The 72,089-nt window shown below is 39.5% G+C and overlaps 5 pseudogenes; 3 read left to right on the top strand and 2 right to left on the bottom strand.

Annotated features, from left to right (window-relative positions):
• Positions 1-16,684: 16,684 nt before the first annotated feature.
• On the top strand, positions 16,685-18,969 carry LOC101975488 (large neutral amino acids transporter small subunit 1-like; annotated as a pseudogene).
• A 2,649-nt stretch (positions 18,970-21,618) lies between these two features.
• LOC101975763 (olfactory receptor 2L13-like) lies at positions 21,619-22,539 on the bottom strand (annotated as a pseudogene).
• Positions 22,540-33,637: 11,098 nt separating this feature from the next.
• LOC144367275 (zinc finger protein 124 pseudogene) lies at positions 33,638-38,481 on the top strand (annotated as a pseudogene).
• A 16,082-nt stretch (positions 38,482-54,563) lies between these two features.
• LOC120885686 (olfactory receptor 2W3-like) lies at positions 54,564-59,960 on the top strand (annotated as a pseudogene).
• Positions 59,961-63,865: 3,905 nt separating this feature from the next.
• Positions 63,866-64,867, bottom strand: LOC144366658 (olfactory receptor 2L13-like; annotated as a pseudogene).
• Positions 64,868-72,089: the final 7,222 nt, after the last annotated feature.

The following is a 72,089-nucleotide window of genomic DNA, read 5'->3' on the forward strand; positions in this document are numbered from 1 at the left end:
AACAGAAGCTTCTCTGCTGGTCCTAAAGGTAGGTCACCATCCAAAGCATTATTCTTGAACTGAAAAGGTATCATGTGACCCATAAGCATCACCCTAATTATAACATTTTCTTTGGACATTGTCTTCTAATGAGGTTTCCATTTATGGATAACTTACATTTTTTTAATCAAACATAGGTTTTCAGTACATTTTCATTTTCTTTTTCTAAGTAAATTACATATGATCAAGTTGACAGACTAAATCATTTACAAGGTTTTTATTCTATTTTCACAATGACAAGCTAGAACTAGAACTTGGGTGTTGATAATAGAAACACAGACACACTTTCTTCTGTGTATAGGTGAAATTTGAAGATAACATAACTTAAATGAACTTTTCTTCACATTACCACATTTACTTTAATATGAATTTAGTCATTAAGGTTTTTATTTCCCATGTTTCAAGTAGAATTTGTGGATAAAAAGAATAAATTCTCAAATACAAGCATGTCTGGGAACACACTTTGACATCACATTTCTATTCATTCCATGATATCACATTTCATAACTGGTGAATGATTTACTGTGTATGTTGTAAGTTATTCAATGTGATTTGTGTAATTATTACTGTCCTCTAAAAGATCGTGCCTAATTACAAGCTTCAGACCTGGTCAAGGTGCATGGATCATAGGATGCTTGTTTCCCTCCCTGTCCTGCAGTTTAGTGTTACAAACTGCAGTCAGGAGCTGACTCTGCTGCTGAGCTGTTCACCTAGGAAGGAACCTGAGCAGAGGTGGCTTCCTGAATGTAGCTTACACAGGTATTTCCTTTCTGGCTATTGTTTTTTTCCCTCTCATTATTCTCTCATCTATGCACATATTCTGATTCTGACATTTATTATATTTCCAAAATATGTGTGTGACTTCTTCAGTGTCAGTTTGATTATCTGGTTTATACATTTGTGCCCTTCTATCCTAAAGAAATACGGAGGCCACGTTCTATCCCACATATTAGTTTGAGTAGTTAACCTGGATTATTGATTTTTAACAGAAATAAACAACAATTAAGATTGCATTTTTATTATTTATATTTAGTAACTTAAAATCAACTCCTACTTTCTGCTACTGTGAGAAACATGAATAAGTTTGTGATGGAGAGCTTATGATTAAAAAATGGGAATGTATTTTGGAGTTGTCTGGTAGAAACATACTAAGTGTGACAAGTGTATAACCAGGAACCCAGCAGAGCACAGACAGAGCCACTGGGCAGAAAGACAGACAAGATCCAGGCTCCTCTGCTTCCACCACTGACAGCAACAAACACTCACGACTCTCCGAGAAGATGAACACAAGATCACCAGCACTGAGATCCACTCATCCACTCAGTAAGTGCTCAGGGTTCCTGCCTAATGGCCATGCTGCCCTCGGTGGACTGGCTTCTGTGGCTACAACACATGAGATTCCATGACCTGCAGTTAAAATTTAGAGTGTGGATACACAGCAGTTCATATGGGAAAGAAGAATCAAACAGGAAAAAAGGACAGAGGGAGATGTGGGCAGCAGCATTGAAGAAGCCACTTCGAGGAGGTGCTGCTGGGGCTCTCAGGCTCTGGACCACTCTGCCCAGACTGAAGAGCAGGACCAGCCCTGGAGGGAGTCTTCCTGGGTCATCAGGGCAGCAGCAGAAACCAGAGGGCTCTGGAAGCTTCAGACTTCAGGGCAATTGTGAAGGGAGGGATGACGACTCAGACTCTTCCCTGGACCAGATGAGAGGCAAATGGGTGTGGCATGGAGTCATGTCATCTTCTGCAGCTCACACAGCAGGCTCTGGTTGAGGAGAGAGGTGTGAGGAGGAGCCCAGGGCAGAGACTGGGCAGTGGGCAATGAGGACAGCTGAGGCTACCCTGGGTTTAGCATAGAAACCCAAGTATGCCAGGGACCCCTGAGGCCTGGGCACCTCAGTACAGCTGTGTGTATTTTAAGGACAAGGTGAGACCCATTGAATTCTGTCTCTGTTCACTGGCTCAGGAGCTATTAAATAACAGGCTTTCAGCAGATCTGATGATTAACTGAACCAACTATTAGTCTCCAAAGTAAATTAGTAATATAGACCAAACTAACGAAATCTGACTAGAACATTTTATAAATTAGTGTTTACCATGCATAGCCCAGAAACTAGGGCACTTTCTCCTTTATTGAGTCCAGTTTTAATTTCAGAGTAAGAAAGTAGCCAGCAGGCCTGGAAGTGCCACTCCCTGATCACACAGTCTCCTATAAGTTTATGACTTCCACGAAGTAGCCATTTTGAAGAGAGCCTCTGTTGACAATTATATTCTCTGCTATTTGATTATAATTCAGTGTTATAAAATTGTTTAATGATAATCACTGCAATAATTATTTTTCTGTTGAACCAGTGACACAAAGAAAAGGCCACTGACTCCAATTTTAAACAAAATTAAAGCAAGCATACATTGTGTACACAAGAGAGCTGGCTGGCCGGCAACTGTCTCACACAAAAGTCAGGCCGATCTAAGGGCATAGGGCTTTTTATAACCAAAATTTACAAAGACAGCTGTCTTGGGAAACTTACAACTAACTTGTTTCTGGCAAGTGTAATACTAGGGAAGATAGCAAGTTAGAGCTCTACATGGCTTAACATTTCAAGGTAGGAAGTGAATTGAGATTCCAACATCAGAATTTATGAGGGGCCACTAAGGTTTTAGAGAGGGTTGTTATCTGCTCAAGAAGAGCCAGGCATGGGTGAGTTCAGAGCATAGGCAGGATTTCCAAAAAAGTTTAAACATCAGATTATGGTCAGGAAAAATAGAAATCCTGGTATTTTATAGTAAAACAGAAATGAACGTTTTATGATTTTGTGATGAGATGGCTCTCAATCTGAAGATGGAATTAGGATGGGTTTATCATTTTACAAAATTGAGAACTTTTCTCTTTTCAGGTAATGGATTAAAAAAAATTTACTTTGAGTGTCCTAGTAACGTGGATTTGAAGTTGGTATGATCTGGGACAATGGAATTTGTCCTGAGGGTCTGTTTTTTTTGATGATAAGCAAGTTTTTTTTTTTTTTTTATCAGAGATGAGACTTATTTTTATGCCCCAGAATTACATAAACACCACCCTTTAGTTACATTATAACTTGGAGAATATTGTTTCTGTGGCTACATGTTGTGTCAAAGATTAATGTCTCCTTTAATCGTCCTTAAAAACAATGCTCAATGATGTAGTAAAAAAAAAAAAAACCCAAACAGACAAGCAAAACTTCATTTGACAGGTAAGTGAAGCAAGAGTAGAAACACAAGTTTATGTTACAATGTTTACAAGTAATGCACACTTTTAAAAGTATTACAGACAGTCATCTCAAAAACAATGAGCAAACAGTCGAGCCTCTGCTAACTCAGTCCCAGCAACCTCAGGTGAGAGCTGTGGAGAAGGAGTAAGAGAGCTGTGTGTGTCCAGCACATAGCGGGGCCTGAAGGGGTGTCCCTCTTCCCTCTTCCTCCCATACCTCAAGCATGAAGGAGACTCAAACCCAGGGAACTGCATTATCCCAATTAAGATTAATTACTAGTTTGTTAAAAATTAGTAAGGGGGTGTCCAGCACCTGGAGTGCCAATTTCTTCCAGGGTAGTGGCCAAGTAAAATAGGCACAACCAAAATAGGAAGTTTATCTACATTGAACTCTTTTGTAGACAGTCCTATAATCCTATAATCCTGGAAAGCATCACACTGTGGGATTTTAAAGTTCACATCACTTCATTTAACTTTTTTTTTTTTTTTGGTACTGGGGATGAACCCAGAGGTGCTTAAACATTGTGTACATTCCCAGAACTTTTTAGTTATTTATTTATTTTATTTTGCTGATGAGCAGAAAGGAATACTTTGTGATTTCAGCATAAACATGATGGCAGTACTGCTCCCACCTTTAGCCATCATGTTTATGCTGAAATCACAAAACCTTTCTTTCACCTTGTGCATTGTCCCCTAGTTTATTGTTTTGTTCATACATCTTCCTTTGCTGTTACCTTGTTCAAGTGGAAACAGTAAAACATTCCTCATTTCCTTGGGGCGGGGCCTACAAGAGGAACAGAAAGATGAGCTGTTGCACCTGGTGTAGATACTTCCTGCAGCAAGCCTTGCATGTCCTCCTCCTCTAATTGATCCCCAATGTCTAAGCCCAAGGGACAGAAGCCTCGGCCATTTCACCTGTCTTTGCTGACTTGGAGATAAACTCAGTTCAAATTTAGAGCAAATTCACCAACCTGCTCAGCTCTGCAGCTCTGGCCTGATGCCCAGAATTAGTCTCAGGAGGGAGATACCCAGCTATTCCAGAACAGGATGGAGAGCTTTAAGTGTTAGGTAATGGTGATTTGAATCCCTTTGCTTGTAAATTAGAGACAGAAGTTTCAACCATACATAGGAATCACTTATTAGTCTTCTGCTTGATGATAGCTACACTAGTAGCAGGAACAATTACTTTCTATAGTCTGCTTAGTTTTCAGAGGAAATTGTTGAAGATTGTGACTAAGTTAATTTATGCTAAGACAAATAAATTGTTCTATTTGAACAAAGGTAGATCATGGTTTTGTTATAATAATAACACAGAAATTCTACTAACATGGAAATTTTGATTTAAATAAATTGTGATAAAAATAAAGTTTAAGATTCAGGTAAATAAATCTATACTACAAGATCCACCACTGACTAGGAGACTGACTTGTGATAAACATTTAAAATATTAGTTTATTGACAAATCACTAAAACAAAACTAATTTTAAGGACATTCTGAGAACTAAGTGGAATTATGCATGCCAAATGTTTGCAGAGTATCAGCTGCAGAGGTGAGCATGGAGAGTTGTGAGGGTCTGTTACTATCTTATTAACTCCAGAGACTGATAAAATAGAGAGGTGTGCATTCAAGTTATCTTGGGTACTTGATTTGTCCCATAGCCTATTACTATATCATTCGATGACAATATTAGTTAATGACATTGTACTTAATAAATGTTAGTAATTTATATTATGGAAATATAATAAAGTACAAAACTTTAAAAAATGAGTTCAAATTTCAGGAGTGCATGTTATAAATATATATATATATATATATATATATTTTAATATTATTTTTGCTCATCTTTTGCAAGTACCTTCTGCCTCCTCATGTGCAGAGTGGTGCCCACTGCTCCTGCTAAAGAACTCCAGTTCACCTAAGCCCACTTCAGCCTATTTCCCAAGCTGTACAATTCACACAGAATAACAAAACATGGCTGGAGAAAGGTGCAAGCTATGACAACAAATCTTAGTTTGAATTTATGAACACAAATATCATACTGGTCATTTTGGAATGGCACAAAACATTCTCACTCTAAAATCTAGTAGTTCATGCCTTTTCCAAACTCCAACACCCATCCACATTCCCTTGCCATAACTTGGAAAGGAATGAATTTGGTAAGAAAGTATGGTACAAGTTCAAATCTACTGCCATTAAATGGATTGCCTTCCTTCTCTCTGGAACCACAAGCTCAGCCTTCTCTCCAGTGAAAGTGCGGGAAGTGGCCTTTTTCTAGCCTAAGTGCACCATCATCTTCTCCAAAGGCATCATTTCTTCTGTTGTCTTCCCTTTCCATTTTCTTTTTTTCTCATCTAGACCAGCCTTATAAGCATGTACACAATTTTGTTAAAACAAAGTGGGTGTATGAAATTTAATCATACTTTTTAAACCAATGTAAAATTCAGAAAAACCCTGATATGAGATTGAGGATCTTTTTCTGTTGGTAGAGATGGTAGCTGCTCATTATTAAGGTGGTTGATGTGGGTATTATGGATAAAGGGTATACCAGCTCTCTCTCCAGCCCCTTGCTCATCACTTCATGGGCCCTTTAAAAGTGGCTGTGGGAGCTTAGACAGAGTCAGTGCAGGAGCTCATCAGCATAAGCTTGATTTTGCTGGGGATAACTTTTTAAATTATTATTATTATTAATATCATCGTTATTATAATTGAGACATAATGTCAATATGCTTCTGGGATCCTATAGGATAATCTGATATATTTACATAAGGCATAATGAGCAAATCAGGGCAATAAACTCTTTCAACCACTCAAACATTAATCTGTCCAGAGTGTTGGGAAGCTTCATCCTCTTCTAGACATTTTTAAACGTGCCATCTGTCACTGTAGCCAGCACTTACCCTACTGACTAGAGAAAATCAGAAACTATTCATCCTCCTCCTGTGTTTGTGCCCTTCTCTCACTTCTCCTTCTCTCTACTCCCCACTGTTTTTCTATTTTTACCAATTTACCCTGTTTATCTACAAGATCAACTTTTTAATTTCCACAAATGTGTGATAATATATCATATTTGTCCTTCAGCCAGTTTATTTCACTTAGTGACTAGCAGTACCAAACAGAGTGGGGCAAAAGACAAAATTCCATTCCTTTTGTATCTTAAAAATGTTCTATTGCTAATATATATCATTTTCTTTAATGTTGAAAGTTTTTTTTTTTAATTAGTGTTTCTAATGGCTAATCTGAATTGTCAGCTGGATTGGATTAAAAGATGCCTAAGTTTAAAAGGATTCTGGGTGTCTCCATGAGACTGTTCCTAGCAATGATTGTCACTGTGGGACAGCAAACTGAATTGGAGACCCACACTAAGAGGTTGGAGCCTTGAGTGGAACAACCCCGTAGGCTGGAGTCTTAGATGGAACAAAAGTGGGAAGCACAGCAAAGCACAGTCGATGCAAGCTTGCTACTTCTTGGATGGACTGGTGATTGCTACTGTGATGGCCTGAGGACACCAGACTCCAGGTCCTTCATGCTTACAAAGCAGTCTCTACCTAGTGACACTTCAGGGATTTTCCAGGCCTTCGGTCCTTGACTGGGAAATAACCACAGGGTGAATAAAGGGGCCCACTGGATCCACTGTGAGATGGACCTTGGCCAAAACTCCATTGGTCAGCTGACATTCACAAGTCCCCCCCCCCTTTTTTACAGGACAGCTAAAATAACAAGTTTGATCTCCCAGAATCAATATCAAGTAAGAGACTGTATCTAGCTGTCCCATAAGGTCTTTATCACTGACTTTTGACCCATGCACAGTTACCCTCGTTAAGGCCTTTGGTGCCTTTGGGAAAGAATGGGAGAAAAATTAACGGTAAAGCCTGGAGTCTCAGAAGAGATTTTGGACTTGGACTTCTGGTAATGCTTGAACTGTCAAGACTATGGGGACTCTTGGAAATGGACTAAATGTATTTTGCAGCATGAGATGAGCATGAGCTTTTGGAGGCCAGAGATAGAATGTTATGATTTCAATATTAGTTGTATCCCAGAAAACTCATTTGTGACAAAATTTATGAGAATGTATAAGAAATGTGATTGGGTTATGACAGCCCTAACATAACATGTGAATTAATCCCCTGAGAAGATTTACTGATTAGTAAGTGAAGGCAAGCAGGGTAAAGTGGAGTCTGTTGGTCATTGCCCATATAGACTGGCCCATAAAATTTACCCCTTTTCTAGAAACAATGAAGCCCTTGATTTGTCTTTGAAATTAGGTAAGGAGTTATAATGGCCATGCATGTACATTAATTCAACTGATAAAATGTGTTGCTTTAACAGCTCAGTCCTTATAACATAGTCTAAGCAAGAGAGAAAAATGGGATTAACTTTTTTTTTTTTTACTCAAACTAGCCTCCATTTTGCAATTCAACCCAATTGTCTATCTATCTCTTATTTTTTCCTCTAATTTTTGGGACTTCCTATTACTATAAGGAAAAGGGCATTGACCACTCTTGCTGCTTAAAGCTGAAAGTGGGTGACGTGGAGTGAAGCAAGCAGTTTGGAGCCCATTTTTAGAAATTGGTTCAGTTAAGGGGTCCATGGTAAAAGTCTGGTTCAGGAGGAACAGGTTGTAAATTCACCTGGGGGTAAGTGTTTCTATGAGAGAAACAAAAAGACATGATCACTGAAATGAGATTAATTGTTGCAGCATCTGGAACATGCTAATGTATATCATGAAGATAATAGAAATCCATAAGCTCTCACTAGGAGATGGGAGAACTGAGAGGTTGTCTCCTTAATAAGGCCTAACGAAGTCTAATGAGACCTTTATTTGGGAATGTAAACCTTTAAAATTGTCAGAGTTATTAGGAGTGTAAAGACAACATTTAGCTAAGTTACTTAGGGATACATAATCATATTAGCAAACATTGATTAAGCTGTGTAGGAGGTTCATAAGATCTTTAGGCCTTAAAATGACTAAAAACTTCTAATTCTAGAAGTTTCTCTTGATAGTTATCACACATTCATCTCTAAGAATTTCTTTCTTTTTTTTTTTTTGCCTCTAGTCTTACTTATTCCTGAGGGGCTAACACACATGTACATCTTAAGTTACATTAAAATAAATATATTTTTTTAATGCCTAGAAACGGCTGTGTTTGGTTTAACTGTTTTTGCTAGATGTTTAAGATCATCAAGTTGGCTTTGTTCTCATTTGTTGTTAAAAGTCAACTGAATCCCCTTGGGTACACTTTTGGGAAACTTGTGAGCAGCCTTTTAGCCCCACCAGTGCCATCTGCTCTAGTATGGCTCTAGGTCTTGCTGACCATGTGGCTTCATTCGAAGCATCAGGAATGTCTCCCCTTTATGATGACCCTCCTATTTTGTAGTATGTACACTGATTGGCTTTCTTTTTAGAGTCCCAGCAGTCTCCCTGATTCAGAGGTCTTGTGACCAAGAGTTCCAAAGCTCTTCCCCTTGTTCCCTGGGTTTAAGCTTACTCAGAGGGCAAGAGCCACATATTGGTTTTCTTGGGCCCTTTATTTTTATTTTTAAGCCTTGGTCTTAAACATCTTGCAAAGCAGTATTACCAGTCTAAACTAAGAGTATCGGGCTTAAAGTTTAATGTTTATAAATTCATAGTTATTTTTGCCCCCTTTATTTACTATTTATTTATACTTGATAGCTTAATATCTCAAATTAATTATGTGTTCTTGAAGCAGAACCTCTGCAAAACATTAACAGGCAACAGTTTTAAGGAAAATAAAATGTGAAATTAACAAGAGTAAAAACATATATAGTTTGTGTAGTAGCTATCTTGAATTTGGCTGAGTTATACATTATACTTCCTGTTTGAGATCACAGTAATATTTATAACAAAAATATGACCTACTTTGGAGTCATTCTAACATGTAGTAAGGAGAAAGGTAGAGTCTTATCTCAAGTAAGGCATGCCTTCCTACAATCCTAGATTAAGTGTCATAGATCTAAAGCTGACTTTTGTGTCTTTTTTGATATTATTTAATAAAGTTTACATATATTTTTCTTGAGTGTATATGAATGTTAGCTAACACAACACAACATTACATCTAAAACATGAACCAAATAAAGGCTGAGAGCCCCCAACTTCTCTCTTGTGTGAAAAAGGTGGCAAAATGTTTTATAATATTAACCTTTACATAGATAAAGCTTTCATTATCTTTTATAAATACATTTACATTTTTATCATCAGTGTAACATAAGGTTTAGGTTTGGTTAGAAAACATCAAGTAATATAAATAAATCCCCAATAAAATTTGCCATCTTTATAAGTCTAAAATTACCATTACAGACAACTCTAGTTTGGAGAACACCAGCTTGATTAAAATGCTCCTTTAAACATTTTACTTTTAATTATTTGTATACCTGAAAGATATGAACATATTTAATATAGAAATAAGAGTAATAATACTATAATTACATTTTTTGGTGTGTGTGTGTGAAAGGTAAGCATTCTACCAACTGAGCTGCATCCCGAGCCCCCTATATTGATGTCTTTATATTAAACAAGTTTAGATTTTAAAGAAAAATTTAGACTCTGTAATGTAGTACAATACTCAAACAGTTGCTGTTTAACCAGAATTGTACAAACCTTAATTTCTTTAACACTAGTTGTTCTAGAGCATAAAACTTACCAAACAAAATGTTGGAAGTGAATTAATGTTTTAAGAAATCCTTGTCATTTTAATATAGAGATAAAATTTTGGTTTATATCATTATATTAATATTTGACATTAGGGAAAAACCTTAAATAGCTTAACTGTGTTTCTTATTTGTAACCAATTTAATTACATTAAAATCTTTTAAAATAGACCATTTATTTATATAGACCTTTATATTACTGAATTAGACCCACTTGTTGTTTACACTCTGAGAAAATACTTATGAATTCTCAAATTTAGAGAATTTTTTAAATTTTAATAAAATAAACTATTTTATGTTATTTATAGTAATTTAATTGAAATGTACTTGAAACCTTAGGTTTCTATGTACATAGAAATATGCCTGCTGGGACTTTTAACTCTTAGTAACATTGCTTTTAGTGATGACACAAAGTAATCTTAAACCCTTTTTTAAATAAAAGCACCAATTATGTTTAAGTATATTATCCTATGGATTTAAGAAGTTAAGAGTTCTTTATTTTATATTTAGTATTTTAACTCTGTAGATTAATTATATTTATGATCAGTCCCATATATGTCAAATACAATTTACTTATTTTTAAAAACTACAGTATCAGATAAGTGCATTTAACAGCATTAGTAATTTTTTTTCTATTGAAGAGAGAAATCCTAGAAACAATGGATATTAAACATTTCATAGACATTAATATTTTATTAACAACTGTTTAACCACCTAGAAAAGCTTGTGAGTTAGTAACTTTTAAAAACATCTTTATGTTATTTTGTTTACCCAACTTAAATTAATTTTTCAATCATGTGAACCAAAGGTATTTGTATCCATTTTTAAATTTTAATTTATGAGCTCATATGCTAATTTTGGTACCAAACATATGTAGACTAACAATACATAGTGTACATACACAAAACAAACAGTCATAGCCTTGTAAATTATGTTCTTTTTTTAAAAAAAAAACTATTAGATTGAGAGCTAACCCTTGTAAATTGACTTTGAATAAATCAGAGTGTAAAAAAAAAACTTTGTAATTGGATAAAATAGGTCTGAATGGTCTCTTTGGGACAGCCCCTCAGGTTGGGGTCCTGATCTACATTGGTTTTTCTGGTCTCTTGGATAGTGTCCACTAAAATCTTAGCCTGGCATTTTGAAAAACCTTTATCAGTTGGACTGTCACAGTTAAAAATCTTTAGGGTTACTTCTAATAGTTGGAAGTTACATATGCAAAACACTAAATTTTTGTGAGTATCTGGGTTTGAGAGACAAATTTGTAGACAAAATTACACTTTTACATATTTTAGTAATGGTAATCCTATACAATTCTCTAATTCTAATCTGCCCTTTATAGGAACTGACATTATCTATTCTGCTGGCTACTGACCAACTTCCTAAATGAAGGCCTATGGATCAATAAGATTCAGGAAACATATACAATTATTCAGTTGGACAATAGATATTTTAGATCAGGAACAATTTCTTTGTATAGTCTGGTCAGATTCCAGAGGAACTTGTTGGTGTTTCTGAGTATGTTAATTTATGCTATGACAAGATACTTTCTTCAATTTGAAGGAGGTAGAAAATTGATTCATGAAAATATAATGCAGTCATCAGTTCTACTAAAGTGGAAAGTAGACTCAGAGGTCTTTTGATAAAGTGGGGACTTAGAATTAGAGAGAGGCATCCAGACTTCCAGATCTCCCATGACTGGGACACTGAATTGGCACAATTATGTCATTAGTTTGTTGCCAGACTGGCAAACAAGACTAATTGAAGGGTCGTTCTGGGAACTAACTGGAGGTATGCATGACCAAGATCTGCAAAATATCTGTTGAAGGAATAGAAATGAATAGACATGACAATCTCTTATTGTCTTACTAAACTACAGATGGGCAAACCAGAGAAGTGATGTTACATGTTGAGTTGTTTTGGATACTTAGCTGTGAACTGGAGACTCTTATCATAGGAGATAAGAATCAGGACATTGTACCCATACATATTAGTGACCCATTAGATAAAAGTATGATGAAGCACAAAACTTAACCAATGAGGTTCATTGCTTTAAATTTCAGAGGTAAATTAATTATAAATCCACAGAGATTTTTTTTATTAACATTGTTCATCTTTGTGAATACCCCCTATCTCCTGTTTATGCAGAGTTGTACTCATTGTGTTGAAACCAGCTAATCTCCACTTCCAGGCTATTACCAGAACTACAAAATCTATATGGAATAATAAAATTGCCAGAAGAAGAGCGCAAGTCATGATGATGGATCTAAATTCAAATTTAAGAACAAAAATCTCATATTTGTATTTTTGGCCTGTCACAGGCCAAAATCTAGCCTTGTCCAAACTCCATCCCCTTTTCAATAGCTGGAAAGTGCTGGAAGTGGACCTGCTCTTGTGGAAAGCCATTCTTCTGCTTTGGCAAGGTGCCCATCTCTCATCTCTTCATCTCTTTCCATTTTCTCTCAGCTAGATCATTCTCAGAGGCATTTAAACATATATTTTTTGATAGAAAAAGTATGGATATATGTAATTTAATATTATTCTTTGAGTCAGTGTAAAAATGAAGACTCTGGAATTAAGTTGAGCTTCCTTTGCTTTGGAGATGGAAGTTTTCATCATAAGGTGAAGGTATAGTAGTTGATACCCGTTTTCTTAGAGGACTTGGTACAGGGGTAGGAAATCAGTTGAAATCCTAATTGACTCACCTCAAAAATGTGACCTGCTGCTTTTTTTCCAGCTTTAAAAAAATCTATTCATATCCTGTATATTAGGAATTTTAATCAAAATGTGCCTTGGAGAGGATTTTTTTTATATTGCCTATTTGGGTTCTAAATATCTCTTGTGTTTGAATTTCTACCTCATTCTTAAGATTTATAAATTTTAAAATCTTATTTCATTAAGAAATTTATGCAATCATTTTGTTTGTATGTCAGAGTATCCTTCTCTGTTATTTCTCAAATTTCATCTCTAATATTATCTTAATGTTGAACATTTTGTCCCTGGTCTTTTAACATATTTTCTTCATTTTCAACTTTATTTTCAAGTTTATATGCTTTGTCTTAAAGGCCTGAGAATCTGTCTTCAGTGTGGTTTAATCTACTAGTGATGCTTTCAACAGAATTCAGTAATCCCAGCAACAGCCAGGATCCCTGCATCCTGAACTCCTACACACCACAGAATCAGGCAACAGACATTATCTGCAACTTCTGAGCAGCCACCTTTAGTGACAAATTAGAAGCAGCTGGTGGGAAGTTCATGGCAACCAGGGGAGTGGCCCATGTGTCCCAGCACCTCCTGGGATACCCAAAGCCAAAGAATGATGGACATCTCCTAAAGGTCCCAAATACTGAAGAAAGCGCAATCAAAACTCAAGAATTTTCTTCATTTGGGCACAGTTTATTATAAATAGCTCTAACAGTGATTGTCAACAGCTCAACTTGGATTATGTATATATCAGTTTTCATTGTCATTTGGTGATTGTTGACTTGATAGCCAACATGTGTCCTCAATCCTTTTGATTGTGGTTCTTCTATTTTTAATTTTGAGTTAGGGTTTGAATCTCAGGGTGCTAACCACAGAGCCACATCCTCACATCCTCAGCACTGCTTTTTTTTTTTTTTTTTTTTTTTTTTTTTGAGACTAGGTCTTCTACGTTGCTCAGGGTTTCACTAAGTTGTTGACCCTGGCTTTGAACTTGCAATCCTCCTTCCTAAGCCTCCCAAGCTGCTGGGATTACAGATGTGTCCAGATCTCTTATAATATTTAAATCTTTAATTGGAATCATCCTCTGTGTGTGTGTGTGTGTTTTCCTAGATCAGGTTCACATACATTCCTCTTACCTTTCTTTTCCTCTTACAATCACCTGCTACTGTCTCAAATTCCCTTAGTCATCTTTTTCTTCTTTTTTACCTTGGTATGTACTATTCTTAAATACCTTTTATTTCTTTTTATTTTCTTCTTTTCACCTGTTTTTTTCTCTTCCCATTTTAGTTCCTATTTTAAGTTATATCAATTTTACTATATTTAATAACTAACTTTTTAACATATTCCATCACTGTATCACAAGTTCATACTTGAATTGGAGAAACTGTGAAGAACAGTATTGACTTTTTCATTTTTCATGCATTTGAATAGTGTCTGGCTATACTTTGAAGAGATGGTAGTAAATAGGGTTTTGTGGCTTTTGTCAGAGAGGTGCTGATACAGGGAACAGCAAAGAAGATAAAACATGAATATTCAGATATTCACCAAGTACAGGACTTTGAAGAGAAAGAAGCTCATAAAATGGTCACTTACATTGGGCTGGGGATGTGGCTCAAGTGGTAGCATGCTCGCTTGGCATGCATGCGGCCCGGGTTCAATCCTCAGCACCACATACAACAAAGATGTTGTGTCTGCTGAAAATTAAAAAATAAATATTAAAATTCTCTCTCTCTCTTTAAAAAACATTAAAATGGTCATTTCCATAAAAGAAGCAGTGATGATTACCTCAAAAAATGGGTAGATGCTCAAACAATTTTAAAAAGCAAGGGAATAACCACCCCATTATAGCCCATAACACTATGACTTCAACAACTGACTACAGTGATACCACAGTGGATAAATTGTTGGGGAAAGAATTTAGAAAATTTATAGTTATAATGTGCAATGAGCTTGAAGAAGAAGTAACAAATGAAATTAGAGAGAAAATTCAGGAACTAAAGACCATTTCAATAAGGTGATAGAGATTCTGAAAAAGAGCCAAACAGAAATCATAGAAACAAGATAAAATGAATCCAATTAAAATTTTAATGAAAAGCATCACCAGTAGATTATACTAATTAAAGGTTGATTTTTCAGGATTTAAAGGCAAAGTTTAAAATCTGAAAGTAAAGTCAAATAGAAAGAAAAGATATTAAGAGATCATGATAAAATCTGGGATAACATCAAGAGAACAAATTTAAGAATAACTGGAATCACTGAAGTCTCTGAAATAAACTAAAGGAATAAACAATCTTTTCTATGAAATCACATTAGGAAAAACTTCCAAATTTTAGGAATGAGATGGAGATCCAAATACAAGAAGCACACAGGACTAAAAATAGGCAAGATTAATTAAGAAAATCCTCTCCAAGACACATCATGGTAAACACACCTAAGATACAGAGTTTTAAAAGCTGAAAGAGAAAAACAGGAGGTTGTTCACATATCAAATAATCTCTCAACTCAGACTTAAAAGGCCAGGAGGGGTTGGAATAATATATAACAAGCCCTAAAAAAATGTGTACCAATAAATATTACAACATTCAGTCAAATTATCCTTCAGAATATAAGAAAAAATAAAAATATTCCATGATAAGAAGAAACGGAAAGAGTTCATAATCAGTAAGCCTGTACTACAAAATATATTTAAAAATATATATCATGTAGATGATATAAAAAATGGAAAATTAAAACCAGCATGGGATAAATTGTAACAGAAGAATTGTCAGTTAAAGTAGAATACAGTTTGAATTATGCATTAAAAATACTCTATAACAACATTAAAGGTAAATGGTCTAAGCTGTTCAATCAAAAGACATATACTTGCTGATTGAATTAAAAGAAAACAAGACCAAACCATATGCTTTTTGTGAGAAACTCACAATTACAAAGACAGCAACAAATGAACATTAAAATAGAGAAAATCTATAACATACAAATGGTAACTTAAAGAAAGAAGAAGTTGGTACTCTTATCTCAGACAAAGTAGAAATCAGGTCAAATTAATCAGAAGATGAAAAGAAGTCACTTTATACTGGTTATAGGAATCATCCAAAATGTATTGTGATTGTTTGTATTTATGACCCAAACATTGATTTATCTACTTATATAAAACAAATGCTTTTCAGTATAAAGAAACAAGTAGCTTTGAAAAAGTAATATTTGGTGATTTGAACACACCTCTCTCCCCACTACACAGGTTATCCAGACATGATCTAAGCATAGATTCTTTAGAACTAAAAAAAAAAAAAAAAAAAAAAAGAAAGAAAGAAAGAAAGAAAGAAAGAAAGAAAGAAAGAAAGAAAATAAGAGGGAAAAAAAGAAAGAACAATAACAACAACAACAAAACTATTAATCAAATGAACCTAACAGACACCTATAGAATATTTCATCCACTGACAACTGAATTCACTTACTTCTTATCAGTACATAAAACATTCTCTAAAACAGATCATATTTTAGGGCAAAAAGTGAATCTTAGCAAACCCAATAAAAACTAGATATTTACTTGCATCCTATCAGATCAAAATGGAATACCATTTAAATATCAGAGAAAAAACAACCATTCTAACATCTGAAGTATGAATAATACATTTTATCTTAAAGAATTGGTCACAGAAGAAATCAGGGTAGCAATAAAAAAATAGGAACAAAAATACAGATACAACATATAAAAATATCTGGTACAGTATAAAGGATGTTCTAAGAGGAAAGATAACAGTACTGAGTTCCTACATTTGAAAAAAATAGAAAGTCATCAAATAAATAATCTAACATTAAACCTCAGATCTCTAGAAAACAAAGAAAGTAGCATCAAAATCAGTAGAAGACAAGAAATAGCTAAAATTCTAGCCAAAATCAATTAAATTGAGACTAACACAAACAATACAAAGAATCAAAGAGGGCAGACGCAGCAGCTGGGGGCGCGCGGGCTTCTCGATCGTCCGTGGCGCGTACCTGGTGTCCAGGCCCAGCCCGCCGGCGCGGCGAGCATGGCGGGCGCGGACGCGAAGCGGCGCGCGGTGGCGGGCCCGGTGGTCGAGGAGGAGGAGCGGCAGGCGCGGGAGAGGATGCTGGCGGCGCAGCGCACAGACGGCGGCGACCCGGCGGAGGAGGGCGTGACCCTACAGCGCAACATCACGCTGCTCAACGGCGTGGCCATAATCGTGGGCACAATCATCGGTTCAGGCATCTTCGTGACGCCCACGGGCGTGCTCGAGGAGGCGGACTCGCCGGGGCTGGCGCTGGTGGTGTGTGGGCCGTGTGCTGCATCTTCTCCATCGTGGGCGCGCTCTGCTACGCTGAGCTGGGCACCACCATCTCCAAGACCCGCGGCGACAATGCCTACATGCTGGAGGTGTATGGTTCCCTGCCCGCGTTCTTGAAGCTCTGGATGGAGCTGCTCATCATCCGGCCGTCCTCGCAGTACATCGTGGCGCTCGTCTTCGCCACCTACTTGCTCAAGCTGCTCTTCCCCACCTGCCCCGTGCCGGAGGAGGCCGCCAAGCTCATGGCCTGCCTCTGCGTGCTGCTGCTCACGGCCGTGAACTGCTACAGCGTGAAAACTGCCACCCGCATGCAGAACGCCTTCGCGGCAGCCAAGCTCCTGGCCCTGGCCCTGATCATCCTGCTTGGCTTCATCCAGATCCGGAAGGGTGGCCTGTCTAATCTGAACCCAGAGTTCTCCTTCCAAGGCACCAACCTGGACGTGGGCAACATCGTGCTGGCCTTGTACAGTGGCCTCTTTGTCTACAGAGGACGGAGGTACCTGAACTTTGTCACAGAGGAGATGATCAACCCCTACAGGAACCTGCCCCTGGCCATCATCATCTCCTTCCCCATCTCACCCTGGTGTACGTGCTGATGAACCTGGCCTACTTCATCACACTGACCACTGAGCAGATGCTGACATCCGAGGCTGTGGCCATGGACTTTGGGAACTACCACCTGGGAGTCATGTCCTGGATCATCCCCGTCTTTGTGGGCCTGTCCTGCTTCGGCTCTGTCAACGGGTCCCTGTTCACGTCCTCCAGGCTGTTCTTCGTGGCGTCCAGGGAAGGCCACCTGTCCATGATCCACCCACAGCTCCTGACACCCATGCCGTCCCTTGTGTTCACGTGCGTCATGACCCTGCTGTATGCCTTCTCCAAAGACATCTTCTCCATCATCAACTTCTTCAGCTTCTTCAACTGGCTCTGCGTGGCCCTGGCCATCATCGGTATGGTCTGGCTCCGCTTCAAGAAGCCTGAGCTGGAGCAGCCCATCAAGGTGAACCTGGCCATGCCGGTCTTCTTCATCCTGGCCTGCCTGTTCCTCATCGCTGTGTCCTTCTGGAAGACACCTGTGGAATGTGGCATTGGCTTCGCCATCATCCTCAGTGGGCTGCCTGTCTACTTGGTGGTCCACATCAGAATGGGCCCTGTCCTCACCCCTGTGGAAGGCCAGGCTTGAGAGAGTCCGCACTGGCGGGCCTTGCCAGCACCTTAGCACTGGGTGACCTAAGATTCTAGGGTGGCCTCTGTGCAGGCGAGGAGACCCACACCAAGGGCTGAGCCACCCATCATTTGAGCAGGACTCTCCCTCCAGCCTGGGTCCCTGTGGAATCTCATGCAGGGTCACGCCCAGAGCAGACTTAGGACAGAAACCTTGTTCTGAAACCACCAGTCTCCCTCCCCAGGCAGGCTCTGCGTAGAAAGTGCCAGGGTGGCCCTGGAGGTGGCTCGAGGGGGCAGGGGGCGCTGGCCAGGCAGCACCACAAAGAAAAAGGAGAGAGAGTGCCAGGCGGTTCCTGGGGCCCCTCTCAGGCAGCCTGGTCTCAGGGCACAGTGGTGACACAGGCAGTCTCAGGGCACAGTGGTGACATGGGCAGTGTGGGCTGGGCACACGCACAGTGGCGAGGCCACCAGGTTGCTGTGCAGTCACAGGGCTCTGGGGTGGGCAGCTGCACCTGCTCCCACACTCCTCGCCCACTGGCCCGGGCAGTCTGGCATGACGGAGAGTTGCAGAATGTGCTGCTTGCCAGGAAGCCCTGGGGAGGCGCCAGTGCTTACCACACGGTCTGGAGGGCCACACAAAACTTGGAGTTCCTGTCCTCCTGCAGCTTGGCACTGTGTGGGGACAGGTTGGGTGGGAGCTGGGCTTGTGGGTCCTCGTCTCCACAAGAAGGACGCCTGGCCCAGCCCGTGGCCTGGCCGCGCTCACTCTGTGTCCTTTCCCCGAAGTCTCCACGACCGTCCTTTGCCAGAAGCTCATGCAGGTGGTCCCGCAGGAGACCTAGCTGGCGGCAGATGCTGCGGGCAGGGAGCACAGGAAGGCCACGCGCAGACAACTCGCCCTCAGAAAAGCAGCTCCCGGTCTCCCTCGTCCCCTCACCGTCCCTGCCCGGGGCGGCACCCACAGCAGCTGTGAACACTCTGGTACGAATGATGTCCTGGAAGATGGATGTCCCTGGTGGCTCCCGGGCACGGTGCCAGCAGTGAGCTGGGGCAGGCCTGGTGGCCCCCTGGTGGAACTCACCGCCTTCTCCCTTCCCTATTCATCTGCATTCAACTTAAATTTGGGGTCAGATCAGTGCCACCAACTGATTGCTGTTTAGAGAGGTCAGGAGGAGGTGGGAGACATCTCGACAGTGCCTTTTGCCTCCAAGGGACCCGACGATGTGGCTGCACAGAGCACTGAGGACTGCACTGGCGTGGCAGTGCCTGTCTGCGGGCGCACCTCCAGCTGCTCCAGCCCTCTTCCCTCCAGCACCGGTGTAGGGCTGAGAGAGAAGAGCCCTGGCTGTGTCTTTGCCTTAAAGTCTCCAGATGGCTCCTGCCCTGCAAACCCTGGAGAACGAACCTTCAGCAGCAAGAGCCAGCCCTGCTTGTCCCTAGGGTTGACCATGGGGCTGTGTGCATCTAGGGACAGCCAGGAAGGCAGGCAAGGCATGGCTGGGGACCCCAGCCTCTGCCTCCCACTGACCACAGCAGCCCTTCAGCCCTTGGGCTGGCTTCCCCAGTGGCCAGGGTGTTGCCTTCCCCTCACGTGCCGCATCCCACTCTCAGAAGACAGCAAAGCCTTCCTGGGCTCTCCTCTCTCTGCCTCCGGTGGGCTTTGTCTTTGTTGTGCCCTGGGGCACTTGAGGCCTGGCCAGCACATCTGGCCACACTGTTCTTGCTGAGCTGTCAGGAAGTCCCTGCAAGTCACCCGCAGAGAGTGGTTCCTCTCTTCAGGTCAGACTGAAGGGACTCTGAGGCCTGAGAAGAGCTCAGCAGGCTCCTGTCTTGCACTGGGAGCTCAACCTCAGCATCAGACCACTGACCCCCCAGGAGAAGGGCAGTGCCAGCCACTTGGCAGGGTGCAGCGTGTTCCTGGGGTGCGGTGTGGCTAGGTCATGGGACCCCCACCTGCGAGGCAGGTCAGAGGGGTCCGTCTGGTTCTGGGGCCTGTGTCCATGGTGCTGACTCTGACTTGCCAGCTAGTGTCCAGGAGCATAGTAGTACCACGGCCCATCTGGGAAGTCTCTGCTGTCCAGCCAGGCATGGCCAACAGTCCACAGGGCCTGGGATAGCAAACCCTGGCCTGACAGCCTCTGTTTGTCCCCTAACACTTACTAATGCGGAGGTACGTTTGGCACCGTGTTTATTTATTTCAGGTGGCTGGCTGGAGCCATGGTGTATTGGCACTGCGTCTGAATCGGCCACCTTGGCCATCCACTGTGGCATCCACAGAGCTAGTGACTTGTGGCTGGTACATCTTCTATTCTGTGTTAATGGCTAACCTGTTACACTGGGCTGGTGGGATGGGGAGTTCTATTTGTGGGGTCTTTTTGTTTTTAAAGAAATGCGACTGAGATTCTAAAAAAAAAAAAGGAATCAATGAGACACAGAGTTCTTTCTTTAAAAAGGTAAACAGATTGATAAATGTTTAGTCAAATACAAAGAAAGAACTAGATTAACAACATTAGAGATAAAAAAAAGCAAATATCACCACAGAAACTACTAAAGACCAGACTATCATCAGACACTATTTGGAATTTTATATTCCAATAAGCTAGAAAATCTCAAACAAACTTGCAAATTCCTAGAGATATATGACCTACCCAAATCACTCCATGAGGATATAGAAAACTTAATCAGAGCAATATAAAGAAATGAAATAGAAGCTACCATTAAAAGATTTCTAATAAAAATCCAGAACAGATGAATTCTTAGCCAAGTTCTACCAGGCCTTTAAATTCTCCTCAAATTATTCTATGAAAGAGAAATGAAGGGAAGACTGCAAAATTAATTCTATGAAGTCAGTGTCACCCTGATACCTAACAACATTACACCAAGGAAAGAAAAATTCAGGCTAATATACTTGATAAATACAAATGTAAAGCTTTTTAATGGAATTTTGACAAACTGCATTAAAAAACATTATAACAAGTCAGTGTTACCATGAAAGTGTTTCATGTCCCTGGCCTTTTATAACCACAGACCCCATGTTTCTCTGGGACACTTGAGAAGTATAGGGTGGACATTGTTATGTGCTATAAGCTCAAAATTCATACAAGACCTTGACAAATTAGAATGAAAAAAAAACTAGACAAGAATAGTCATAATATCATCTCAAATATTTCAAATGATAACAAGTTAATATCAGTATAAATATTGTTATGTATATTATAGTAATATATGTGTAACATAAAATATAAATAATGTATAATTAAGGTCCACATTGCTAACATAATATAAATAATTATAATATTTCCTAATATAAACATCCATAATGATTGTGGATCTATATAATAACCAACATATCATTTAAATTAATTTTATTTTTAAATGAGTCACTATAAAATTTAATTTGCACAGATGGCTTGCATTATCCTTCTATTAGTCAGCACTGCTCTGAAGTTTGCATGGAAAGAAGTGATGCAGAAAAGCAGGAACAGTCATGCTCACTTATTCCTGGGGGAGAACATCCCACACACTCTTCCCATGGCCCCCAGGACCTCCTTGTTCTTCAGGCTGTAGATGATGGCATTGAATATGGGGGTGAGGGTGGTGTAGAAGACAGCCAGGTTCTTATCCTCTGCTGAGGAGTGGAGACTCCTGGGCCGGAGATAAGTGTAGACAAAAGGAGCATAGTAAAATGTCACCACAGTTAAATGTGTGGCACATGTGGTGAAGGCCTTTTTTCTTCCCTCTTTTGAGTGCCTGTGGAAGACAGCAAAAAGTACCCGTCCATAAGAGGCAGTGATCCCAAGGAAAGGGACAAGAAGAAACACAACTGTGCTCACAAACACCATGTACTCATAGACCCAGGTGTCCACACAGGCTAGGGGAAACATGCCTGGAATGTCACAGTAGAAGTGATTGATGACCCTGGACCTGCAGTAAGATGAAAGGCATAGACAGTGTGTGCCAGGGAGTTGATGGAGCCCAGTATCCAAGTTCCTATGATCATCTTCACACTAGTCCTTTTACTCATGCAGATGGGTAGTGGAGGGGGTGGCAGATGGCCACAAAGCAGTCATAGGCCGTAGAGGCCAGGATTAAACCTTCAGAACCAGCCATGGTCAGGAAGAAGAAGCTTTGCACACCACAGCCCAGGAAGGAGATGCTTTTCTGGCCAGAGAGGAAGTTGTACACCATTTTGGGGACCGTGGAGGATATGTACATCAGGTCCATGAGGGAGAGCTGGCTGAGAAGAAAGTACATGGGCGTGTGGAGCCATGGGTCCAAGAAGATGAGGGAAGTCATCCCTGAGTTCAACAGGCAAGAACAAACAGAGATGATCAGGAGCAAGAGAAGTAGGCCTTTGAAGGAAACAACCCCAACAAAATAAAGTCATTTGAAGTTTGGTTCAATGTCTCCATTAAAACCTTCTGCCTTAATTTCCTTGAAAAAAATGCCAAAACTAAACAATAAATATGGAATATAACAGAAAAAGATAATAAGAACTATTGAAATTGTTAGTCTTTGTTCATGAATTCTTTTTCCTTCAAATCTGTAGCCTTTGTGAAACTGATTTTAAAATCTGAATATTCCTGCTGCAGTTCTCTCTGTATCTCAGCACATCCTGGACACATACGTGGTCTTTGAATACAAAGTCTTTACCAGGCACAGAAAAGGGTAGCTGGAGCCTTCCTGCCTGTTGACTCCCAGCAGGAGCATTCCTAGGACTTTGCACCAGGCTCAGCCCCAGAGGAAGCCAGGATCCTGCTTTCCCAGCTCCCCAACTCAACACTTAGGTTCACCACAGACATGGCCTGTGGGGTGCAGAAGTGCCCTGTGTGCTTGAGTCTGCATCCTCAGTGACCTCGCCTCCTCCACACTTTTAGTTTCTGCTTTTTCCTCCCCACTGGTACTGCTGCAGCTGAGAAAATAGGGATCTTCTCCCAGGTGCTGTGCTGCTCACCTCCTAAACTAATGCTTCTCTGCTGGCCCTAAAAGGGGGTGGGGTCACCATCGAAAGATCGAAAGCATTGTTCTAACCCTGTGAAGGCCTTGTGTGTCCCATAAGATCCACCCCACACTTCTCTTTGTGATCATGCCTAATTCTATATTTCAGGCAGCAGAAAGGACTAGGACCTTTGAGAGGATGTTTATTTCCTTGTTCTGACCTGTAGTTCAGTTTCCAGAAAGTACAAGCAGAGCATGAATCTGCTGCTGTGCAGTTCAACTAGGAAAGAATCTTAACTGTGATACATTTGTGATTTGGAAAAAAATGTCTCTCTCTCTCTCTCTCTCTCTCTCTCTCTCTCTATATATATATATATATATATATATATATATATATATATATTAGTATTAATTACATAAATAAAGTAACAAAAATGGGATTTTCATTACCAAAAGAGAGAAAAAGCAAATAAATAAAAAGAGGAAAAAAACAAGTAAAATTCTTCATCTAGATAAATTTTTCTTACTATTTATGCCCATTTTTATTGGTATTTATACATTTTATTAAAGTATTTTATACTTATTAATTCATTTATTTGGGCATAACCCTAAGAGGTAAGTGTTAAACTATCACTATTTCATAAATGAAACAACAAAGACACAGAAAGATTAATTTATGCAAGGTCATATTACTAATAATCAGCAGACCCGGGATGTTAACCAAGTAGTCTAGGGTCAGCTAATCTAAATTCCACTAAACTGTATTTCGCCTATTGTTAAGGAAATGTTATTCATAGACAACCCCAATTTTTTATTTGTTTTAATTAGTGATACATGACAGTAGAATAAAAACTGGAAGAATAGGAAAGCAGCAACAAATGCAAGTTCTATTTTTCTTCCATGTTTTCTAGATTGCTGCTTTAATCATCTGAGGATATCAGAATATCCCTTTTTCACTCTTCCAAAGCCATGCCCCAGAAGTTTTTGTTCTCAGACTAGATTAACACTGTTGGTACCTCCTGTTCTAGGGCTCAGCCCCTTGGACTGCACAGCTTCTGGTTTTTCCAGCTCTGCAGCCTGCAGAAAGCCCTAATGGACTATCCAGCTTCTGGTTGCATAAGCCAACCTAATAAGTCCTCCTGTTATAACTATACTTCCTGCATATTCTGTTCTTCTAGAGAATACTTACTAATACATTAATTGGCACTGGATGTATTGTAAGGATGAATTTTCTTAATTGGTTTTGTGGGTTCTGGAGAGGCTGTCTAAATTAGTTAGACCTAATGTTAATAAAGTCTCTCCTACTAGTATTATAAAGAGCACTGATAATTCATGGTGTGAACTGTTTAAAGAGATTTGTAAAATAACTACATTTGATGCTACCAATTCACCACTTTTAAAAACATGATGTTTAGCGAATCTTTACATGATAGTTTTGAATAATTCTGGAAAACTAAGAAATATGATGATGTTTGTTGGTGGCTTCTGGTTTCATTGGACAAAGTAATAAAGGAGAATGATGAGCTCAAAAATTTATTTTCTAAGCTGCTGTCACATATAATTGATCTGAAATCTACTAAGTGTGTTCTGAAGGAGATTCTTCTCTCTTGTAGTCAAAGGGCTGAGGTTGATGAAAACCAAACACAAACTCTAATTGTGCAATTGGCTGAATTACATGGATGTTTAACTCTCAGCCTCAGAAGGTGTCTGCAGTTAAAGTAAGAGCTCTGCTTGGAAAAAGATGGGATCCTGCAAATTGGGATGGTGATGTATGGGAGGAGACTAAAGTAGCTGGGGTTATTAAATTTCCATATTATAATGAATTTAACTTGCTAGAAATCATTGAGTTCCCACCTTTTGCCACAACAGAGGAATCCCTATACACACCTTTGTGGCATTGGCTTCTTCACCCTGGCTGGAGGGAACTAATCCTGCTTTGATTATGGAATCAGTAAAAACATTCTGTGACTCAGTTGCTCAGCATGACAATGTTCATACTCCTTAGGACCCACCCTCACCACACACTTTTGCCTCCAGGCCTATAACTAGGTCTAAATTCAAACTGACCTCTAGAAGTGACCTGTCTTGAAAATAGATCAATACTTTACTGAATCTCACTCCTCAACCTTGGCTCAGGGTTGTCTTGTGTCAATACTTACTTGGCCTCTATTGTCCAGGTCTGAGAAACACACTCATAAATAAAAGCAAATCATTGGACTTAACCCCTAGGTAAAGGGAGACTGGACCCATGGCTTCTCTGCATCTCCATAGAGATCTCTAAGATGTGAAGATGAAGAGGTACATTTACTTGAAAAAAAGTAGTTTACCCAGAAAGTGACTCATTTATTGCTGCCCTCTGGACATGGGTTAGCAAGGCAGTGAGATTTGAATGAGAAACCCTCAATCTGGCTGCTGTATTTTATCATGTTTCCTCAGGATGATGTTCAAAATGACAGTTGTAAACCTTTAGTTTCTGATAATGGGGATGATTCCACAGAAAGGCTGCCCATGTCCTGGATTAGGACATGGCCCCACAATGTTATTTTAATTTGCCTGTTTACCCAAGATTATTGATATACTCTGTGAAAATACTTGGCACTTCTCAAGTCTGGGGAATCAGTGGCCTGTCTCCACCTGCTGCTCCCCTGACACAAAGGCTAACTTGGACGCAAAGCTCTGCAGCCATGTGATCCTGCAGGAGCCAGAAAGGGGGCACCCTTCCCACACATCTCCTGCAGTATTTCTTAATTCAAGGAGAAATGATGAGTCTGAATCTCACTTATGCTTTCCCTGCAAGTGAAGTAATGAAGTGGAACCTCCTTTTTCCACAGAGAAGTCTTAACAGGATTTCTCCAGAAATCTTCACCATGGCTGATTTTAGGACTGTCAGCAAAAGAGTCTCTACAAAAGACTGCAATGTAGATAAACTTCCTATTTTCATGTTGCCCTGTTTCCTTGGCCACTGGCTGGTAGGAAATCAGCACTCCAGATGCTGGTCACCCCCTTACTAGTTTTTCACAAACCCATGTATAGTAGTTTGTAGAACTGTGAAAACAAGGCCTCTGGTCTTGAGCTGGGCTTCACAGAGATGTCTATATTTTTAACATAAGTTACCAAATGGACTCCATGGTAACAGCTGGAAGGGGGAGGAAAGAAAGGGGAGAAGCAGCTCTCCCCTTCTCAGATGTTGTTCTTGAAGGGTTAACTTGCCCAAAACAGTAAAAGAAAAAAAGCTGCTTTTATGTGAATTTCTGCAGACTGTGAACTTCTGAGTCCCTCTACTTACATACTGAGTATAAAATTCTGGAACTACCTGAGCTCGTGGTTCAGGGGATTGATTGATTATAGCAAAAGCTGTGCCCTCTGAACCTGGTTGCAGCCAAATAAAATGTTTCCTGCTATCTTCAGTGCCTTGCCTCATCTGTCCCTACAACAGTAACAGAACAACACCAAAGCTATAGATGACAGAGTTAATACCATGTTGAACTCTAGCATTAACTAATCATAAAAACTAAATGCTTTTCTCCCTTACCATAATAATAGGAGCTGGAAAGTGCTGTCAGCAATGAGGGATAGGGACATCTGCTCTTTTCATAACCTTCCTGGAATCCAAGGGGGAGGCTGGGTGAAAACTGGCCAACCTGTCTCCTCAGAGCTGTGGGGCTGATTGGAACTCTGTGGGCCACAACTTCATCCTGCTGCTGAGGAAGAGGGTGTGACTGACCTTATGTGAGGAGGGGGTTCTTCCACTTACAGAGCTATGACATGAAGGCCAGGAGACTTCAAGGAAGGGTTGGTTACCATGAGGCCTCCCTCAGAACCCTAGGCCAGCCTCCTCTCCCCCACTATCTAGTGTGCACCTGCTCTTACCACTCTCTGGTGCCCACATGTGTGCCTATCATGTGGAAAACATCCCATGCATCCAACCCACACAAGTGAAAGAGGCCATAAATCATTTACTTTGGGAAAACAGGAGGCATGGGACTGAAGTTATCCAGTCATCTTACCTAGCCCAAGATAGAAGACAGCCCTGGGAAGAATCTTGTCATTACTACTGTTCTTTTTATTTTTAATATTTTACTTTTTACTTGTAGTTGGACAAAATATCTTTATTTTATTTATTTTTATGTGGTGCAGAAGATTGAACCCAGGGTCTTGCACGTGCTAGGCAAGCACTCTACCACTGAGCCATAACCCCAGTCCCAGTATTGTTCTTGTATGCAGTGTGTGACACAGTGTCCACCCACCAGTGACCCCAGATTTACCTAGACCAAGGCATCCTCCCCTAGGCACATTACCTTTCACTTTAAACCTGGGCAAAAGAGGATGCTGAAAGGATTTCCCTGGATATTTGTCTAGACATGCATCCAGTATGGAAGGAATAGAACCTGAGGTGGGCAGAAGATTTTCAATCCTCTCTTTCCATTTCATATTCCCCTCTAAAGGGACTCTTGTTTCTAGGCTGTTGGGTCTTCCTTTGCTGCCAGAGGACAGGCAAACGTTACCCCCCCAAGCCTTTTGTGGCTCTAATAACTGTGGAAAATATGGTCGCCTACTAGGGCTAACGCACACCTCTGTGGGTCTCAACTTCCTACTCAGACTCTCCTAGAGGGCCAGAGTCCCAACCTGCATGAACTCAAGCAGCCAGGAAGGAGATCTGGGGAATACCTGGGACCAAGTTCCTCATCACATTTCCTCTTCTGGGCCCCAGGTGCTGATGAAATGTGGGGGTGGGGGACTTACACCAGTCTGGGATTGTCACTGTCCTGGAAATGGGTCTTGCAGTGGTCTGTGTAGAGCCCCAGATTACATCTGCAACCCAGGTGGCCTGGTACCATGTCCCCAAAGAAGCAGAAGCAGTCTCCAGAACTCAACCTTCTCATGGAAGTAAATGTGGCATGTCTGCCATTCTGTCATTGCTTCCCCACCCATTGTTCTTATGGCATCCCATTCTTCTGTGTAGACATGAAGCCATACTTCCGGTCCCAAAGTCAGCTTGTGTTTTCAGTTGACCCTGGAATCATTCATCTTGGTCAAAATGTGAAAGGATGCTTCCATATCCAGGGGAGGCCATGAAGGCAGATCATCTAATAAATATTCTGTGAACACTGCCAGCTTTTGAGTCTACAGGACTCTGTAGAATAATTTAATTCTAAACTCTAATTGAAGTCAAACTAAGGACTTTTTAATTTTATTAGTAAAATATTTTGCTTTGTTCCAGGTGTTGTGGTGATGACTATAATATCAGCCACTCAGGAGGCGGAGGCAGGAGGATCAAGAGTTCAAAGCCAGCCTCAGCAAAGGTGAGGGGATAAGCAATTCAGTGAGACCCTGTTTCTAAATAAAATGCAAAATAGGGCTGGAGATATGGCAAAGTTGTTGAATGCCCCTGAGTTCAGTCCCAGGCATTCCTCCTGCCCCAAAAAAAAAAAAAAGCCTCCTGTTTCTTCTGATGATCAGAATCACAGCCTCTGGGACAGGAACTCATGTGCTGTTCCTTTGCTAGAAAAAAATTTTAATACATTTTCTCTCAAAGTCATGTTATTATTGGATTGGCATTGGGGCAGAGGATGAAACATTCAGTAACACCTTATCCGCATGTTTTCATGACTCATAGCTGTTATCTATCAGCAAATTTTTGGTTTTGAAATAGTTTGCCTGATGTTAGGAGAAGTACTATAGCACACCTTAATCATGCTGTGTGCTTGCATGGTGTATGATTCATATCCTTCTGTTTTCAAACTATATATTTGCATCCAGACAGTTACTCCTGTAGATAATATAGAATTGAACCATGTTTTTATTCTGCCTGATGATCTCTAGCTTTGGATAGGATTCTTTAGTAATTTCACATTTCATTTTACTGTTGATATAGTTAAAAAATTTATGTCTGTCTTTTTACATTCTTCTATTTTCTTATGTTGTTTTTATTCCTCTATTCCTCTTTACTGTGTGTGTTTGTGTTTTACTGGGGATTGAGCCCAGGGGTGCACTATAACTGAACTACATTATCTGTCTCTTTTAAAATTTTACTTTGAGAGAGGTGGAGGCCAAGATGCTGAGGCTGTCCTACCAGCATGGTTTGTACAACCATATCAGGCTACAGCTCTATTTTGTTTTGTTTGCTAATGAAGAATGTCTTTAATGATTTGTTTTCAGTGTTTTTATGTATTGGTCTAGTGATGACTTATCATGTGTGAGAAATATGCTCACTTGTCCAGACCCAAATAATTGTCTTGTTATAGACCTGGGCCTTCAGAGAAACTGAGGCAGAATAAAGATCCCCTTCAAATCTCAATTCTTGCAATCAAGTCAGAAAAATTTCAGACATGTCACCTGGTAATAGGCATGAGCTTATTGAAGGGATAGGAAAAGGGGAAGGGAACACTTTCAAGGGAGAATGTGGTTTCTCTCAGAGAGGAGAAGGACACTGTGCTTCTCCTGCACTCTAGTTTTATTGTGTTATGGGCCAGGCTCTATGGGCAGTGACCAAATAGGCTCCACTTTACCTGAGACTCCATATCATGTAAGAAATGCTTCTCCCATGGAAAAGCCCCACCTCTGTACTCATTAATAGTTACCTAGCATAGCACACTTGGCAACACAAAATAGCAATTCTTATACAATGTAAAATTGTTCTCTTTTGTTCCATTTTTATTGGGTAAGATACCTTGTCAGATTGATTGTCTGGACATCAGTAAACATTTTCTAATGTGTACTGTACTAGGGTCATTTTGACCCACTTCCTTCTGCTTGCTTGCTGCTATGCCAACCTGGAAAGTCCAGGGCAAAATGCCAATGTACCCATTGCATTGTCTCGATAACTGCCCAATCCAGTTTCTGTACCCCTGCTTGCAACTGTGTCAACCCAGATGTGATTTTTGTCTTTAAATATCCTAAAATGCTCAGGCTCAGGGCTGTTCTTTGCAGAGACAGTTATGGGTCCTGTGGGGAGCAGTTGCTGGCTGGCCAGCTAAATAAAAACTCCTCAATTTGTACAAAACTGGTGTGTTTTCTGAGTGACTGACCTCACAACAATTTGTATCCCAGAGAAGTTTCCAGAGAGGCCTGTGCAGGTCCATCCACTTGACTTTTGGCTGACTGTAGGGTGACATCAGATTTTCAAGTCACCACTGACATGGCAATTGTATGTCACCTTGGCCCATGCCGAGTGGTTTTAATTGGATTTCTTAAAAAAAAAAATCCTTATCTTCCAAAATCTTGCCTTTGAAAAGGGTCACAAAAGTCTCTCCCTGAAAAGTAATTTGAGTTCCTCTAAGGGTGTTTCCTGACTGTATTTCTTCTGCAGATAACAGGTTGTTTGCCGAGGAAAGTGACATCACCTGTCCATGTAGGCTGGGCAGGGTTGCAGGTAAATTGCTTTTTGGCAAAGAAAGCATGTGGGGATCAGCACAGTGGGCCCATTTTATAGAATTATTCTCTTTACATTGTGTTCCCACTATTGACTTCAATCCTTACCCTAAAAGACTAAGAGACAAAGGTACAGAGAAAGCACAGCTTTACTGATGATCTCACAAGATGGAATGCCTGGGGAAGCAGGCACACCCAGAGCCATTATGATCAGCATTTTATCCTCAGGTGCACAAGGTCCCCTCTACCTAACCCAGTTTCTCATTGGCCAAGTAATATTGGGTGTTCATTTTCTGGATCATCACCTGGGTTCTACTGTCTCTCATTGGGTCATTTAAAGGAATGTGTTGCCAGGCACAGTCACACATACTTGCAACCATAGTGTCTTGGGAGGCTGAAGCAGGAGGATTGCAATTTCAAGTCTCTGCAACTTAGTAATGTCCTAAGCAACTTAGCAAGACCCTGTCTCAAAATAAAATAAAACTAGAAAGAACTGAAAATTTGGCTCAGTGGTTAAACCTCCTTCAGTTAAATCCCTGGTATCAAAAAAAATTACATTTATGTATTTAAAGAAATATACCATTAGTTGTCCCCACTTTCCTTTGTTGTCTTGCAGCAGGAAAGTCTTTGTATATTGAGTGCATCTTGGCATGTACAGAGTTTTTACTTCTCCTAAACTAAAAGATATTTCTATCTCTGTTGGTCATGTTGATCCCTTCCCCTACCTCCTGTGGGTCAAGTGTAGTTCAGGTGCATGAACTCTGTATCTGCCACATGCAGAGGCTGTGGGGCTGTTTGGTAACCTCCAATTATGCTCTGTTTCCCATCAGGTTGCCTTTCCTACACCCCAATTTTACATTTAAGGCTAAATACTATATTCTGGAAATTGATCCTTGGACTTTTTATTTCTCACACCATGTATATCTCATCAGAATCATCCACACATTCATACTAACAATTCCAGATAAAGAGAAACATTATCCTACATAGCTCTATATCCTCCTACACATATAGCTGTATATCCCTTTTCTACATTCTGTTTTTGCATATTGTTATTTTATATATCATACCTATAAAATTATAGATTAAACAGCAATTGGCTGGAATAGTTTTAGCATTATGTAAAACTATGTCTTTTGAGGACATTAAAGGGAGAGAAATGATATAATTAGAATTTTTTTTTCTTTTTTGATAAGGGGGATTGAACTCAGGCTTACTGACCATGGAGCCACATCCTCAATGCTATTTTGTATTTTATTAAGAGATTGGTTCTAAGTTGTTTAGTGCCTTTCTTTTGCTGATGCTGGCTTTGAACTAGCAATCCTCCTGCCTCAGCCTCTGGAGCCACTGGGATTACAGGAGTATGTCACCATACAATCTTTTTTGTCATTTTCTTTATTTAATCAATAATAGATTGAAGTCACCATCTGGAGTTATATTCTAAAACCCATTACATTTATGCACCCTCCCACTTTCTTTGTACTACAATAAAAAGGGGACTGGGGATGTGGCCCCTGCCATGGATTCAATCCCTAGAATAGAAGAGAGAAAAAGGCAAAACAAACCAACAAAAACAACGAAAACCACCTGGAGTTCAGCTTTCAGCCTTGGACAGGTGCATGGCTGCTTTTCCACACTTGTGGAGATACAATCTTTATACATTACCCCCCCCCCCACCCCCCACTCCTTGTTCATGGGCGATTTTGTTAGGTAGCATGAATTAGGGCCAGAGTGAAGGATGTGGAAGTCATCACAAAGTCCAAGTTTACAGTAAAGAAGAAAACTTTACTTACTTTCCAGGAAGGGGTAGATACCACAGGCCTTATCTGCCCCAATTGTGCTTTTATATGCAGGCTCAATGAGCAGAGCTGAGCAGGGTTTTTGTTTCTTTCTGGTTTGACTATCAGTTGAAACCCAGGAAGCTGAGAACATTGGGTCAGCATCTGGGGGTATGTTGCTTTCCAGGCAGGAGCAGGTGGGCTTGTGGATTTTTTAAAAAAATGTAGGTGTCTCTGAATGATTGACATGGGAAGAACACATGAGAGGGGGACTCCTCCTGAGACACAAAGTGAGGTCAGTCTGTGCAATGGAGTGCTGGGTGTCAAGGGGAAAAATGAGCATGAGCTCACAGACATGTTTAGGATCCATAGATCCATGGATCCCCAAAGCCACAGATAAAAGAAAACCTTACATAGAGTATTTCCTATACATACCTTCCTATGATCACTCTTTCTATAAAACCTCAGAGTCCTTGTCAGCCCCTGAAGACAGGGCTAAGGACAGGGTTCCTTTGTCTTCTTGGTGTAGCTGCACTAGTTAAAGTTACTTTCTTGCTTTTCATCATGACCTTTTCTATTTGGTTTTGGGGTAAACAGCTGACCTGACCTGTGGGATCACCAGAGTCAGGCCACTGCCTAGGACTCCTCTAACAGTAGAATGTAGAACATGTACACTAAGCACAGACACCCAATTTATTTCCAAGGCACATTGCTGCCTTACAGGATTGCCTCCTTCCCCCATCCACCTTCTGCTGGGAATGGGACACTGAGCCAAGACACCAACACCAATTGCTTCCTTTCATAGATCAGTATAAAGAGCAGAGGCCAGGGGGTGATGAGAATTATTAAAATAATTGCCAAACTATTTGCATTTTTAGATATCATATGTGTGACAAAAGTTTCAATTTTGTTTTGACTGTGTCTTGTTAAGTTGCCTGAGGTCGCACCAGCTTATAACATTTTATATATATATGTATGTATGTGTGTGTATGTATATAAATAAATAAATATATATATATATATATATATATATATATTTTTTTTTTTTTGAGGTACTGCGGAATAATCCCAGTGGGGTCAACCTCTGAGCCGGGTCCCCAACCGTTTTTACTTTATTTCAAGACAGGGTCTCACTGTTTGCCGAAGCTGATGTGAACTTGGGCTCCTCCTGCCTCAGATTCCCCAGGAACTGTTGTTGTCATGGCTGTTCCTTTCCCTGATGAGGTTACAACCTAGGGCCTCACCCATGCTAGGAAAGCCTCTCCCTAGAGCACAGCCCAGGCCTGGAGATCACCTTCTGTGCCGGGTTCCCAGCAAAGGCTTCTTTCAGGGATTGGTTCCCAGAACAGCAAAGTGGCCCCGCCTGAAACAGGGCGGGGCCAAGGATCTGTCCCTCTAGCCTATGTTTGCCAGTGATTGGATGATGTTGTCTGTCACTCACGATGCGAAGCCGCGCCTGGAGGCGGCCCATCAGGGAGGCCGGGTGGAACTGTCCAATCAGGTGCGCCGACGGCAGGGGAGGGCGGGCTTCCGCGGCTTGGCGGGCTTTCGCGGTCTGATAGCCTTTTCTTCCTCAGCAATTCCGCTCCTGCTTTTCGGAGCCCGTAGTCCTTGGCTCGCAAGACTCAGGTGACTGCGCAGCCTGTGTACCGCGCTAGTTTGTGTGCCCGAAGGGCCCTCGAGAGGACATCGTATCCCTACGGAAAGCAGAAATGGCAAGTTAGCGACCAGGGCTGACGGCACGGGTCAGCGCCTGCCTTGAGGCCCGGAGTGCTGGTGAGCTGCGGAGCATGGCAGAGTTGGTCCTTGCTAGTGGCCCTCGTCTCTCTGTTCCCTGGTCCCGCGGGTTGGGCTGAGGGGCAGGTTCTTGAAGTCAGAAGCAGGCGTGCAGCCTTCTCCCGCCTGGCAGGTAGCCCTAGTCGCGGTCCCATGGGCCTGATGGCCGGGCTCTGTGGCTAGTACCTTAGGTCAACTGCGGACGTGCAATTCCCGCTGGTGGCCCTGGGCCCTGGGCCGTGGCTCCGAGTGTTGAGTGGGCGGCTCGAGTCCCTGCTTGCCCTCCTCACCCTGCCGGCTGTCTGCTCCTACTCTTCCACATGGGTCCCAAGTAGGACCTCAGATTGCTTTCCTTCCCCCACTTAGGCGCCTCTGAAGTGGGCTGTGGGTGCTGAAACTGCACTTGCCCTCTGCGTTCTGAAGCGCCATCTGCTCTACAGCTTTGTCAAATAGCCATTCTTCCTACTGTGTTTCCAACGGACACATCTAGAAATTTTCATTTTTCCCCTAGTGAAATATTGCAAAGCATCTATCTATCTATCTATCTATCTATCTATCTATCTATCTATCTATCTATCTGCCTACCTACCTATCTATCTATATTGGGAGCAAAACTAGGGAAGCTTTGTCAGTGACATCCCAGCCCCCCCTCCCCCTTGTTTTTTTAATTTTTTTTTTATTTAGAGATCTTCTCCCAGGTATTTTGGATGCTAGCCCCCAAAATGTGATCCTCCTGCTTCAGCCTTCAGAGTCCCTGGGATACAGCCTGTGCCACTATTCCTGGCAAGAATAACACTTTGAAAGCATTTGTTTTCTGTTATAGAATATTATACTTGAGGGGAAAGAATAATCACCTGACACAAACTGTGTTTGGGTAAAGTAAGTGTTTTAAATGAAATAAGGGAGATTGTATTGGTACTAGGAATATTGAATCTTGGGGTACATCACCAGCCCTTTTTTGTTTGTTCCTTTTTTGTTTTGTTTTTTGTCATAAATTATTTATTTTATTTTGTTTTTATTAGTTTCACATGACAGGAGAATGCATTTTTGACACATCATACATAAATAGAGTGTAACTTTCCTTTTTCTGGTTGTACATGATGTAAATTCACACTGGTTGTGTAGTCATATATGCACATGGGATAATAATATCTAGTTCATTCTACTGTCCTTCATCCCCAGCCCTTTTAAACTTTATTTTTAGACAGGATCTGGGTATGTTGCCCAGCCTAGCCTGGAACTTGTGATCCTCCTGCATCAGCTTCTCAAGCTGTTGGGATTAAAGGCATTGGCCACCCCACCTGAGGAAAATAGTTTATTTTGGTTAAAATATTAATGATGATAGTCAAACACATGAATTCATCTCATACTGAATGATGTATGTGTCCCACCCTGGAAGAGATTCATATATATATATATATATATATATATATATATATATATATATATATATATATATCCCCAACCCCCTCTATAATTCTTTTTTTTAAAAAAAATTGATTCAGGGCATTGCCAGCTTGCTTAGGGCCTCACTAAGTTGCTGAAGCTGGCATTGAACTTGAAAGCCTTGTGCCTCAGCCTCTTGAATCTGGGTGTTTTTGAAAACTCATTTCTAAAAGACACGTTTCCTGTAGCATTCTTTATCAGATTTTAGGTGATGGTTGACTGAATAAACAATAATCTGCTGTTTTTCCAGTTGCAGGCTGTTTGTTTACTTAAATCCTTTTAAGGAATTTCTGCTAATTTTTCAGTGATTGTTTCTAACTTAGAAGAGTGAAGGTTGTTTTGAACATTAAGATAATCCTGTGATGATTTTAGTACAAAACACAGAAACTTGGATGAGATCTGCTTTGTGCATTGTGTAGCCAATGACCAGGGTCTCACACTGGGATGTGAGGCCGCTGTCCTACATAAGAGAGGGAACGTCTGAAAGGGGAGTGAAGGCCACACCATGCTTGCTGTTCTCCACTGTTCTTCATGACTGCTTCATGTGGCTGTGGTGAACATTTCAGGGCTTTTGGTCATGATGATGTTCTTGTTCTGATGGTTCTGCTTGTGTTTCCACTTTTCTCTGGAGGGCAAGCTTGAGGAACACTACCACTCCCTGGAGCCATTGTCATCTTGGATGTAAATTACTTTTCTTCTTCAAAGATCAGTTGATGTATTTGTGTGAGTGTATTTTGGGGGCTCTATTCTGTTGTATTTTATGGCAGTACCAGGATGGTTTCAGGCTTTCAGTTCTATTCTATTTCATTGCAGTAGTCTGATGGTTCCAGACTCTATTCTGTCATTTTGGTGTATGTTGATCATTTTTTTTAGTGCTTATGATTTTTATAGAATTGTGTAGCTTATGGCAGTACTTTGATGGTTCCAGACTCCCTGTTGTGTCATTTTGGTGTGTTTATCTTTTTTCCTTACTGCTCCTCATTTTTGTAGAATTGTTTAGCTTATTCTATAAAACTAAATTTCCACTGGGTGCAGTGGTGCATGCATGTAGTTCCAGAAGGTGGGGACACTGATGCAAGAGAATCACAAGTTTAAATGCTAGCCTCAGCCACTTACGAGACCCTGAGCAACTTAGTGAGTACTGTCTCAGACCAACAATGTGCTGGGGATGTGGCTCAGTGGTTAAGTGCCCTTGGTTCAATCCCACTTTTTTTTTTATTTGCCCCATAATAAATAAATAAATAAATAAATAAATAAATAAATAAATAAGCAAGCAGGCAAACAAATAAATAAATAAAACTAAATTTCTTTTAAGCTTTTCAAAAGAGTTAGTCTTTCACATTTGAATGTATAATAAATGGACTTTTGTCTACAGAATAGAGGGAAGGAATGCCTTTTGCCACCTAAATTCCAGTTTGCCTACAGCATCATTGTGATTTCTCTCCATGACATCGGCTGTCATTCATCTTTCCCTTCTGTGAAGGCCAGCTCACGATGGCTTTCTCATGGTCCCTTTCTAATCTCTGCTGATACTGTGGTGCTCAGAAAATCACATGTTTTAAGTCCTTGAGTATGGATGTATGTCAGTGGTAGGGGCACCTTCTGGTAGGTGATATTTTAGGCTGTTCCATCACTGTGCAGACACCATAGTGTACTTACGTTGTACTTGTGGTGGCCTGTTTCACACCCAAACTGTGTTGGATAGGTGAGGATTTGGGTCTGCAAACCTGCTGATTTACCTCACCCTGGAAGTGCTCCCATGTTTGGTTTATTTATACCAGCATCATTACAGGCATGAGGAATCTCTTTCACAAAGACAACCATTGCACATGTGGCCTATCTTTGTTCAAAGTGCCCTTGAGCAGAACATGGCTGTGTGGCACGTGACTGTACCTTATGCTAGTGAACTGGCTACTGTTCAGAAGAGATTGACAATCATTTGTCATTCATTATTGCTATGAAAATTAGAAAAGTAGTTTCTGCTGTTTATTAAGAAGACTGTTTTTGAGACTTATATAAAACTTTGTAAGGGTGTTATTTGGACAAGGTGATATCTTGGAGTGATTGAGTTATTTCTAAGACATGTGCTATCTTTCCACTTACCCCATTCTGCTTTGACAGTAACCACAATAAATTATTAAATTGTTGTGTTTATTAATCATTGTACTTCTTTACTAGTTGGCTAAAGTGGTTCTGGAGTAAAGTGCCTGCAAATTGTAATTATTCTCTTGGTGTAATCACACAGGATGAGCTCAGTCCCCAGTTAACACATTGTGACCACCTGTGTGAAAGATTTTCTAAATGTTTTCTGAGAGAAGCTCCTTAGTGACCCCACACCAAGAGTTTTTGCATGGGGGCTGAATATAGGCACTTTTTAAAGGAAGAAACAATAGACTTAAAGAAGGAAACAGTAGATCAGTAAATACCATGTTGCTTACATTAACTGTGTAGGCACAGTGAACCACTGTGGTTGGCAGGATCTGTTCCAAATGCTGAGTTTCCTGATTGTAGCAATTTCTTACTCAGTCAACTTTCTTTCTAAGTATAAGTAATATCGGGGGTGCTAATATCTGCTAATTGTTAGAATGTGTGTTGGAGGTGCAACCAACAAAGAAGTTAGGAGTGATGCAGGAGCTTGTCTTTCTTACTGTGAACTCATCAAAGGAAGACTGTAAAACACTCTACTGTTTTCCTTTTGAGTGACCCAATTCCAGTGTTGGAATAACTGAGGAATTGAGTGCAGTAAGGATTTGGTGGACCAAATCCTGGAGTTGATCTCGAATCCAGAGAATCATTAAACATCATGCTTCTTGAATATTGATTCCTCATGCTGTCAATCTCTCCTGGCCTCCACCATACATTTGTGGGCTATTTTAGATCTCAGTGACTCTTGAGGATGTGGCTGTGAACTTCACCCAGGAGGAGTGGACTTTGATGGATCTATCCCAGAAGAAACTTTACAGAGATGTGATGCAGGAATTCCTCAGAAACCTGGCTTCTATAGGGAATAATGATGTTTCTTTATTTAATCAAATAAAGAACTAGTGTTTATTTTGGTAATTTATGTGGAACACGAAAAGGAAATCATTTGGTGAATTATTGCAGCATAAAAGACACCTAGAATTTGTTAAAGCATTTCTAGTTCCTAAGAAGTCATAATGATTGTTCTGGATTGTCATTCTAGCAGAAAAAATAAGGAGAAGACAAGAACATTGAAGATCAGATTGAAAATTCTGGGAGCAATCTAAAGTAATCGTACTCAGAAAAGGAAGCAATGTCCTTAAGGAAATCTAAGAATGTCATATTTTTAAAACAAACCAACTTAAGGAATATGCACAACTTGAAATAAATTTATTCTTATAAGATTTTTTTAACTGGAAGTATATACTTAACTGTGACAGATATTCAGTCTTCTCAAGTACTTGACATGCAGAAAGTATATGAAACTGCTTGGGTGAATATCACTATTTGGATAATAGCCATAGGGAAGCTGTGTTGCAAAGGATTGTTTCCTTTGAATCTCTATTTTCAGGCAATTTGAACAAGTCAGAAAATCTCGCCTTTACCTGATGTTGGTAGTAATGTAAGCCGAAGACCCATGAATAAATACAAAATCATGAATGAATCAAATATTGATAATGTGCCGGTCATTATTCCAAGAAGTCTCATGGTAAACTTCAAAGGTAAAGAAGATAATGTGGGAAAACTTTCAGTGAGATTCTTAACCTGACAAAGATAAGTTTATTAGCATAAATCCATGTGACTGAATTATGTATGCAAAAGACTTCATATGTCCTTCACTCCTTCATAGGCAAATTACATCTCACTCTGAGCAGAAAAGCTACAAGCATGAGGAATGTAAAGAGAACCCACATGATTTTAAACAGTATAGGAAATCTCTGGTTTCTTTCAAAAGTGTTCATACACAAATGTCAGTACAGCCTCAAGATGGACTTTATAAAAGTACACTATTTGGGAAAGTCTTCATTTGTTCCAGTTCCATTCAAAAACACGAGGAAACTCATATTTGATGGCAATCCTATTAATGTAAACAATGTGGTAAAGCCTTTTATTCTCTCACAAATGTTCAAAGACACATGATTACACATGGTGGAGATAAACCTTTTCAGTGTAAGGTATGTGGGAAGGTTTTCATTTTTATTCTTTATTTAGAAGACCTCATTCTGGAGAGAAACCTTATGAATGTAAACAAGGTAGTCAACCCTTCCCCCCCTTTTTTTTTACTCAAAAGTCTTCAAATCACATGATTATGCACACTGAGAATGGAAGTTATGTGGGAATACACCAGTTTGTTTAGAATACATCAGAGAACTCATCCTGGAAAGGAGCCCTATAAATGTAAACAATGTGGGAAATCCATCACTAGTTCCAGTCACCTTGGAGTACATGGAAGAATGCATCCTGGAGAGAAGCCCTATGAATGTAAACAATGTGGTAAAGCCTATAACACTTTGTCTTCAAATATATGAACAAACTCATACTGGAGAGAAGCCCTATAAATGTAAGCAATGTGGCAAAGCCTTCACTCGTTCCTCTATCTTTCACTTACATGAACAATTTCATACTGGAGAGAAGCCCTATGTTGGTAAACAATGTGGAAAAGCCTTTGTTTCATCCAGTGAACTTCACTCACATGAATGAACTCATACTGCAGAGAAATCAAACTAATAGAAACAATTGGCAAAGTCTTCTGTTATTACTTTTTCACTTATAAACATGTAGAAAGTTTTCTGGGAAAAAATTCTTTGAATTTAAAATGTGGTATATTAATATTCCTTGTCAACTTTAAAGACAAGAAAGGGCTCAAACTTCTGAATATATATATAGTCCCTGGGAGTTAGTCTGGTGGTGCTCTACCCTTGAGCTACATTCCCAGTTCTTTTTTATTTGGATACACGGACTTGCTGAGTTTCTTAGGGTTTTACTAAGGAACTGAGGGAGGCCGCAAACTTACGATCTTTCAGCCTCAGCCTTCCGAGTCTCTGGGATTAGAGGTGTACACAACCATATCTGACTGAATAACTTTTTAAATATGAAAAATATGGCAAATCATTCCACTTCCCTAGTTGTCTTCAAAGCCATTTCACTCACACTTGAAAACAAAGCCCCTAAATGTTTGCTGTTACATTTTCCTGCTCTTATATGAAAATACTCATGGACAGAAGCCCTGTGAATGTGAGAAATGTGGGAAACGTTCCAGTTTTCTCCACTTCTTTTATGGACTAGGAAGATTCCTGGGAAGGGATATAAATCCCCCAAAGATAAACTTAACATAACCCTTTTTACGTTAAACTTTTTAAATTTGGATTCATCAGGTCTTTGTGCTGCAGAAAGGCACATGTGTCCAAAAAATGTACATAAGCCAAAAGTACTTTGGAAGGATATTCTAACTGGACAATGGAAAGGTCCTGACCCAGTTATTGTCTGGAATGGGGGGTCTGTGTGTTTCCACAGGGAGAACAGCAGCCTATTTGGATTCCAGAGAGACTAACTAAAGTGATATCTACAGACCAAAAAGAAGATGATCCAGCTCAAAATCCATAACACTTGATATTCAGAACCTCAGTTTAGCTATTCTTATGTCGGTGATAATGGTTTTCCTACACCTGGAGGCTAATGAACACCATTAAGGCTTATTTCAAATGTGAAAAAACTTGAGGCTTACTTGAGGGAATACCTTCAAACCCATATGCAAGTTACAAAAAGAATTTTTCTATTTTATTTTTTGAGCTCATACAGACCTAGGTTAATGTTTTTCTGAACAGCTTTATTTTTGTTTTAATCAACTGTGCAGTTTTTAAACATTGCAATGGATATTTCACCTGTGAAAAGCTACAAGGCCTTTACTGTTGTATTATGTTTGCACACTTGTGTTATGTGTTATATGTCTGTATGTGCATATGTCCATATATTAGGAGCGCTCATGAAAAAATGGATCCAAATATTTTAATTCATGTGATTTAAACAGTTTAAATTGGGTATTGTTTTTAAAGGTGAACAAATAAGGATGTTAACAGATGTGTTTATTTACTTTCACCTTTCCTTTTCATTATATTTGATAATTCTGTTCATGATAATGTAAATAATTTCCAGTATTACTGAAAAACCAAATGAGACTTCGGAATTACAGTTGCCATCATCATAACTGTTGCTGTTTCTACTGCTGCTACTACAGCTTCTGCGATGGCTGTCACACAAACTGTACAAATTGTTGCATTAATATTTACTTCAAGAAGAAATAGACATATTAATGGATTCCTCTGCTTTAAGCTGCTTGCGAAACTTACTTGGACTATGTATCATTTATATGCATTATGAACTGATACAACAAATTGTAATTAGTACCAAGGTAACTTTGCTGATGGTGTCATCGGTGGTACAATTTTTCCATAAGGAGCTGTCGATTGGCTTGGTATCATGGCATTTTGTATTCTCCCCCTTCTGCTTGTAGCAGGTTATCCACAAGTATGGCTGAGTGTGTTGGGCAGGTAGTCAAAGACGGGTAAGATCCAATTACAATGGTACCAACCTAAGACAGGAGGCTGACGATTTGAAGTCAGACCATCCAATGATGGGTAAGGACCATATGTAGTATTGGATAACCTAAAACAGGCACGGTCCCTAAGCCACATACCTGTTGTTTAAATTAAACAAAAGGGGGAGATGGTGAGGGCCATAACCAAGTTAAGATGGCGCCTGGCAGTATGCTAGGAGAAGTGGTTTCTGAGCCAACGCCAGCGAGCCATTAAGATGATGAGGATTCCTTAATGACTGACTGCTATATCTAGATGATAATTAAGTTAAGCTGTGTGTAATTATTAAGATGATGAGGATTCCTTAATGACTAATTGATGTATGTAGATGATGTTAATTGAAACAAACTGTGTATAATGAGTTAGGTATAAATACCTCTGCTGTCCTACAATAAAGCGGCTCCCACTGTTTCAACCTCACAAGTTGCTTGTCACCCCCATTTATTTTGCCCAGCCAGACTGCAGCAGATTCTCATTGAAAGATTTATGCCAAATAAATAAATCCTGTGCAAGTAAGAAATGTAAAGTCTTCAGATGTTCTAATTTTGTTCAGTTGTATGAAAGGACTCATACTGTAGAAAATCCTGTAAATAAGCAATGTGGGGCAGTATTCAACTTTCACAGTTTCCTTCAAAGACATGAACAGATTCACATCAGGGAAAACCGTTCTGCCCTTTAAAAAGTATGGTAACACTTTCAGCTTTCCAATTGTCTTTAAAAGGCATGAAAGAGCTCATTCTGAAGAAAAGCCTTGAATGTAGAAATGTGGTGAGGCTTCCAGTTGTTTCAGATCCACTCAGATTTGTTCAGACTTAAGGGAATTTTATTTTATCTATCTATCTATCTATCTATCTATCTATCTATCTATCTATCTATCTATCTAACTAGCTATTTATTTATTTTGGTATTAGGGTTTGAACCCAGAGATGTTTAACCACTGAGTGATATCCTAGCCCTTCTTAATTCTTTTTTTTTTTCAATTTTGAGCCATGGTCTCACTGAATTGCTTAGGTCCTCATTAAGTTGCTGACTCTCACTTTGAACTTGTGATCCTCCTGCATTAATCTACTGGGCCTTTGGAATTACAGTCATGTACTGCTTTGAGCAAATGAATGAGCTATTTCTTGAGAAAAGCACTGTAGGTGTGTGAAAAGAATGTTTGCCTTGAGTTCTTCTCTTTTTTATTCAGAAGTAATGGAATGGCACCTTGGGGTGGAACTAAGTGTTGCATCAGTGTGAAGATGTGAAAACAGCATTATTTGCTGGGTTAAATCTCTCTTATTATTAGATTCAATTTTCCTGTATTTTAAGTTTTTTTGCATCTGTAGTCAACTCTCATATATTATGACATGATCTTATACATACTATGCATAAATATGTGTGTAAATCTAGTATGTGGTATAATTTTAAATAAAGAAGTATATATTATATAGAATAGTTGACAAAATTTCTAGTTTAAATTTATAAACATTTATTTGCAACATTTTAATTATTTTTTAAGTTTCCATCTATCTACTTCCTTAAGAACATTTTCTTTCATATTATCTATTTTTTTCCACTAAAAGCCTTAGCAAATAAATCATATTTTAAACCTCTGGTTTCATACTTAAAATTAACATTTTAAAGGCCCATGTGTAATTCTAATATTTTCTGTCTCCTCAAATATCTTACAATTTTATATATATTGTGACAGAATAAAAATGTGAGAGGTTTTAAGTATGATTACCAAGGTCAGAGAATGAAGGGAGAACAGAAAAATAAAATTATCATCATCATCATCATATCTGCAGTGCTTACAGGATCTTTCTAAATTCTTCCCAAGGGCCTCACTAAGTTCCTGAGGCTGATTTTGAACTTATGATGCTCATGCTGTAACCTCTTATGCCACTAAGAATACAGGCATATGCTATCATGCCTGGTTCCTGGATGTTTCTTGAAACCCTGATGTAAATCAAAACATGCCTTGTTTGTGTGTAGTTTCCAGGTGTTGACCAATTCAAAAGCAAGAATTAGTTTCTAATGGGTTTATGTACATTTATGTTCTTCAAGCTGGAAGATTCTGTGCTTCTGTTTTTAATATAGCTTGGCTATTCAGTATCACTTTTAAAAGAGAATTTTGAAAGCTCCCCAGGACTACTGAAAAGTTTCTTTCAACCAAATAAGACAATCTAGCAATTACCTAGTTTTATATATTTGATTCAGTAGAAATATTGCATACTGGTCTTGATCAGTTGATGCAGAGTCTGGGTTTCTCTATAATAAATCCATTTGCCAAAGGCAGTAGTTACAGGTTTGCTAGTGGCCAGTGTGCAGCACATGAGTGATTGCAAGTGTCCTGGGGTGCGGGCATGCTCTGTAGGCATTCAGTCTTGGTGAGTACATGGGTGCAGGAATCAGACTCTAGGAGGGTCACAGTATCTCCTGGCAGGAGCTGCCTATGACTTCTGGGCAATTGGCTGGTATGTGAGGTGGCAGGTAGACAACTGCCTTCTGATGTATTTGGTTGAGTAGCTGAACCAGTAGGGAGGAATAAGAAATATAAGATTCTTCATTGTACTAAAGACATGTTTTGAGAGCCAAAAACCTTAATGTCTTGGATCTTGAGCCACATATTTTCCTTCAAATATGCTTTCCCCCACAAACTTTTGTAGCTTGATCCTTTTGTGGAGTGAACTGAGATGGATATGAAGAGGTTTTATTTAATGGCATAGTATTCTGGAAATTTTGAAGACCTGCAGCAGATTTAAATTCCAACTCTTGTTACAACTTTATGGAAGATTGGAAAATTCTCAAAATGCTATGACTCATCAGGTGCAGTGGCACCCAGCTGGAATCCCAGTGGTTTGGTGTGAGGTAGGAGGATTGTGATTTCAAAACTAGTCTCTACAAAAGCGAGGTACTAACTAACACAGTGAGACCTTATCTCTAAATAAAATACAAAAGAGGGCTGGGGATGTGGCTCAGTGTTTGAGTGTCCCTGAGTTTAATCCCCTATAATTTCCCCCAAAATGCATATGAATCAAGTTTTAATATACTGTATTATGGGAGCATGGGCCTTTCCATTATACCATTTTTTTCCTTTGATTTGTCAGGCATGGTCTGGCAGGGCAGGAATTCTGTAAAATGAGCAAATTCAATAAAAAACTCCACAAGCATATGGTTTTTTAAAGTAATGAGATAGCCAGAGTTATCATATTTTAAACCTCTGGTTTCATACTTAAAATTAACTTTTTAGAGGACATAAATGTACATAAACCCATTAGAAACTAATTCTAGGAGGGCCACAGTATCTCCTGGCACTAGCTGCCTACCACTTCTGGGCAATTGACTGGTATGTGAGATGGCAGGTGGATGGCTGCCTTCTGATATATTTGGTTGAGTAGCTGAACCAGTAGGGAGGAGTAAGAAATACAATATTGTTTTCATAATGAGTATTCCAAGAGTCTCCTGCTCTGGGAATCCTCAGTAATTGATGGTCATTACTGGTGATCATGATTTCTTTATTACTAAAAGAGTTGTGAAAGCCTCTGCAGTGCAGGAGTCTCTGAAGCTGTTAAGAGTGCCTGTCTGTTCAGAGCATTTTGGTGGAAGAAGCCCATATGGGCCTGCCTGATTTGTAGATGGCATGATCATAGAGATTGTGTGAGACTTACAAGTGAGGAACACATTACCACTAGGTCCCCTGCAGCCTAAAAAAGTGTCAGATTTGCTTGTTTTTAAAGAGTGTGTCAGGGATCCTTGGAGAAGATGTCAGCAATGTAAGGTCAACCCTGTTCTCCTGGAGAAAGGGGGTGCTGTAATTCTGATCTCATGGTACATGTTAAAAGCTGTTGAGTACTCTAAAACAAGTACTTGGTCCTTTTAGAAGTAAATACAATTTTCAGTAGAATTGCTATTGAAATAAAGGCAACAGAAAACATTAGCCAAATCTTTCTGTTATTAATGTAGAAAATCAAAGTTATATATTTTTCCTTTTAGAATTGCCTTCATATTCTCTCAAAGATTTGGCATATTGTATCTTCTTTCATTTGTTTCAAAAAATTATTTCTCCCTGGATTTCTTTTATGATAGGTTCTTCTTTCAAAATTGTATTATGTAATCTTCAGATGTTATAATGGTTTCTGATTTTTATCTTTTTTTAAAAATTTTAATCCATTATGATCTCATCAAATGCAAGGAATTATCTCTAATTTTTATATTTGATAGACCTGCTTTGAGCCCTAAAATATGATGTATTTTAGGGAAAATTCCATGTGTCACTGAGAATGAACTGAATTTGGTTGTCAATGAATGAAATATTTGATGGATGTCTTCTGGATTCTTTTGATTAATAATGATTTTTAGTTCTGAAGGGTCTTAAATTAGTATATTTCTGGATGATCAATCTACTGGGAAGAAATATGTGTTGGAATCTCCCAGTGTTCTGGTTTCTTTGAATCTTTATGTTGAGAGGGGTTTGTTCATGTGGGTAGTTGCATGAATGTTTGGGGTATAAATATATACACTGATTATATTTTGTTGGATGATTCCTGTAACCAGTATGAAATGGCTTTGGCTTATGTTAAAATGCTACTGCAAGCAAAGGAGTGCAGGCATCTCTTTGAAATAAATCATTTCCTTTGTATATACACCCAATAGTACTATTGCTGAATCCTCTGAAAGTTCTAATTTTAGTTTCTAAGGAACTCTCCATTTTTTTTCATAATGACTATACTATTTTACATTCCATCCAACAGTGTGTAAGAGTTCCTCTTCCTCAACAGCCTTGTTAGTCTTATGAATTATTTTTTCCCTTTTGTAATAAACGGCCTTTCTAAATTGGGTAGCATGACTGCAGTTTAGATTTGCCTTTACTTGATAACTTATAAAACTGAGAAGATGCAGAAATTAGAAAGTTTTAAACACTAGGATATTTCAATTTGTGCTTAAAGAAGTTTTACATATGCTTTCTCAATAATTTGATTGCTACAGTTTTCTATTTGTATATTTTTTAATTTTTTTTATTTTGGTCAATTAAATATGAATCTATTCTTATTTTAGATTCATTACCTAAATATATTTTAGGTGTTAGTTACTTAGACCATGCATTTATTTAAAGCTTGTATGTTTATATTTAATTTCAGAATGCAAAACACACTCATGTGTATGTATATGTGTTATGTGTATATATACATGTAAAATTTTATATAGTTTCATGTATGTGTGTATACAGTGGAATATCTAGAATCTAGAGAAGTTCATGGACTTCAGGCAAGGTACTTACAGCTGTTTTAATGGATAAAAATTAAAGTGGACCTATTATCTCAATTTGATTTATTTTTACATGAGAAAAAAATGTCCTCACATTATTGAAACAAATGCATATTGGTTAAGGCTGCTTCCATGTGATGTGAAGGCTCTATTTTATTATGTTATAGGTATTATAATGTTAGCAGATTGGAACATGGGTAATGAAATAGATGCTGTGTTGGCTTTTATGACACACAGTAAAGTATATAAGATTTATGTCTCATTCATTTTTATCTCTTCCTTCTCTTTTTCCAAAATTTTGAATCATGATAATTTTGGCCATCTCATGGTAGATGAGTCATTGACAATCCTATGTAAATCAGAAATGACAGAAATTATTGTAGTGGTAGTTGACTTTGAATAGTATGTTTTTACTTGCTAATAACTAAGTTATTTAAACACCATAATACATGATGTTATCAATCTAAACTGCTTGTTTCATGATGACTTGAAATGACATTTAAAGAATAATTTGCTCTCCTCAATTTTTTTTCTTTTACAAATTATCAAAATTCATACCTTAATTAAATATCAGTTACTCCATAAAGACTCAGAATTCTACCTAAATGATCTTAAAATTCATTTGGCCATCCAAATTGGAATGACTGAAGCTCATTTAAAAGTTTTGGCTTTTATATTAGGATAAAAATATATAAAATACAGTGAAAGCATTCACATTAATGTACAACCATCACTGCCATGCATTTTCAGAGGTTTTTAATCAATCTAAACTAAAACTTGTTAATTAAATGCTCTCTCCCCTTCTGTTATTTCCAGACAACCACCACTCCAATTCTTATTTATGATAATTTGACTCCCCTGCTTTTTCATGACTGGCTTCTTTCCCAAAGTATAATCTCTTCAGTGTCCATCATTACTGTAGTCTATGACTATATTTACTTTTTTGTAACCCCAGTATCATTGTGTTAGTGTTTCACATTTGTTTCTCATTAACCTGAAGATGGACATGGCACACAGATACCTGTTTTAGCACTTCCTTTTTTTTTTTTTTCATGTGTGTGCACCCTAGAGGCGAAATGCTGGCCCATTTATTAATTCAGGGATAATTTTTTTTGAGGAATCACTGTATTGCTTTCCACAGTAGCATCACCATTTCAAAATTGCCACAAAACCTAGAAAAGCTTCAAGTTCTACACATACTTGTCCAAACACATTTGTCTTTTATTTTTGGATGAAACTTTTCCTAGTTGATGTGAAATGGATTCTCATTGCAGTTTTGATCTTCATTTCTCTGATAAGTACAGATACTGGGCATGAATAATGTGTTTATTATTCATTTAGTCTTCAAGTTGTTTGCTCATTTTGAGTTGCCCTTCTTCATTGAGCTGTGGGTCTCTTAATGCTCTGGATATTATTTCTAATCAGATGTGTGATTGTGAGAATCCTTCCCTCCTGTGCTGCCTTGGCACTTTCTTTGTAGTGTCTGATGATACAAAAAAGTTTTAATTTTTATAAAGTCAAACTGATTTTTTGCATGTTATTTGTACTTTTGGTGTCATATTCAAGAAATCACTGCCTAATGCACTGCCAAATACATTACTAGAAAGATTTCCTCTGTACTCTTTCATTGATATGCCTCTCTTCTACCTTGACTCCCCCACCCTGCACACCCTTCCATGGCTCAGCACTTAGCACCCTGTGCTGACAAAGTGACTCCTGACCACATCACCCCCTGCAGGGTGCACGCCCTCTTCCAAGTCTCTCAAGGGCTGTATCCCTTGTGATGGCTCAGGGGAGAGTTGACTCCATCCTTGCAGTTATCAATGCTAGTGTTTTCTCAGATGTTTTAGGATCCTGTTCCCAAGGAGAAAATACTTTCAATAAAACCCTTCTGATTTGTTTTGTGATGTTTTCATGCTGTTTTCATACAATAGCAAAAATATTTGATTTCTGAGAATTTTCTTTCCTTTTGCCATATGAAATCTATTATTTTATTATATGTTTCTATGAATGCACATAAGCATCCATTATTATTTCTCTTTTGTACTTTTTTATATTGTCAACTATCTCATGCTGTTTCTTCTGTCTCATATTACCCAGTTTGTCCTTTAAAACTTCTCTTCATATTTTTAACAATCATTGTGATTTGTTTTCCAGTAGTCCTTTACTGTTACCTCATCTTGTAAAATTAAAGAGATATGTTTGTGGATTTAATAACATCAGATTCTTCTCCAAAGTTGTGAAATTTTCTGTAAAAGGATCCTTATCCCAATCACTTCCAATCTAGGGAATACACTTGCATGTATTCTAGTGTATACACTGTGTGTTGTCAAGAGCATCGTGTGTGTGTGTGTGTGTGTGTGTGTGTGTGTGTGTGTGTGCAGATGTATACACATAATAACACTTGTATGAATCTTAATGTTTCATGATGTGAACTTTCCTCAAGTCTGTTGACCTTTGGGTCTAAAATAATATTTAACCTAGAAATCACATACCTTTTTGGAATACTTCTCAAAATTGTTCAGTGATCAACTTCATCAAGACCAGAATCCCCTATATTCCTCTGATCTGAATATTCTCAGGACACAGTTCCTCCATCCACTTAGGAAACTGGCAGGTCTTCTATCCAATTTCTTTTTGTTGAAGGGCCCATAAAGCATGTGTTTGGTACATAAGTGTCACAGAAGCACAGAGACATAACACAAATGCTTTTTGGTAAGAGTTTGGGTACAGCTGGGAAGCTGCAGAGAACACTGGCATAAAGTTAGGGACTGACATTCTGTAGCACTCTTGAGATTAAATGAACACCCAAAGAAGACTTGGAGAAGGTGAACACTGAAAATCCAGAGTATGATGAATTACTGTGACTTTGTATGTGAGGTATTTGGCAATAAGATTTCAGGATAGATTTCAGAACAGAGGAAAAAAGTTGATGATCCCTGACTGAACAAATGCTGGACCTGGAAGTGTTGTGCAAGGACCACTCAAGAAGGTAAAATCATATTTACTTACAGCAAATATTAGAATACTGGAAGTTTGGAAGTAAGTCTTACAAATATAAATATGGAAAAAGTAAATCATGCTCTGAGGATTTTAAAATATTTTGTAATATGGAGCTCTACTGGATGCATTACATGAATTTTCTATGCCTATATTTCTGGGAAAAACACAAATATAATAACTTGTGAGTAGGTTTATTGATATAAGACATTTGTATCCTACTGATATTTTAACAAATGTTATTTTCTGTATATCTTCAAGTTTCTCACAGAACATTTTTGTCATAATATTTCTCAGAAAATATTAATTTCTAAGGAAGAATATGAGACTTCTTTTTGGTGAATACATAAAACTGGTTCTTCATTTAAGATGTACAAATTTAATTAATAACACACAGCCTGATTCACAAAGGAATTTTCCAAATTGATTTAATAGTCACTACTCAACATACTGATTCTTGTGTGTCACTGCAGAATGAGCAATATTAAAGCTCTGTGGCAAATTATGAGCAAGTATCAACTGATTTCATCTTGTTGGGGTTGTTTCCGTTATCAAAAGTAGGTCTTGCAGAAACATTGTCACATGCCTATAATTCCACTGACCCAAGAGGATGAGGCAGGAGGATGGCAAATTCAGACAACCTCATCAACTTAGTGAGGCTCTAAGCAACTGAGTGAGACCTTGACAAAAATAAAAATTAAAAGGTCTGGGGATGCTCCTCACTGGTTGAGTACCCCTGGGTTCAATATTCTGTAACCAAAAAAAAAATGGTCTTTTCTGTATATTTTCATTGTTCTCATCATCTTGATTGCTCTAATTGACAACCTATCCATGATCCTTCTCATCCTTCTCTATATCTATTTCCTGCTTAGTTGGCTGTTTCTCATTAATCTAAGTTACATCTCCACAAGTGTCCCTAAGATGACTTCTGCTTTCCTATTTCATGGAATGTGGAATTCATTGTTTCTCCTTTCTTACTTTAATAGGTGGAGAAATACTATTTCTGATATCTGTGGCCTGTGATATATAAGTGGAATTTGTTTTCCTCTCTAGTCCATCTGCATAAAAACAACAAAATACCTATTACCTGTACTGGTGATAATGTTTTGTTTTGTTTTGTACCCACTATTGAACTTAGGTGCACTTAGCCACTGAACCACATCCCTAGCCCTATTATGAATTTTATTTAAAGGTAGGGTCTCACTCAGTTGCTTAGCACCTTGCTTATGCTTAGGCTGGCTTTGAACTTGTGATCCTCCTTTCTCAGCCTCCTTAGCTGCTGGGATTACATGTGTTTGCCACTATGCCTAGCAATACTGGGTCTTTATAAAGGGCTTCATCAACTTCTGTGCTTATATCACATATGCACTCCATATCTTTTACTGTTGATCCAAGGCCATCAATCATTCCTTCTGCGATATCCTCACCATTTTGGCTCTGGCTTGAATGAAAATTTGGGTCCATGAGTGCACAGTGTTTGTGAGCACTACCCTTTCCTCGTGATTGTATTAATTGGAGTTACTTCCTTCTGTGGTCAAGTTCTCCTTGCTCTCTGCTTTATGCACTCAGGGTAGGGAAATAGAAGGCTTACTCCCCCTGTAGCACCCACCTCACTGTGATGACTTTCTACTATATATGCTTTGCTTACACTTACCCACAGCCAAGATCCCTCTGGTCTCCACCAGAGGACAAGGTTCTGGCTGTCTTCAACACCACCCTCACCCCAGTGCTCAACTCCATCTTCTACAGCCTGAGAAATAAGGAGGTGGTGGGGCCCTGAGCAGATGGAGTCAGAGGATCTGTTCTGTGTTATGTAGATAAACCTTCTGCCTTGTTCCCCAGGATTTGTCTGAAAGTCTACTCAGCAATGTGTAGTAACTGAAAATATTATTTTATACCTAGAGTGTAGAGACTAAAAAGAATCTAGAATATAAATGAACTGATTATCTGTACAAATTGTGTTATAAATATGTGTAATTTGAAATAAGACTTTTTAATGATGTATTTTCCACTAATTATGAATGTGTTTATTTTCTGCTAATTTACTATCAAGGAAATTTTTTTTCTTGGTCTTGTTGAAATACAATTGGAGATTGACTAACTGAATTGGCATTAAACATAACAATTTTATTATTTTTTCAATTTATTATTTATGCCCATCCAAAACAGAAAAAGTAATTCTGCTAAATAATGAAGCTAATCAAAAACTGTAAGCTTTGTATTTTCTTCCCCTCATTGTATAAATTTAATCATTATCATTTTTTTAAATTTAGGGAAATTATTACAGGATTCATCAAAAACTCATTAGGAATTTTTAAGTCTTTAGGTATCACGTGTCAAATTAAGGCTTCTTTGTGGGAGCTGAATCCTAAGAGTGTGAATATCAGTGAGGACTGAGAGGTACCAATAGAGGCAAAGAGTGGAGGGGAGGTGAACCAGAAGATGTACAGGCCAGGGTTTAGTCTGATGAGTGGAGGTAAAAATACAGAGGCCCTCCCACCATCCCCCCTAGCTTGACACACAATCCACTTATATCCCACATGGCCACTACTACTCATGCATCCCCTAATACTTGTAAAATGAGGCTTTCTTTACTTTCTACTTGCCCCATCTCATACATTTATTGAAATGAGTTAGAGAAAGTCAGCATTTATGCACCAAGAATTTCAGTCATTCTTAGCAGATATTTGAAGATGATCTTAATAATTTTCAGCTCATTTAACCAAAGTTTTGCTGAATATTTACAGTTGTAAAAGGTTTGGTATAAATTTCTGATGAATAAGTGCAAAAAACTTTTATTATGCTAAATTTCACAAATCTTAAGAAGTAATTTATGTTCTAATAAAATATTTAACTCTTGCTAAAAGTGAAATTCATATTATTAAGGGTTTAGGCTTCAAAAATAAGAAACACACACACACACACACTCACACACACCACAAAAATTGATTTTTGACATGCACCTATGAAGCAGTCTCTCTACTACTAAGGTATGCTCTTTGACCTAAATTAAAACTTCATCAACAGCATTCAAAAGATTCTCACTATGCTGGGGTTGTGGCTCAGTGGTAGAGCACTTGCTTAGATGTATGAGGCACTGGGTTTGATCCTCAGCACCACATATAAATAAATTAAATAAAGGTCCATTGACAACTAAAAAATATTTTTAAAATATTCTAACATTTTTTCAAAGTTGTGGAAATTATGCAAAAATAGAATGTGTGCATGCTCAGCCTAGTTATGTATTATACATCTTGTAGTACAAAGTACACTTAATTTTTTCCTTACTCTTAATAATTGGTTTATCTGACTCTTTATAATAAAATAGCATTTTGATCCCCAAGATTTTTTACTTTTCATTCCTATAATCTTTTCATAAACTTTAAATTTTATTTTTGTATCTCAATTAATGGGTATTCATTTCATAGTAAGAGTACTCCGATTGTTGGAATTCAAACTTGCTAAACTCTAATACGTTCCTGCTAGATGTTTCTGCTCGGTGTTCTTGCAATGATCAGATGTACACTTCTATTTAGTTATAGTTTCCTAGTGAAGCATAATACCTAAGTTCCCAAGCACTTCCTGCCTGTCTTTCAAATCAGACAGTAAGTGTGTTGTAGATTCCTCAGGGCAGGGTTCTGGCACAGAAGAGATAACCAGCTTCTCACCATGGCTAGTGCCACTGACAACAGAGCTTCTCTTCTCTCCCGGGCCATGTTCTTCTGTTAAATATGCTGCTGTCACCATAACTGCTTTATCTGAACCCAGTACAGCCCTGTGGCTCCCTTGGTTACAGAGGAACCATGATCTTGTCCAAGAAGTGTGTTTGCACAATGTCAGAGGACAAACTAATATCTCTGTGTATAAACCTGCACATAGAGAAAATGTGTGAGCCCTGCTGCTGAACTGAATTCTGTGCTAATGCTGTCACCAGCTCATCCCCTCAGCTTTCATACATGCTCAGAGATGAAATGATGAACAATCCAATATGGCACAGCACAGCACTGATGCTCTCACAGGCCCTTTCTGAATGGGGGACACTGTGTATATACACAGGTCTCATGTCCTAAGACAGCCCTAGGAAGGACAGCACTCAGATATGGAAATTGATGGGAATGTGCTATGGTGGGAATGTCTATCCCCTCTAAAACTTCTATATCAAGATCCTAACCCTGTGTTGATGGCACTAAGAGGCAGGACCTGTGGGAGGTGCCTATCAAGTCATGAATGTAGGGACTCATGAATAGAACTGGTACCTTTGAAAAAGACCTCCTAGTGAGCTTGTTCACCCTTCACCATGTGAGGACACAGAAAGAAGACACCATGATTAACCAGGATGCAGGCATTGAATCTGTACAAATAGATTTACAGTCTTACATGCTTCCCACCGGAAGGTATCTTGGCATCACAGTTTGAATGCACTAAGGTCCAAACTCTGCTTTTCTTGTTAGTTACTGTCCCTGGAAAGGACCTGGAGGATACGGAATTAAGCAGTGGTGCTGAATGTAGGCCCTGTCTTCATTCCAGGCTGTGAATGATGGAGGCAAACAGGAGCCTGGTCCACTTTTTGACACACCATTTCCTTGGGGGAACTTGTGCATTTCTCTGAACTTTTCAAAGCAAATGTCAGCACTGTGCCCTGTAATATCAATAGTGATATCACTAAAATTGAGCATGCAAATTGAACTTTTGTAATTACCCATTTAAGGTAGATCTGAGATGCCAGAAGAAAAACAGTAAGGTCACACACAACTGTTTCAGGAATTGCCCTAGTAGGTCACAGAATCAGCCTGCTATCTTGTCCTGACTGTATGTTTTGTTCTTAGCATCTTTGATGGAACTGCCAGCCATGACCTTAAGATTGATTACCTTTGCGCAGTAGCTGCTGGACCCATCTTGAAGTGCTTTCCAGGTTCCTTAGTGACTTGTGCAGATTCTCCTTCACAATTCTTAAGGTTTGATATGGGGCGTTGTCTCCTAAGTCCAGTACAGACGATAGAAATCCAGTTTCCTCTGTATGAAACAGGCTGGCTGCTACATAAAGCTAAGAAAAGAAGGCAGCAAAAAAAAAAAATTACACACACACACACACACACACACACGATACAGAAAGTAATTTAGAAGGCGAAGGCAGGACACCTCTTTGACCTTAGGGGTCCAGCTTCCACACTGGAAAGAGAACAAGAGCTTGTGATTGCTTTATTTCTATGGGGGAACTTCAAAAGCTTTCTACAGAATGTTCTTAGCAATTAAGGTAGGAGATGAGCTGTCCAGTTCCAAATGGGTCACGCCCAACTCTGGAGCTCCAAGATCAGTCTCCTAGCCAAGTGAAGATAAAAGTCATGTGCACTGGGCAATCCATTAAGTGGGAGGAGCCACAAAATAGCTTGCAGTGACAAACCAGAATCTCTTTGGCTCCAAAACTGAGTGAAGATGCTCAGGGGTGGCTCCCCACAAGGTATCTACCAAAAGTTCATGTGTGAAACTACGCAAGAATTTTCAGAGGTGAAATGATCAAATTATGAAACATGTGACCTGATCAATGGATTAATGCACTGATTTGGATTAACTAGTTGGTAATGAAAGATGGTAGAATGTGACTGAAGAAAGTATGTTTCTGCTGTTGCCTTTTGTGTTTGTGTTTTTCTCTGATGAGTGGAGGTCCCTCTCTTTGTTTCTTGACCCTAGCATGAGGGCAGCAGCTTTCTTCCACCAAGCCCTTCCCCCATGATGTTCTTCCTGACCCTGGAGTCAGAAGAATCAAGTTGACTGTGTATAGACTCAGGTCTATACAACCATGAGTTCCAAATAAACTTTCCCTTCTCTGTGTTGTTGACAGTAGTTCTTTTGGTCATGGCAACACAAAACAGATTAAAACACAAATAAACCCCTTAACCTTTCCTGTGTGCTCCATATACTAGCATCAACTTGGTCTTTTCACCAGGATTCTGCGCAACAACTCTATTCTCTTTCTTTCTTTCTTTCTTTCTTTCTTTCTTTCTTTCTTTCTTTCTTTCTTTCTTTCTTTCTTTCTTTCTTTCTTTTTAAAAATATTTTGTAGTTGTTGATAGACTGTGTTTATTTATATGTGGTGCTGCGAGTCAAACCCAGTGAGTGCCTCACACATGCTTGGCAAGTGCTCTTCCACTGAGATATAACCCCATCCTGCAACCCTATTCTTTATTCCCAGATAAAAAATTTTGTTGAAGATTCATCTGTCCGTATTAGTTTTTTGTTTCAGTTTTGATGGTTTCCATACTGACTTTCCAATGAAAGTCAGAGATGATGTAATTTTCATGCCAGTATCTCTTTGCTATCAGTAATATGAAGAAGACCAAGGCCATCAGAAATGATTTTCCGAAATCCTTCACCTAGTAGGTCCTTGGGATCCGAAGAATTAGAAAGTTGTGTCCACAACCATGCAAATGCACCCCAAAGGCTCTTTTCCCCCTCAAATCCCTGACATTTGGAGAATGAGTATAGAAAGAGGAGACACCTGCAATCTGTTATGTTTTTTCCCAGCATTTACTTCATATGGTCTTGAATGTTGTATGATGATGCAGCTCAGGGAGACTGATCAAATAATCTCCACATCACTATCCTGGTCCCGTATTCAACATGCATTATTGTGGTCATTTTTTATCCCAGTTGTTAACCTGCAGTCAATAGTTTACACTGCCTCTCATTCGTTTTTCCCCTCCAAATGTTAGATGCAAACTTCACAGCACATGTTATCTATTCAGATTATTTTTAATGCTCACCATGTGCACTATAGTCTTTTACATCTTAAGATAGAAAAGTTTGATATCAGGAAAAAGAAATGAATATTTTCTTTCTTTCTCATTCACAATTGTGCTTCAGCATTGTGATAACATGGAATGTAGCAACAATTGACTTAAAAAATCTACATCAAAATTATTCAGTAATTTTTTCTTGGTTTTAAATCTAGTGTTTAAAACAGCAATTACTTTTACAAGCATATATTGTATCAGTCTCTGAGTACTGATAATTTAAGACATTTTTGTGAACACAGATATGTAAGTTCCCATAAGTTGAAGGCTAGTTTGATATTTGGGCCTTAAACTGAGTCATTCTCTTCCTTTTTCAAAACTCTGAACAATCATAAAACAATTTTACTTTTCAGCCAGCTCTAGGGTCACTATCCTTACTTTTTGAAGTTCTTCCTAGACACAGTTAAACTGACATTTACAATATGATTGCAACACCCAGGGTTCTTAATTGAAAGAAAAACAAGTAATCAATCCACCCTGATACAAAAACAAAGAACACTGGTGGCCCATAAAATCTTCAGACACAGAAGAAGGAGGATGAATGTGTATACATTAATAGTGCCTAACAGCCGTGAGGCAGAATTAATAGAAATTGTCACTTGACCAAACCTCAGCTAGATGTGCTGAATAATTCCAGGACTTTCAGGACAAGGGACCTCAAAACAGCCCATTGCATGGGTTTGTGGAATGTGAACATTAAATTGGAAGGTGAGTCACCTCCAGGAAGGAGCTGGGCATGTGGCTGGTGGCTCATGGAATTGGCCAGGCAGATAGATTACAAAGGATAGATCATATTGACAGTATGCACATGGCTGCTTGTGAGACATTGGATTTTAAAACTAATGTGCCCTGTTAGAGGCACACTAAGTACTTAGATTTTAGGGAATCAGAGACCCTATGTCCAGCTCAGGTGACCACTGATGACAAAAGCTCAAGATGATCTTTCAATGAAGGCAAGAACCATGGCAATTATTCCATCATGGAATGGGAAAAAGGCAAAGATAGAAAACTGTGGCATTGGTCCCTGTGGTAGAAAGAACTCCTTTATGTATTGTGTGCCTGGAGAAAAATTACAAATGTAAACGATTGTGTTTTCTAGGAGCCTTTTGGATTTCAATATGTCTATGTAAATTAAAACTAAAATTTATAAGAATAGAAAATTTTTGTTTGCTTGTTTCTGTTGTTCCTGACATTTTTATTGGTACTGGGGATTGAACCCTGGGGTACTTAACCACTTGAGCCACATCCCCAGCCCTTCTTTTTTCTTTTAATTTTGAAATAGATCTCCTTAAGATGCTGAGGGCCTTGCTAAATTGCTGAGACTGGCTTGGAACTTGCAATCCACCTGCTGTGTTCAAAAACACAGTAATACTGAATGAAACCTGTGACACTCAAATATTTAAATATTCATATGTTTGGTCTTCAAGTTTATCAAAATCTTTCAAGTATCCAAACATGTTAACAATACATTTAGTACAAGAGATTTTTGTATGAATGTACCCATGATGTTCAAGGATCAGCTGCATATGGTATCCTAAATCCTACCAGGTGGTTCTTTGAGGTGATCTTTTGTTCCTCTGAAGTTTGGACAGGAGCTCAGGAACTTGTGGTTCTGGAAGAAGCAAAGGTTGGAGCTTGGCAGGTGTGTGTCTTGACTCTCTGGAATGACAGAGCACCAGGGTGGATAAAGATTAAGATATCAGCCATATTCCCTGAGTGCAGACAAGCTCTGACAATCTACATGTGACATTTACTTAATACATAGGTGTGTCAGTTTCCTTTTCTGTAAGATGAGGATAATAATAATAATAATTATAGCAGAACCTCCACACCACTGTTTAGGGGGTAAGTGAGTAAATAAATCTTCACTATGCTCATTTATGCCTGACAAGGAGTCCATACTCCCCAGCATCAGCCATTGCCACTACTAGAGTTGACACCTCTCCTCAGGTGCAGAAGAGATAGACTGGAAAACAGAAGCAGTCAGGGCTCCTTCATTCTCTTGGGATTTTCTGACACTCTCTCCTGGAGAGGATCCTCTTTATGGTCATTCTGGTAGCCTACCTGCTGACTCTGGTGGGCAACAACAGCATCATTCTGGTTTCTCAGCTGGACCCTCAGCTTCACAAGCCCATGTACTTCTTTCTCACACACCTGTCCTTCCTAGACCTCAGATTCACCACCAGCTCCATCCCCCAGCTGCTCCAAAATCTGAGTGGCGGCGATAAGACCATCAACTAGGTGGGCTGTGTTGTCCAGCTCTTCCTGTTCCTGGACCTGGGTGGCCTGTTTATTGCAAGCGATCATGGCCTATGAAAGGTCTGTGGCCATTCGAAAGTCTCTGCAATACATGGTGATCATGAATTCCAGACTCTGCCTGGGCTTGGTGACCGGAGCCTGGGGCTGTGGGGTGGCCAATTTCTTGGTCTTGTCTCCAATTGCCCTATGATTACCTCGCTGCTGGCACAACAAGTTGGACCACTTCCTGTGTAAGATGCCCTCCATGGTCTGCATGCCCTGAATCAGCAAGGTGGCTATCAAAGGCTGGTTATCAAAGGCTGGCTATCAAAGGTGGCTATCAAAGGTCCTGGCCATGGGCATCATGCTGTCTCCCCTGGTCTTCATCTTGATGTCCTATGGCCACATCATCAAGGCTGTATTCAGAATCCAGTTGTCCTCAGGAAGACACAGAATCTTCAACATCTGTGGCTCCCACCTCAACATGGTCTCCCTGTTCTACGGGAACATCATCTACATGTACATGCAGCCAGGAAGCAGGTCCTCCCAGGACCAGGGCAAGTTCCTCACCCTCTTCTCCAACATCGTCACCTCCTTCCTGAACCCCCTGATCTACACCCTCAGAAACAAGGAGTTGAAGGGGGCACTGAAAAGGCTGCTGCTGGGAAACTGAGATGGGGGCAAAGAGTGAGGGCCTGAGGAATGTAATGTATCCAGCCTGAAGCAGCTGCAGTGGGACCACTACTGGTCTTTGAGCTGTGGAGCAGAGGAGGTTTCAGCCTGCAGGTCTCAGCACCCTTGTATGGCTGGCCTTCTGGAAGTCTGTTTAAGGTCAGCATTTTGAGTTCTATGAGAGAACAGATCAGGATCTGTCATCAATACCCTAGATGCCCAGACCTGACCCCACCAACTCATACCAGGGCCACGCTGGAAGCAGCTCCACTATGAGTTCTGCTTCTGTTGTGTGTTTTTAATTCACAATGGTGCTCTCAGCATTTTATCTAGAATCTCAGATCTATCAGGGCTCTAGGTGTGAACCACGGTCTCTTTCTGGATGGTATCAAATGCTAAGTTCAGTGTGGTTTGGCATTTTCTCTTCTCATATTCTCCAACAGGCTTACATAAAATCATGTCTTTTTATGACCTTTGTCACCAGACAGATGGATAAGGATTGTAGGAACACAAGGTTAAGAGAATAACTATAAAATGGGCCCACTGCTGACCCCACATGCTTTCTTTGCCATAAATCAATTTTCCTGCAGCTGTGCCTGGCCTAAGACATCAGGATACATCACATTCCTCAGCAAACTACCTGCTATCTGCATAGATATTCAAGTAGTAATGAACATTAATGGGAGTAACTTTCATGACCCTCTTTTTCCAGACCAGATTCTGAAAGATAAGGTTAATTCCTCCTAATGATAAACCTGTAAGAATATATAGTTAAGAATCCAACTAGAATGGGTCAGCAGGGGCAAAGGTAACATAGGGTTGCAATGACAGTGTTCTGATGTCACTCTATTGTCAGTCAAAAATCAAGAAGCAGACATGAGCTGGTCTTACTGAAAACTTCGCTGTAGGACCTCAATAAAACTGAAGTGCAGGAGTGGTACACTGTTCATCACCTCTCTGAGTGGACTTACTCTCTCCCTTGAAAGTGTTCCCTTCCCCTTTTTCCTATCCCTTCAGTAGAGGCATGCCTGTTACTGTAACATGTCTGAAACCTTTCTGACTTGATCAAGAATAAGGGTTTGAAGGGAATTTCTGCTGTGTTTCAGTCTCTGAAGACTCCATGCCTGTAACACCTCCTTCCTCAAACTTGGTCATTGTCCCTGATATCTGGTTTGATTCTGTATTCACCAAGATTTTCACATGTGACATTGATTTTGAATCATTTAACTCTTGAAGCATGATGATTTTGCGGTTGTGTTTTAATTGTGCTTGTGAGAAGCACCTGGTGTTTGCCAGGTTCCCACCTGGTGCTTCGAGGTCATCTCATCTCTGTGCTTGTGAGAGGCCAGTGTGACTAGCATCCTTCCCACTCTACCCACTTGGTGCTTGAGATGTGGAGGTTGCATCAGGAGATTTGTTCAGGAGGAAGAGAACCAGGATTTACCCAGGGCCTCTCTGACTCCAATCCCTGAGGTTCCTACTGAACAGCAAACTTTCAAAGTGAAAAAGTCCTTTAGCCTTTGACAGGTGGAGACTCTCCCCAGGACTCCTCCACTTATTGAGCACACAGATCCCCTGAGAGCTGGGAGGCACACTCTGATTCATGGGTCCTGGGAGGGCTGAGGGTCTGCACTTCCCTCATCCCCCAGGTGACATTCACTCTTGGGACTCAGGTCACAGTTTGAGGACCTAGGAGCAGGTCCCCTTTGCCCTGAGGGCAGACACCTCTATGGAAGAGCCAAGAGAACATCACAAGACCAGGGAAATGAGGTGTGAGAAGATGGCACAGGCTCCTCTGCCACCACAGCCCTTCCCAGCCCTGTGCCTTCCCAGACCTCCTTGGTCTATTCTTGTCCCCAGTCCTCTTCTCATTTCCTCCTCTTCACACCACAAGGTACCAGCCCCATTGTGGGTTTAAGTGGAAGCAAATCAGAGCTCCTTTGATGGGCTTCCTGGGCTTCAGGGAACACAGATGTAAAAGATTAAGGGTGTGGCTAGGCTGAGAGTAAGTGAGGTACAGGGGGCTTCCTGTGAGACTCTCCCCAAAATGAAACCCAGGAGTCCTGCTGGAGCTGAGCCAGTCCAGGGTGAGGTTCCTGGGAATGGGGCAGAGCTCCCTGGACTCCTGGGAACCCTCTTTAGTTTAGAAAGAGCTCAGTGGTGCTCTGAGTAGACTCCATACTTTTTGTCCCCAGGCAGCTGGGGATGTCCAAACTTCCTGCTTCCAAATATGCTCCTGAAAGAACAAAGCATCACCAGTTTTTGTCCTCAAAGGTCATTTTCCCTTTCTTGCAATTTTGGAAGCCAAAACAAGACCAAGTGCCAAATGAGCAGCCAAGGAGATTTTTACTTTTGCCAAGAGGATAAGCAGAGATAAACTCCCAAGTTAACCTCCCCACACACCTGAAATAGGGTGGTGGTTTTTTAAATTATTTTTTTAAATGAGGCATATGACAGCAGAATGCATTTGATTCATTGTGCACAAGTGCAGCACAACTTCTCATTTATCTGATTATACACAATGTAGTGTCACACCATATGTACAGTCATACATGTACCTAGGGTATTAATGTCCATCCACCATTTTTCCTTTCCTATGTGCCCTCTTTCCCCTTTGCCTAATCAAAGTAGGGTAAAAGACACGAGTGGTCAGACCTCTAAAAGTGGAAATATTCATGTGGGTTATATTGATGATTTCTGAGATGGTCTGGTGGTCACTCTGTCAACAAGTTCATCAGCCCCTGAAGAGGGACTCTAGCCTCCATCAGCCTGTCCTCTAGACAAGATTAGGTTGGGGCAGAAATTCAGTGAGACCACCAAGGCTGGCCAGGACCAGGCAGGTAACAATCGTGGTTTGCCTAACTCTTAAGTGTTTCAGAGCAGGGATCATCAGGGAAACTGGGGCCCTAGGAAGCCCCCCTTCAAACCCCAATTTTTGCCATCAAGTCCAAAAGATTTTAGACAGGGTGCTCAAAGTAGCAGTCATGATTGTATTATAAGGGATAGGAAAGAGAAAAGGGACAGTCTCAAGGAAGAGAGAGGGTTCTCTCAGACAGGAGTGGGACAGCCTGTCTTTCTGCCTTCCACTTTTACTGAGTACCAGGGAAATTTCCAGAGTCCTGCCCAAGTCCACCTTCTGACTTTTTACTGACAGCATAGGAAGTGCATGGACCTCCTCCAGAGATGGGGTGGTGCTCACAGAGGACATTGGGTCCCTGAATGTGCCTCAGTTTTCTGCCACCTTACTTGTTTTAGCACCCTTTGAAGACATCAGCAAATTATCTTTTTGGTGTTCTTTGTGTTTGGTTGCCAGGGTAACTGAGTTGGGATAGCTTCTGTGATAAGGGAGGATCCAGGCCACCTGGCAGGAAATGGCCTGATCTTGAAAAACTAGTTTGTCTCAGGGATGTGCTTATGGCTGGTAAGGTGTTAATACATCTGATCCCCTCCACTTCTCTGAAGGAGAGGACTTTGAGTCTCCCAGAAGTCCTATAATTTTTGAGACACTGGCCCCATGTGTTTGTGGGACACTTGAAGGGTTTATAGTCCAAGTTGCTAGGGCTTGGGGGCTATAAGTAAGAATTAGACACATTGACAAAATGGAAGAAAAACAAAGTATACAGACAATAGTAATTTTATTCAAAGCATTTAGATGTGATAACATATCAACATCAGTATGAACATTATTACTTTAGTATAGAAGAACATATAAGGTATATGATAACTTATAATGGCACAAAATAAAATGTGATTAATATCCCCATTGTTAATATGGAATTTAATGTTTTCTATTAAAGTCATTAATTATTATTATGTTTGTTTATAGTGATCAATATATTAGTTAAATTAATTTTACTGACAAAAGTGTCACTAGAAATCTAATTACAGATGTAGAATATATTATATATCTCTAGGTCAGCAGTGCTCTAGATTTTTTCAGTCTGCGTGGAGAGAAGCCATGCAGAGAAGCAGGGACAACTGTGCTCACTTCTTCCTGGGGGAGAACATCCCATACACTCTTCTCATGGCCCCCAGGACCTCTTTGTTTCTTAGGCTGTAGATGATGGGATTGAGCATGGGGGTGAGGATGGTATAGAAGACTGCAAGGATCTTATCCTCTGCTGGGAAGCGGAGACTCCTGGGACATAGGTAAGTGTAGACAAAAGGTGTTTAGTAAAATGTCACCACAGTTAAATGTGCTGAGCATGTGGTGAAGGCCTTTTTTCTTCCCTCTTTTGAGCGCATGTGGAAGACAGCAAAAAGGACCCGTCCATAGGAGGCATTGATGGCAAGGAAAGGAACAAGGAGAAACAGGCTTGTGCTCACAAACACCATGTACTCATAGACCCAGGTATCTACACAGGCCAGTGGCAACATGGCAGGAACATCACAGAAGAAATGATCGATGGCCCTGGACATGCAGTAAGGAAGATGAAGGGCATAGACAGTGTGTGCCATGGAGTTGATGGAGCCCAGTGTCCAGGACCCCAGGATCATTTTCCCACACAACCTTTTATTCATACAGATGGGGTAGTGGAGGGGGTGACAGATGGCCACAAAGCGGTCATAGGCCAGTATTAAAACTTCTGAGCCGGCCATGGTCAGGAAGAAAAAGCTTTGCACACCACAGCCCAGGAAGGAGATGCTCTTCTGGCCAGAGAGGAAGTTGATGGCCATCTTGGGGACCGTGGAGGAGATGTACATCAGGTCCATGAGGGAGAGCTGGCTAAGGAGAAAGTACATGGGGGTGTGGAGCCGTGGGTCCAAGAAGATGAGGGCAGTCATTCCTGAGTTCCCCAAACAGGCGAGAACAAACACAGAGATGATCAGGAGCAAGAGAAGTAGGCCAGTTTGGTTTTGAGGAAACAACACCAGCAAAGTAAAATCATTTGATGTTTGGTTCCATTTCTCCATGAAAATGCACTGCTTCAACTTTTTAAAAATGAAAATAAAAACAAAATTAAGCAATGAACATGACAAAATGACAGGAGAATAAAAGAAATTATATTTACTACTGTTTATTTAGAATGAATTGGTAATCCTAAAACATCACAGCTTTGCTCATTGGATTTTTAAATACAAGTATCTGTAATTCAGATAACTAATGTGTAGTAGTAGCTCATATTTTTATATATTTTCCCATTTTTATTTGGTACATTATACTTGTACATAATGATTGTATTTTTAGTAACATATTATATATGCACAATATAGCCATATAATATTGCTGACATCACTCCCTAGTATTTCCCTCTTTCCTCTCTGTCTTTACCCCTTGATCCCTTTCCTCTACTGATCTCCCTGTGGTTTTCATGAAATTCCTATTCCCCTGGCTTTCTTTTTCTTTTTCTTCTCTGGCTTCCACACAAGAAAGAAAGCATGATTTTTAACTTCTCAGTTTTCCTTCTTTCACTTAACATAGTGGATTCCTGTTTCATCTATTTTCCTTCAATTGGCATAAGTTATTTATTCTTCCTATCTAAAGAAAAATACATCTTGTGTGTGTACCATATTTTCTTTTTTTTTTTTTTGAGAGAGAGAGAGAGAGAGAGAGAGAGAGAGAGAGAGATTTATAATACTAATTTTTTAGTTTTCAGTGGACACAACATCTTTATTTTATTTTTATGTGGTGCTGTGGATTGAACCCAGCACCCCATGCATGTGAGGTGAGCATGCTATTGCTTGAGCCACATCCCTAGCCACACCATATTTTTTAAATTTATTCATCCATAGATGGACACTATCATTGGTTCTATAGCTTGCATATTGTGAACCATGCTGCCATAAACATGGGTATGCATGTATCACTATCATATGATGAATTTAATTCTTCCATTTAAATACTGAAGAGTGGCAGGGCTGAGTCATATGGGTTGGTTCCATGCCTAGTCTTTTGAGAAACATTGATACTGATTTTCATTATGGTTAACTAATTTATAATGTCAACAGTGTAAAAGTGTTTCTTTTTCTCCACATCTTCTGTAGGGTTTATTATTATTTGTGTTCTTGATGACTGTCATTCAGAGTGGTATGAGATAAATCTCAGTGTAGTTTTGATTTGCATTTTTCTATTGTTACTGATACACACTAGAAAACACAGAGACAAAGACAGATACCTATTCTCATCTGATCCCTGACAAAGATTCCAAAAACACAGTGGAGAAAGGATAGGGTTTTTTTTTTTTCAAAAATTTGCAATAGGAAAACTGATTATACATATGTAAAAAAATGAAAAAAGAACTTTACCCTTCACACAGCCTAAAGTTCAACAAAAAAGAGACCTAAGAATAAGACCAGAAACTTAAATTTATAGAAGAAAACCTGGGGTCAACACTCCAACAAACAGACACAGGCAATAACTACTCAAATAGGACCCTTAAAGCTCAACAAATAATGTCCAGAGTTCATAAGTGGCATACCATCAAATTATAACCTTTCTGCAGAGCAAAAAATCAACAAGAAATGTGAAGAGAGAACCTAGGAAATGGGAGAAAACCTTCTGCCAGAGGATTAGTGTCTAGAATATATAAAGAATGAAGAAAATGTTTTAGACAACAGTCAAACAGCTCAATTAATAAGTGGGCAAATGAATTAAACAGAACCTCTCAAAAACAGAAATACAAATGGCCAACAAATATCTGAAAAACTATTCAATTGATTTTGATATGCTAATTGAATATTTATAGTTCCTGCCCCAATTCTCTATGGTAACCATCTCAACCTGAAATCCAAGTTTTCTTATGTGTGAACCAATACAAATTAAACAACCAAGAAAGTCCTTCCTAGACACTTCTGGGCAGGAACATCCCAGATGCTAACCAAGTAGTCTAGGGTCAGGTAGTCTAAATTCCACTATACCCTAATTTCTCTAATGTTACTGAAATATTAATTAACTGAAATATTTTAAAGTTGATTGCCATTGTTAATATTTTGGTACACCATTCTCAAACTGATAAAATTTCAAGTCTTTATATAAAGTTTAATTTTTATAGTACAACTCAAATATAATGTTTATATTTGTAACTCAATTTTAATACCCCCTCTTTTTCTCCTTAGGTCTTCTCATTTCTGGTAATGAATTTCGCCTTTCATTTATTTTCCCACATTTGTATGAACTTTGATTATGATAGTTTATAATACCTACCACAGGTAGCCTTGGTATGAGATATGCTGCTTTACAGTTTTGTACACATCCATATGAAAGGTTGCATCCTGTCTCAGATATAAAGTTTTATCATTTTGGATTATCATCTTTTCAACAGAAAACAACAGTAATTAATAGCTTGTTGTCACAATTTATACTTAGTAACAAAATTTTTGGCTTCCTGTAACCGCTAAACACAAGTAACATTTTGGAAAAGGACATCTAATAAAAAATGAAAAGCATTGTAGAGCTTTCTAATTGACAAATATTAGGAGTAAAAACATGTTTGGGGAACTGGACAGATGAATGGATGTGTTGGGCATGTGGGAGAGATGGGATCACAGACAGCTCTTCTTCTAAAAATTTTTTGGAAACAAAACACTCAACTTCAGTGAAAATGAGAAAACACTAGACAATGATCTTCATGAGAAACTCATTCCTTAAACGTGTTCACTCCTTCCATTTTGTGCCAGTGCTGCTGAGTATTGACTTGCCCTAATAGATAAAATACAGAAGATTCCACTGTCTGGATTTAATATTTAGTGGGTGACAGACAATAGAAAAGCAGCTCACACGTGCTCTCTGATCACACAACTATTTCTAAAGGTAAAAGAAATCAATCAGGGAATAAGGACAGAGGGACAGCTGGGCAGTAGTACTGAGTCAGCCACTCTAAAGAGGTGCTATTAGAGCCCTCAGTTCCTAGACCACTCTGCACAGACTGAGGAACAGGAACAGCCCTGGAGAGAGCCTGCCTGAGTCATCAGGGCAGCAGCAAAGATAAGAAGGCTCTGGAAGTTCAGGCCCTAGGCAAGGATTTAGGGAAGAGTAAGGACTCAGACTCTGCTCTAGACTGGTGAGAGGCCAGTGGATGTGGCATGGGGGCAGGGCCGTTCTGGAGCTTACTCAGCAGGCTCTGGATGATCAGACAGGTGAGGAGCCTGTGACAGAGACTGGATGGAGGGCAATGAGGGCACCTGGGGCTAACCTGGGTTTAGAAAAGGTAGTCAAGCAAGCAAGGGAACCCTGAGGCCTGAGCATATCAGCATAGCTGTGTACTGCTTAGGGAGAGGGTGGGGACCTATTGACTCCTCTGTGTGTCCCCTGGCTCAGGGGCTATTGCTTATTGTGCTATCAGTATATCTGCTAATTGACAGAACCAAATAATAATCTTAGGAGTAAATTAGTGATATATACCAAATTACAATCTGACCAGATCATTTTATAAATTAGTCTTTACTATGCACACCATAGAAATGAAGATACTTTCTTCTTTGTTTAGTAAAGGTATAATTGCAGAGGAAGAAAGGACCTAGCAGCCCTTACAATGTCAAGCCCTGAACACACAGTCTGCTGTAAATTTATATCTCAATGTCCCAGTCATTTTGAAGAGAGACCTGTGTTAACAATTAGATTCTCTGCTATGTAATTCAGTGTCAAAAAATTGTTTAATGATAATTACTGCAATAATTATTTTTTTCCAAAGTTGAAACTTTTTCTGTTGTCAGGTAATTGATAAGAATATTTACTTTCAGTGTCCTACATCTTGAGTTTGAAAGTGTTATAATCTAGGACATTGGAGTTTGTCCTGAGGATCTTTTTTCATTGGTGACCAACAAGTTTCTTCATCAAAGATGGGATTTATTTTTATGCTCCAGCTTTACATAAAACACCACCTTTTAGTAAGTTTATAACTTGAAGAATATTGTTTCTGTGGCTACAGATCAGTGTCTCTCTTAATCATCCTTCCAGGCATGTTGTTCAATTCTGTAGTTAAAAAACCCTGCATTTGACAGGTCCTAACAGAGGTAAGTGAAGCAACTGTAGAAACCCAAATTTATGTTGCAAAGTTTACAAGTACTGCACATTTTTAAAAGTATTACAGACACTTATCCCAAGACCAATGAGCAAACAGTTGAGCCTCTGCTAACTCAATCCCAGCAACGTCAGATGAGAGCTGTGGAGAAAGGAGTAAGAGAGCTTCGTGTGTCCAGCATATAGCGGGCCATGAAGGCTTTATCCAACTCCCCTATTCCTTCCATACCTCAAATTTGGAGGAGACTCAGACCCAGAGAAATGCATTATCTCAATTAAGGTCACAACCCTGGAGAAAAGCACAATGTGGAATTTTGAAAGTTCATATCACCTCATTTTACTTTTTTTTCTTTATTTGGTGCCTGGCATTGAACACAGTGCTTAACCACTAAGTACATCCCCATCCCTTTTCATTTTCATTTTGAGACAATTTCAGGCTGAATTGCTTAGGGCCTTGCAAAATTGCTGAGGCTTGCTTTAAACTTGTGAACCTCTTGCATCAGTCTCCAGAGCCACTGGAATTAAGGCATGCACCACCATACCCAGCACTTCGTTTTACTTTCATGTTTACCCTTAACTTTCCCAGTCTGTCATGTAATGTCTTACTCTTTGTACAGTAGAAAGTGTTTTCTTTTGAAAGGAAAACCACATCTCCACAAGGTCTCCATTAGTTAAAGTTACCACAGATCAACAGCTCAGCTAAATAATATCATTTTGTCTCATCTCATTTGAAACTCATGAGTTTGTATTTGGAGAGAAGTAAGTTTATAATTAAAGGATGCCCTGCTTACATTTATTGAGTTTTTCAAAAAGGTTTATACACCAGTGCGTCCTCAGTCTTCCAGGCTAAGCAACTAGGGCCTGCCACTGAGCAGAAAGGAATTCTCAGAACATATTAATCTTCACTGCTCCCTCCTTTAACCATCATCTTTATACTGAAATCACAAAGCCCTTGATCTTCTGCATGGTCCCCTATGTTATAGCTTTGTTCATACATCTTCCTTTGCTGTTACCTTCTTCAAGTGGAAACAGTAAAACATTCCTTACTTACTCAGGTTCCACAAGGAGGACAGAAGGATGAGCTGCTGCAGCTGGTGTGCAGGACCTTCCTCCAGGAAGCCTCACATGTTCTCCTTTTGCCTCTAATTGATCCCCAGTGTTCAAGTCCACAGGGAGAGGAGCCTGGGCATTTCACATGACTTTGCTGACTTGGAAATGAACTCAGTTCAAACTTCGAGCAAATCCACCAGTCCACTCAGCTCTTTAGCTTTGACCTGCTACCCAAGGTTAGTCTCAAGAGGGAGGAACAAGCTATTCCAGAACAGGATGGAGAGCTGTAAAGGGTGTTAGGTAATGGTTATTGAATCTCCTTGTTTTTCTTATTTAGAGACCTAAAGATCAACCAGATGTAAGAATCACATATGAGTCATCTGCTGGAGAATAGCTACATTAGTTGCAGGAGCAATTACCTCTCCAATCTGGTCAGTTTCCAGAGGAAATTATTGTATCTAATGTGACAAGATAAATTATGCCCTGACACATACATTCTTCTATTTGAGCAGAGGTAGATGATGGTTTTGTGATAAACCAGTCAAAAATTTTACTAACATAAAAATTTGATTTAGACAAAATGTGAAAAAATAACATTTAAATTCAGATTAAATAAATCTATCCTACCAAGTCCACCACTGACTAGACGACTGAGTTGGGATTAAACACTTAAAATATTAGTTCATTGGAAAAAATCATTAAAATAAGATTAATTGGAAGAACATTATGAGAACTAATTTGAAGTATGCATGCCCAGTGTTTGCAGAGTATTTTTTGCAGGGATGGTAATCTCTTACTATCTCATTGAGTGTCTTACTAGATGTGAGGATATCTTGCTATCTTATTGAATCCAGAGACTGATGAAACTGTGAGGTGTACATTCATGTTGTTTTTGGTGCTTAACTTTGATCTGGAGTATTTTATTATGAGATGACCGAATTATTTAATGAGATTGTATTCAATAAATACTAGTAAATCATATTATGGAAAACTTTAACAAATGAGTTTCATTATTTCAAAATTTTAGGAGTGCATATGTTCTAAATGAATAAATAAGTCTATTATTATTATTACTAATCTTTTACAAATACCTCCTGCCTCCTCCTTGTGCAGAGGGGTGCGTACTGCATCTTCCTGCAGAACTCCAGCCCAGCCTATCCTCAGCCTGTTCCCAGGCTTCACAGTTGACCTAGAGCAATGAAACATGGCTTCAGAAGTGTGCAAGCCATAATGACAAATCTTAGTTTGAATTTAAGAACACAAATATCATATTGGTTATTTGGCATGTCACAAAACATTCTTATTCTCTAAAATCTAGTCAAACATGTCTTTTGCAAAATCCAATACTCTTCCATGTTTCCCTGACTTAACTTTGAAATAAATGGATTTAGTGAGAAAATACAGTGTTCAAATCTCCTGAAATTAACTGTATCAGCCTTCTTCTCTCTGGACTCACACATCCAGCCTGTTCTCCACTGACAGAGCAAGAAGTGGCCCTGCCCCATCCTAGGTGCACCATCATTTTCTGCAAGTAAATCATCTCTTCTGCATCTTCCCTTTCCATTTGTCTCTCAGCTGGATTAGCCTCATTAAACATGTAAATAATTTGTTAAAGAAAATGTGTGGTAGTAGGAAATTTAATCATACTCTTCAAACCAATGTAAAACTGAACCTGAGGTAAAGTTCAGGATATTTTTCAGTTGGTAGAGATGGTAGCTGCTCCATATTAAGGTTGGTAATGTGGGTATGATGGGTATTAAAGTGGATGAAGTGGGTATTAGGGCCAGGGTTTCATACCGACCTGCAAAGATAAAAGGACCCTAAATTTCCATGATGGGAATGGTCGACGACAGACAAAGCAAGTATTTTCATAAGTGTGTGACACAGATGAAGGGTGTAACATGGGAGGGACACAAAGTAAACTTCGTTCCTTGAACACCTTGGAATGTATGTTTAGAAACTTTACTAAGAGTTTTAAGGGAGACCATGGGGTGAAACTCACTCCACAAAGGTTGCATACTCTCTGTAAACTAGAATGACCCAACTTAGATGTGATCTGGACATCAGAAGAATTTTTAATTGAGAGAGTCATTGCTGAGGTCTTTTTAATAGTTGTTGGAACACCTGGACACCCAAAAC

The sequence above is a fragment of the Ictidomys tridecemlineatus genome, chromosome 1 (genome assembly GCF_052094955.1).
Source record: "Ictidomys tridecemlineatus isolate mIctTri1 chromosome 1, mIctTri1.hap1, whole genome shotgun sequence".
Lineage (NCBI taxonomy): Eukaryota > Metazoa > Chordata > Mammalia > Rodentia > Sciuridae > Ictidomys > Ictidomys tridecemlineatus.